At 42.2% G+C, this 64,733-nt stretch overlaps 1 gene segment (V, D, J or C); it reads right to left on the bottom strand.

Annotated features, from left to right (window-relative positions):
* Positions 1-13,724: 13,724 nt before the first annotated feature.
* On the bottom strand, positions 13,725-52,501 carry LOC123789618 (T cell receptor gamma constant 2-like). The segment is given in 7 exon segments: positions 13,725-14,246; positions 15,867-15,914; positions 24,407-24,532; positions 26,199-26,528; positions 32,094-32,150; positions 51,967-52,272; positions 52,359-52,501. Coding segments are annotated over 7 exon segments (1,050 nt in total).
* Positions 52,502-64,733: the final 12,232 nt, after the last annotated feature.

Below are 64,733 nucleotides of genomic sequence, written 5' to 3' on the forward strand. Positions count from 1 at the left end.
CAATGAGGTATCACCTCACGCTCCTTTGAATGGTTATTATCAAAAAGAGTACAAGTAACAAGCATCATCACAGAAGCTGGGAGATGAGGAAGGGCAGGGACTCGGGGTGACTGTCCTTTGATCAGAGACCCCATGTGCTGGGGACAGGAGGCTGCCCCAAGAGCAGGCAAGCTCGATGTCTTGCAGGCCCGGAAATCCCTGCTGGGACAGAATCTCGTGGTTTCAACGTTAGTAAAGTATAAAACTGTCTTCACACTAGAGGGGAAGGATAATTCTTAAAAAAAAAAAAAAAAAGTAATAAAAGAAATCTCCTCCACCAGAATGTTAAAGAAATTATAAAGCTACAGAACTGAGGGGCACCTGGGTGGCTCAGTTGGTTAAGCATCTGCCTTCTGCTCAGGTCATGATCCCAGGGTCCTGGGTTCGAGCCCCCCAGCGGGGAGCCTGCTTGTTCTCTCTCTCTGTCAAATAAATAAATAAAATCTTTAAAAAAATAAAGTTACAGAACTGAAAGGGATCAATATTGATGCTAGATGTTATTCACGGAGCACAGGTTACCCTAGAGATGGTGTGGGGAGAAAGAGAGAGAGAGAATGAAAAAATCTAAAATTTCGTCCTTTGGGGCCTAGTGTTGCTCATGGTAATTATAATCAGTGTATATCTGTATCTGCAAGTTCATGTCAATACTGTTACTTACCAAGATTTCAGTGTAAAGGAAAAATGCAAATACACAATTTAAGGTTTAGTAAAAAACTTGTGATCTATAATTTGAATCTATTTTCTGTAAAAATGACTCCTTTTTTAACATATGCATTGAAAAAAGGGAAAGCAATAATAATCCAGAAGTGAGCACTCCTGGTGTCTATATTGTGGCATCAAATACCATTTCTTACTTCAAGTACCAGGGCTCAGTGGAGAAATGACTGAAAACAGAAATAACACAATCATAAAAGAATCAGCCACTTATCTGCCCGTTTCCTACACACTCTGTTTCAGGCTACACAGAGCTTACGAATGACAGCTCTTCTCCATGGAATTATTACCACCGCTAAGTGCAGGAGGAATCAGAGAGAATTCGAGAATTAGGAAATCGCCCCTAGGCACCCCCTAATGAGACACTGGATCAGACACTGTCCCCAGGGGTCCCCAGCTCCCTCACTGGCACTGGTGCTGCTCCTGCTGCCCTTCTGTCCCTCCCCCCACTGCTCCCCCTCCTCATCTCCCTCTGTCCCCATGGCTATGTCCACACTCTTTCTTTGTCTCCTGTCCTGTTTTTGTCCGTCCCCCTGCGTCTTTCTTTCCCCGTCTCCCCTTCTAGCTGGGTCTCCTTCTGCTGTATTTCTCTCTATCTCTCCTCTGTCTCCTCCTGATCTCTCTGTCTCTGTGTCTCTCTCTGTGTCTCATGTTTGTCTTTGTACTTCTGTCTCCTGACATCTGTCTGCCCATCCCTACTCCCTAGTTCCTTCATCTATTGACATCTCTCTTATGTATTTTATGATCTATCTCTCTCTACCTCTTTCCATAGTTACAGTAACTAAAATCTATGTCTTTCCATCTGTGTCATTTCTCTGTCTCTCTGCTATCAGCGCTTTCTTCATATGAGCCTCTTCTGTCCATCGTCCCTTTCTTCTCTCGGGTCCTCTTGTCGGGTCTCCTGGGGCCTGTGGGATGCAGGCCTGTGGGTCTGTGCTCATTACAGTGGCAGGATGGGTCCAAGCTCACAAATTCCTTACTCCTTTGGCTTCTCCTGATGATCGCACCTGGCACACAACATGACATCGGAATGATGCTGGCGGTGACGGAAGACCTGTCACCAGCATTGCTGCCCTGGGGACACGGTCATCACATACACACTAGTGCTTGTGTTTCTATCTCAGCGGGTCATGACATGTTACCTAGAAACAGTAGGAGAAACAGTCTATTTATCATGAATTATTAGAATCTTCTACGAGTTCATGACCTCTGAACAGGTCTCTCTCTCTCGTTTTGTAACCACAGTCAGGCAGGTCAGTAGTGTTCTTAACGAGCTTTGCGAGGGCATATACCTCTACTGAGAGCACTCAGAGAATAGCCTGGAAGATGCCAGATGTTTAATATGTATGTATGAGATACTGCACCATGAGTATGTTTTAGAGGAGTCTTATGTCAATAAAACTGAATAACATAGTGTGTCTTTCTTGCATAGCAGACGAGAAGAAACTGTCAGCGAACAGTATTTTCACGCAGTCAGTCTGGGCTGAGACTTGGATGGCAACGTGACTTTATGCAAATCACGACTCAACACACTGGACTGAAATAGGGGGTGACAGTGGGGGAGACAGGAAGCCAAACAAGGGCCCAGTTCCTGCTCCCGGGCCCTGTGCTCCTCGGTGCTGCCCCGCAGCTTCCCAGACAGCAGCCCCATCTCCTGCTGGTGCTGGGGCAGGGCTGGCCCAGGACGGTTTCCAGACGAGTCCAGGGGAGCCCAGAACCCTCAGCCAAAGCTTCCCATCTGCCTGCTTTTCTCACAGGCCCTGCGGCTGCCAGGTGCTCGTGGTCTGCAAGGAACGGCGGGTTCAGACCGACTGCACGTGCCTGCCAGCCTCCCAGACCTGCTGGCCTCGGAAACAGTCCAGTCACGGGGCCCAACCTGGGAGCCCAGCTCTCCGCGCAGCCAGCGATGTCATCTGATCAATGGTGCGCTGAGGGCAGACGTCCTTCTCAGTCCGGATCTCCAAAATGGGACACGTTGGAGAGGCTGAATGATACCTCCTAACTCTGGGAGGACTTCTTGCTTTGACAAGGACAGAATGATGGCTCCAGTCCAAGCCCTGCCACTTGGAGGATGTGTGTCCTTGGGAAAGTCACTGAAAATGGGAATAATAATGCTCACTCTGCAGACACCATCCATCATGGATCTGGGATTGGGCCAAGCTAGTTGCTTTGTAAATAAACACTATCAGTCAGTCTTACATATAATGTGATTCTTACAACCATTTGTTCCTTATAATAACATGTCAAGGTAATTATAACACCCACATTTGACAGATCAGCTAATTGGGACCTTTGAACTGTTCACTTGCTCAGAGCCATGTAAGTAATGGAGCCTTGATTCAAACCCAAGTGTAACGAACTCCAAAAACTGTGATGTCATCCATTCCATACATATAGAACTCAACGTGTGTGTGTGTGTTGGGGGGAAAATTTCTTTCAAGCTCTAGAGAGTAAGGGGCCGTGAGGAAACTTTCAGCAAGGTCGCAGAACCCAAGAATCTCTCACGTGCCAGGCAGCAAGGAGCAGAAGCTGTTCTTGGAGGGCAGTCATTCAGGTAACAGTGCTGGACCGCAGAAGGTAGTAGAGATTCTTCTAGCACTGGTGAATTGATAGTTGCTTGCCTTTTGTGAGAGACTAAATTTTTAAAGGTTAACAGAGGGGCTCCTGGGTGGCTCAGGCGTTAAGCCTCTGCCTTTGGCTCAGGGCGTGATCCCAAAGTCCTGGGATCGAGCCCCACATCAGGCTCCTCCGCTGGGAAAGATGATCTTTTCCCCAGGGAAAGATGCCATAAACACTGAGTCAAGGAATCCTAAGAGTAATAGGCAATTTTACAAACTAGATGGAATCTGTCTTTACAACACTGGTTAAAAGCAGATCAAAAGATGAAAACATAGAGTTACATGAAATACAGATCTGAAGTAGCAGAAGATCTCTTTCTCAGCCAGCAGAAACTCAAATAAGCATTAAACTTTTGCATACCTCATTATGAGGTTATTTCATGGAGAATTTTTTTGTATGTCACAGGACTTGTTCTTTTGAAAACAAAAGAAAGTTCACATTTTCATTCATCTTTTTGCATAGCTTTTATTTTTCTAAGACTAACAGAGGTTCTCAGTAGCAATGTATTTACTTAGTTAGAAGTTCAGAGGATGGGGGCTCCTGGGTTGGCTCAGTCGTTAAGCGGCTGCCTTCGGCTCAGGGCATGATCCCAGAGTCCTAGGATCTAGCCCTACATCAGGCTCCTCTGCTGGGAGCCTGCTTCTTCCACTCCCACTCCCCTTGCTTGTGTTCCCTGTCTCGCTGGCCGTGTCTCTCTTTCTGTCAAATAAATAAATAAAATATTTAAAAAAAAAAAAGAAGTTTAGAGGAGCAGGGTAATAATAACAGGAGGAATACCACTTACACATTCTTCCTCAAGCTTCCAGTTCTGAATCCATTGGCTTCCTACCTTTGACTTTTACCCCCACCTACTGCTGGTTGGGAGCATTACCGCTTCATTGGATGACAGCTGAGCTAGAACAGGGTCAGGGTGCTGTGCTGGGTGCTGCTTTGTTCCAGGCAAAATGCAGGTAAGCAGCAGGCAGAGAAGGAGTGTGCAAAGGGACTTACTCTATTGTATTATATGTTCATTGTCTGAACATTGAAGTTAGGAAAGAATTAAAATTAAAACTATTACTGGAATAAGGTGCCTAGAACCAAAGATTCCACCCTAAAGCACAGCTGGATCCTGAGGCCAGCGGCTACAGATGCAACAGGACAGGCGTCCGGGCTCCTGCTGCCCTGGGACGGATCCAGCGCTGATGGGCCCCTGGGGGAGGAGCGGGCGTCTGGGGCCGCCTGCCTTCTCCTGACTGTCCTTCTCCAGCCCTAGCGCGGCTCCGGCACGGAGTAGATGTGTGGCTGCGGAAGGAATGGGGTGAGAAGAGAGAAGGAGAGACATCGGGGGCACCAACAATAAAGTGTCAGCATTTTCCTTGTAAAGGAATGGCTTGACGTTTACGATCTTAGAGATTTGGAAAATAAGCACCTTTTGTTAGAGGTACTTTTGAAGAATATGAAGGGGGTGTGTCTGCAGGTTTGCGTGTTGGTCTCACCGTGTCCTGCTTCCCCTGTATTCAGTGGAAGGAACGAGGAAGCACAGTCCTCTGTCGGACGATTGGCTGAAGGTGTTATGTGGGGTCAGACATGACGTGAGCCAGTCGTGATGCTGAGGAAAAGGTAGTTTGTCACCTCCTGAGTCACGGAGAGAGTGAAAATGAAGAATCGCTCAATCGCATCATATAATCTTTGCCAATAAATCTAGATGAAGGCACTGACATAGGAATTTGACATCTTCTGAAAGTAACCAACACACACGCTGTTCGCCTGGGACAGTCTGGCTAACCCTGGGCCCCGTGCGATTATTATCAGAACGCCTTCAATCTTTCTGAAGGGTTCTTGCTTAGATGATCGATTATAGAGTCACTCTATATATAGTCAGTAGAGTTGAAACACACTTCTTCTAATTTTTAATAAAAATATTACCAAGTATGGAGACTTCACTGCTAAGGATATTACTTAACCTTGATTTAAGACAAAACGGCTTTAGTGAGGCATAATTTTCATATCATGAAATTCGTCCATTGTATATTTGCAATTGCGTGATTTTTAGTAAATGCAGACTTTTAAACCAACATCATAATATGATTTTAGAGCAATTTTATCATTGAGCAAAGTTTCTTTATTTTTAGTTAATCTCTGTTTCTACGTCCAATTCTGTATAAACCACTGATCAGCTTTCTGTTTTGTAGATGTGTCCTATCTAGGCAATTAATAGAAATTAAATCATACAGTGTGTAGGTTTTTTGGGTTTTTTGTTTGTTTGTTTGTTTGTTTTGTTTTTTTACACCTGGCTTCTTCTACTTAGCATAATGTTTTTGGGGGTCATTCATGTTGTAGCATGAGTAAGTAGTTTGTCCCTTTGTGTTGCTGAGTACTATTCCCTTGCATGCATGACAGCATTTTATAATTCACTGGTGGGGGGATATTGGAATCGTTGCCAGTTTTTGCTATTAATACTAGTTTTACTATGACCTTTGATGCAAATGTCTTTGGGGTACATTTGTTTTTATTTATCTTAGAGAGATTACTAGCAGAATATTCACTGGTTCTTATGATCAGTTTCTGTTTAATTTTTAAGTAATTGCCAAAGTTCTTTGTTCTCCAAAGTTGCTGAACCATTTTACATCCCCTCCAGCAGTGTGTGAGACTTGGTTTCCCCTTGGTGTATATATGTAGGTTGGAATGTTACTGAGCCATACAAGAGAATGAGATTTTTCCATTTGCAACAACATAGATGGACTGAGAAAGTATAATGCTAAGTGAAATAACTCAGACGGAAAGAGACAAATTCCCTATGATTTCACTCACATATGGAATGCAAGAAACAGAACAAAGAAGGAACAGAAAAACAGAAAAAAGGAGACAAAGAAAAACAGACTTACATACAGAGAATAAGCTGGTGGCTGCCAGAGGGGTGGTGTTTGGGGGATGAGGGAAATAAATAAAGGGGATTAAGAGCAGTCATTGTGGTGAGCTCTGAGTAATCAGGACTGTTGCATTATTATATTGCACCTGATACGAATATAACATTGTATGTTAATTATACTTCAATTTTTTAAGAAAGAGCTTGTTTCTCCCTGTTCTCACTGACACATGCCCGAGGGTGTCTGTTTGATGACACACATTGTAGCAGGTGTGAAGTGGCATCTCCTTGGAGTTTTCATTTGCCACTATGGACTGAATGTTGAAAATATTTTCATGAGCTTATTAGTTATTCATATATCTTCTTTAGAGAAATGTATATTTTAAGCCTTTTATTATTTTTTTTGAGTTGTGGGAGTTCTTTATACATTGTAGATGAAAGTCTTTTATAAGATGCACAAATTTTTCTCCCAGCTGTAGTCTTCATTTTCCTTATGGAGCCTTTTGAAACACATGTTTTGAGTTTTGATGAAACCCATTTCATCAGAATGTATTCTTTGATGGATAATGTATTTGGGGTCATATGTAAGAACTCCTTGCCTTAATCCCGTGTCACAAAGATCCTCTCCTGTGTTTTCTTCTAGGAGATTTTATAGTCTTAGCTCTTCCATTAAGTTTATGGTCCATCATAAATTAGTTTTCATGTATGGAAGGGGTAAGGAATTGAGTTCATTCTTCTGCCTTTGGATACCCCAGTTGTAGTTGAAGCGTTTGTTGAAAAGACTATCCTCTCTTGCGCTGAATTAACTCAGCACATTTATCAAAATCCAGGTGACCATAAACACAAGATATGATTTCTGGACTCGCAGTTCCCTTCAAGTGACATCTATGTTCTCTTTGCACCAGAAGAACGCTGGCTTAATTATGTAATTTAATTCTTCTATGAGCTTTAAAATCAGATACTATAAGGCCTTACATGAAAGGCCCGCCCTCCTGTCCCCAGGACCTCGTGTGTCAGTGATAAAGCTTTCCACACCCTCTGTGTGTGCGGTCTCATCCGTCTCATCATCCAAACCAAATTCTGGGTATGCCCCTCCCCCTACTGCTTCTGCAGGGTGACCATATCTGTCCTCCAACTTTCTTCTTTTTCAAAATTATTATGTCTCTCCTAGGTCGTTTGGGTTTTAATGTTAATCTTATTTGTTGCAAGCTTGTTCATTTATGTCCATAAAGGCTGCTGCTTTGAATAATAATAATAAATTAATGAATTTAGTAAGAATTGTCATTGTGTCAATATTGAGTCTACCAATCCATGAACATGGATCCTCTCTGCATTTATTGAGATAGTCTTTAGTTTTTCTCTGCATTGTTTTGTTATTTTCAACATACAAGATTTGCTCTTCTTCTGTTAAATTAATTCCTAAATGTTTTATTCTTTTTGGTTCCACTGCAGATGAAATTGTTTCCTAAATTTCATTTGCAAGTTGTTCGTGCTAGTATATAGAAATCCAACTGGTATTTTGTACATCGAATGTGTACCTTGTGACGATGCTGACCTTGTTTCTGAGTTCTAGTTTTGGTTTTGTGTGCAGGGAGATTCCACGGAATTATCCATACACAGGATCATGTCATCTGTGGATAAAAACATTCTTACTTTCCTTTGCAATCTCCTAGAGATCTTGACATTTTTTCTAGTTGCACTGTCTAGAACTTTTAATACCATGTGAATAGAAGTGTCAAGAGCAGACATCCCTGTCTTGTTCCTGGTGGGAAAAAGCATTCAGTCTTTCAACATTAAGTTGAAAGATACTCTTTATCAGGTTGAAGAAGTTCCCCTGTATTGAGGTTGTTTCTTCTGCCAACTGGAATAATCACTTGGTGCCCTCTAGCGAATATATCAGCTCAAGTTAAAACTTTTCTATTCTAGGTTTTACTTTTTGAAATATGTTCTGTTTTATAATTTTGGTATCCTTCATTAAAATATGTATTTGTTGGCTATTTGTTGTCATATTTTCCTTTAGTATTTTAAACATGGTTTTTTATATTATTTGAACACATTTGTTATAGTACTTCAAAGTATTTGTCTGCTAAATAGAGTATCTGCACAAACCCAAGGACAGTTTATATTGAGTTTTTGGGTTTTTTTTTTTTTTTACCTTAATAATAGACACACCTTTGTGATTCTTTGCCTGTCTTATTATTTTTTCATTGAAAAATATTTTGTTGGCAAAAACATTGTAACAGCTCTAGATTGTGACTTTTCCCCAAAAGGTTGCTTTCATTGCTGTTTCAATGCTGAGAAAGCTGATTGGACTTAATCTGTGATATTATATCCCCTGCGATATGTGGCTACTCATAACTGTCCTGTTTTCTTTTTCAATTATTTTATTTTTCAGCCTAGCTTCCTGGGGATCACTCTGTGTCTACATAGCTTCGTGGTCACCAAGACTACTTAGGGATGTCCTAGCAACTTGACTAAGACTTCACCTCTGCCACATGGATTGGTTGTGGGCATTGGGGAGCACATTCATATTTCAGGCAATTAGCACATAGACCACATGTGCTAAAGTATGTCTTCTCAGCTTATACATTTTCTGAGTCTTTTCATGGCTCCTTTGCAAATACTGATCACCTCAAGGTCGAACAGCAGTGTTTGGCTGGCTTGGGCTTTGTCGAGTCTCTGTTAAGCGTGCACACAGCTTCAGCCAAGCACACGCTTGCTGCAGCCACAACGCCAACCACAGACCAGCAGAGCCCCTGGCCTTCCTGCTTGCACACCACACGGCTTGTCCGCTCACCTCCACATCACTTCCCACCCCAAACTAACTGAGCTCCTTACACTGTGTAGCCCTGCTGCCAGTCCTCATGGCCTGTCCGATCCTAGAAAAACTTTCATGCTCACGGAGCTGGGTGTTGGGAGGTGGGGGAAGGGTGGGAGCCGCTGTAGGCAAGTGCACAGCTGTTGTTCCCTGGATTCTGCAGCTTTTCAACCATAAACAATTCTCAGTTGTTGCAGCATTTGGACATTTCCCAACCACCGATACAGTTAGTTTTGTTGATCTAGTCCAGGTTTATAGTTGTCATCCATGAGAAGTGCTGTTGACCATAGACACAGGGCCTTGTTAACTTTCACTTTTAAATCGTGCAAAGCATACATATTACTATGTTTTAATTAAATGTTTCACTTTATTTAAGACTCCCAAATAATTCCAAGACACGTCAGCTCCTTGTGGCTCAAATGACATGAGCTTGACAGGTGGACATTAAGCCCAGAAACAGGAAGACCTGGTATGACCGTCTCCTCAGACTCATTTCCGAGTGAGAAGGCGTTTAATCTGCCCCGGTGTCTCTACACAGTTTCATAGGCTGGAAAACGAAGCTTCCAATAACTATACCCTTATCTACTTATGTTAGCACAGACTTCACCTGAACTGTGAAGCTAAGGTGTGGGACACACGTTTTCTTAATATTCTCTGCTATTCATTCTCTTGTACCAGATTCATTCTTGGCTATAATGCAGACGGACGTTCTCAGGAGAAGAAAATGTCCTATTTGAGGTGTATTATCTGACAAGATTAAAGCACCTGAGAGGCAGGCAGCTTCCTCTGTGTGCGAGTAGGTTCTGTCCCTCACCTTGGTCTTCCCGTGGCTCCTCTTTTTTATGTTCCTTCCCTGATTGTGAGAATAACACATGCTTTTTATAAAAACGTGCATAAAACTCTAGTCACAGAACCTGTCCTTCAAACTCTGCGACCACATCAGTTTAATGTGTCGCTTGCTCAGTTTGTGTTTGTAATTTTACATAATTGTGGCCATATGGCCAATATTATTTATACCCTGCTTTAAAAATTATAATGTAAAACTAATAAAGTCATTTTGCTGTAGAAATTTTGGAATATTCAGAAATGATTGAAGTCACCTGGTTACTTTCTTCTTGTCTTTCTGATTTGCAAATATGTATTTAGCTTTTTATTTTTATAAATATGGTTCTGTGGGATATACAGTTTTTTCATTACATGAAATGTAATGAATTTGTTTGATAGCATGAGCATACTGTTGTATACAACATAAATATAATTTTAAGAGGATGCAAAATATTGTGGAGAAATATAATAATTATTTCATTTTTCTTCTACTTCCAGACATTAAGATTTTTTCCAATTTTAGAGAAAAAAATGTACATAATAGAAAACAAGTATTATTTCATCAGAGATATTTCCTGAAGAGATAAATACAGAATGTCATGACAGGGTCAGATGTGCATTTGTCCAGTTCAGATCAGCTCCATCGGTGCTGTTCTGAGAACGGACCAGATGACAGAAGTGCCACCAGGAAGGGTGTGGGAGGCTGAGGCTTCACCAGGAAGAGTTTCTTAAAGTAGAAAAAGGGGTGAGGTGGCTTTGCAGATACTGGCCTTCGGACCCAGATCTCAAGAACTCAGTGGTGTGGTCACAGTTAGAACCTCCGGTGTCAGGAGTGGAGTCGCATATACACCAGGTCCGCTGAAGTTGCCTAAGCCAGATGTGAGTGTATAACTTACCCTGAGAAAAGACTCTGCCACCCACGCTGGGCTGAAGCGGTAGCATGGGGCGCATGCTCATTGAAGCCAAGGCTCACCCGGAAGTTGCCTCTCATGCACAGAACAAGAGGAGTGAAGTATACGGTGAGAATGTGCTTCGAGTCAGACTATAAAAGCCTAAAGCAGTGATCTCAGCAGTAGAGTTCTCTTCCCCAAGAACTAGGCAGATTGGATCCCAGGACTGAGCACTCTCTCTGTACCATGCTTGGGTGGGGGTGGGGGTGGGGTGGGGGCGGGGACACTTGCTCTTTGTGCTCACATTCCTGAACAGCCCTCCTCTGCTCCACCCCCAGCACACTTACCTGAAGCGCATGACTTCTCTTGAGCCTGGCTCTGCTGGACCCTACAGTCACTTGTCTCCTTAGAGGGACTGAGATGACTGAGTCTATGACATTCAATGACACAGTTGAACTCTGGGCCTGCATGTGTCTGTGTTCTTGTGAGGAAAGAAGCACCTGCTGTGTGCCATCTGCGGTCTACCTGTGCTGGTAGCTTCACGGGCACGGGTCTCATGTCACCTGTCTACACTGACACAATGAGACCGAAAGTCCGAGCCTCAGTAAATCACCTGCCGTGGAAAAGCGCAGATCGGGGTGGAATGTGGGGGACCCCCGAGTGCTACAAGTCTGCGTGCTGTTTCCTTCAGAACAGTGTCATCGGAGTGGCCTGAGGGTGCGGCGTCTCCACAGTCCTGGTCATACGACCCCAACTCACGTAGCAGCTGCTGGAATGAACTTGGGATAAAATAGGGGGACCCCCACGCACAGCCTGACAGGATATTTGACAGCATGCATGTGCAGATGTATTTTTTCTTTCCATTAGCTGTGGCTTTTGGGGAGTGAGCTAGTTGGCTGTGGTTTAACTGTCCTTATTGTATCTTTCAACACCCAAGCTACCACTTGAATAGCTCCAACCAGTAGGGGCCGGTTTGACTTCAAGTATTTTCCACAAATCAACACATTTGACGGAGCATGTAGACAAAAAAAGCCTGAGAAAATAGAACACAGTTACTGATGTGGGAAACAAAGGCAGAAGAACAATTTCCTGACTACTTACAGCCCATTGACAAGTCCTTGAAAGAGGCAGAGTGACATTCCTCTAGGGACTCAACTGCCTGGATGTTAATTCTCTGTTAAGGGCAAAAAACAATACTAGCCCAACTACACGCCACCCCCCACCCCCCACCCCCCACCCCCCACCCCAAGATCCTCTAAGTCTACTTTAACATATAAAAATTCCTTCAGAAAATTCCTTTACCTCTAACCCCCCCAAGATACATGTTGGCCATCATCCCCCAAGCATATGGCCCACAGATATACATCTGAAGGGTCTCATGACTAAGGTTTTATTAGAAGGTAATAAATGACATTTTCCCAACAATAGCTAGCCCCTTCAAGGTCCTGGAAACTGTGCTTCCAAAATTCCTTAGAGACTTGCCTATCCCCTAACCCCATCCAAACTTGAAAGTATATAGTGGGCCACTCCTCATGACCCCATTGCAGGTCTTTCTGCCCATGGGTCCTGTTCCCGTGCTTTAATAAAATCACCTTTTTGCACCAAAGATGTCTCAAGAATTCTTTCTTGGCCATTGGCTTCGAACCCTAACGTTCTTTCGTATATCAATCACCAACCAGTGCCCTCCTGCCACCCACACCGTCTCCTACATGACCACCCTCTCTCTCTCTGCACCTCCCAGTCCAGGGCAGCCCAGGTTGGGTTGGGGAAGGAAGGTGCTAAGGAGTTGGAAGCCATAGGAGACACTGTCTGGGAGCCCCAGCAGTGACATCAGCCCACACAGCTTTAGTTATTTGCCAGTTTACCCTCAGTGCCTCTGTGCTTTCCAGGTGCAGAAACAGTTCCAGATCTCTAAGTAGAGGCCCAGGCATTTGCCCAAACAGATCTGAACAAATTTTTGAGAATCAAGGAGTAGATCGAAATTAAATTTCCTCTTCTTTTATCTGCTGGGTCTTATGTTGTTTCCAATGGGAACCTCTACTTGGTTTCCAAAAGGGCATGTTTCACGGAAACTGAGGCTGATTGTAAATAGACAAAACATCCTTCCAATTTGAAATGGGACATTGTTTGAATTCTAATATATAAAGCTTATTACACTAAATGCATTCATAGTGAAAATAGAAAAATATACAACCACTAATTTTTTTTACCAACTTCCCACACAGTGAACATTTTGTTTTACACCCATGTTTGTAGAAATAATACACATACATGCAAATGAGTATCCAGCTGGTAGTGTGTGTGCATGTGTGTTTCTATTGTTTCTAACTTAGAGCTGCAAACAGTAGAGGCTAATGCGGCTGAGGACTTGCTTGTACCCAACATAATTACCTCATCTCACCCACACGACTCCAGGAGACTAATCACTGTAACTCCATTTGACAAATGAGAAAATTATGTCACAGAGAGCTGTAGAACCAAGATCTAAGCTCCAGCACTTGGGGTTCAGAGTCCAGCACTTATCCCCTCCACCACCCTACCTTTCCAGTGTTAGTTGCAGCTCTCATGGGATTCTTATGAGGCCAAAAAACATGATGCCTGTGACACACTGGGATAGATCTGAGCACAACTGCCAGTCATGCGACAGGTTATACTGTTACCGCCAGAGTCTGAATCTGCTGAACTCTGAAGGAGAAATAACCTGGGCACCATCACTGGCTGTGGCTCCCCTGGGGCCAGTGCCCCAAAGAAGGCGTCATAAGGACTGTCTCAGGGAAAGAAGTAGAAATGTGGAATTGACCATTGTTACAACCAACGCTGACTTACAAGGCTTAGTTGTCACACTGTCCCTTACCTTGAACTCTTAGTTAGATTGCACCAAATGAAAGAACACAGAGACAAAAGTAGATTTTTGATTGCTTTTATTGTGCTTATTATAAAAAAAAAAAACAGTACAAGCTTCAGGTAGCAAGGATGGCGGCTTCCAGGTACGTAAACTAAAAGGTTTCCAGGCAATCATCTGGTTAAAGAGTCCAGGACTCTGGCTCTACCCAGAGGCATGGGGACCGGGTGGCTGAGGGGCTGGTGGACACTACGGAGAGAGCAGTGCTGAGACCCCTGTGGATGGTCCCCCAGCCCCGCCCCTGAGTCATGACAGCATTTGTTCTTGCTGCAGAGTGAAAGTTTCTGTTTGCTCAGCGGTTTGTAAACCCGTTCTGCAATAACGACACAAGACAAAAAGACACATGTGAACTGAAATAACCCAATCTCAGAATGAAAGCCCTGGTAGATCCTCAGCAGACACTTTTAGCGACAATAGCCAATGGAGATGGGTGGAGCCTTGGTGCCACCATGTGTTAGCTCTTCCCATTGCCACAGAGCGCTGGTCTCCCAAACAGACAGATGGCGATGATGGCGGAGTAGACCAGGCTCTTCAAGAGGAGGAGGACGTAGGTGTAGTAGGCAGACGTGTTCGTGAGCTGCAGCTGCAGGGTGTCTGAAAGAAGCATTTTATTAATTTCACATATTGTTTTGAAAGGCTAAGACTTTTAATGGGTGAGGGGTGACTGTATCTGATGACTTAGGTTGAAGTGACACTCTCACACCAGCACAACCAGATAGTTAACACCTACACCACCATCACCACCACCACCACTGAGACAACTCAGAACCCAGTTTGCAGGTCAAGTCAGTCAAACACCTGTGAAATTCACCTAGAATTTTCCAAAGTATTAAAAGTAACGTTGTGTTTATAATGAGTGAATCCAATGGGAAAAATGCATTGGTGATAAATAGCTTTTAGCATTTTTTCATCCCCACTGTGTCTCTAAGCAAGAGTAAGAGGCAGTATCCATTAAGTACAAACTAAACGTCATTTGTTTTAACAACTTTGCTTGTAAAGCTTAAATCTTACTTAATTTTTTCAATAACATATGAGATTAACATATTTCTTCCCATTTTACAAATAAACTGAGGACAGAGAGAGAAGCCATTTGCCTGATTTCATGCAACTAGTAAGTACTAGAACCCAGATTTCAATCCCAGCAACACGGCATTTAAAGACACTTTCTCAGCTGCTCTGAGATGTAATTCTGCATCTCCATGTGCAATAAATACCCAAGGCATCAAAATGATTAAACAACAATATAAAGTCGGGTGATGATGATATTGAAGATGATGGAGATGATGATGATAATTAGAGTCCAAAAGTCCCTGATATTGAACATGGAGAGTGGATCACCAGGGCTAGAACCAATGATCCTCGTCATTTCCTTTCTACATATGTGGGGAGAAGAGCCAGGAGCTAGTACTTATCAGGTAACCACTAAATGAGATACCACGTATGTCACGTTATATGTTAGATGTTATTTGTGTCGTTTTTGGTGGGTTCAGAAAATGTAAATACTTTACCCATATCCATGCAACTGATAATTAAAAGAGTAGAGTTTAAGTCCAGTCTGGGGCACCAGAAGCCTTGCACTCACACCCCCTCCCCACGTGTGCACCTGTCACAGGGTCTTGGCTTTGGGAATTAGAGGAAGAATAAAAACTGAGTAAGTACATGAACTCTCGATTCAGATGGTCTGAGTTGAAGATGTAGACCTCACTGTGTGGCACGGAGACTTAAATAATTTTAGCTCCTTGCCTTCATGTGTAAAATGGGAATAAAATCCTTCACAGTGAGTATTAAGAGAATTAAACAAAATGCCCTCGCAGTGCAGCACAACACCTTCTGTACAAGAAACTCTCGGTGTCACTTCATGTTATTAACTACCAGCAAGAACAAAGACAAAAAAATCTAGAAGCAACTTGATATCAAGGTTTCCTCAGTCAGTAGTAACAAAGGCTGCAGAAGTGAACGGAGTCCAATGTTGGAAGAATTCAGAGCACATCACTGCAGCCCTAATTTATAGTCCTCTCCCACCCAAACCGGCATTTACTGTGTGAACATGACTTCTGCGAAACGATGGATTGACCTCAAATATCGCTCAGTCTATTTGGCAAGAGCCAGCCATTCTGAGGTTTCTCTCTGAAGCCAGAGAAGCTCAAAGGTTATTTGCTCAGGTGGGAAAAATGCTGTCGCGTAACATAGAGGCAAACATAGCCAAACACTTACCATCTTCATCAGTCAGAGAAGCGTGTGTGGAGTTAATAGCAGTGAATTCTAAAAGAAATGAGAGCAAGTATTATTCAATTGTTCAAAACCATTCTTTGACATATGTCTGTGTTGTGGGTTAAAGGATGGATGGAGAGATAGAATTTGTAAACAGAGAGGAGAGAGCCATTACTTATATGCATTGTTCTGAGTCTGTGTAATTCAGCAGATCAATCCATATATTATATTTCTGCACATGAAGATGCTGAAATTCATGAATGATGTATTTTTTTCTTTTTTCCTCACAACTGGAGGGTAATGCCTAACACTATCTTGTTTTCCTTTTATGCTCAAAGCTCCTAGCACAGAGCCTCCCGCAAAGTAGGTGACCTATAAATACTTGCTGAACAGAAAAATAACAAAACAGTGGCTGCTGTGCAGTTCTCGGCACCCACTGCCGACATGAAGGGTTGCTACCAAAATGAATTCATCCAATGCTAGAATGCACAGCAGAATCTTACATGTTGGAAGGAGTCTGCTTTAGGTAGATTTCCCCTCTAGGCAAAAGAAAGCAGCCCTACCTTTCAAATCATGCACTCCCCCATATCCTCAACACCGACACATGATTTTCTGGAGTGGCGGGTGGCATATGCAGTTATGACGACAATACTAATGAAAGCCAATACCTATTGAGTGATTATTACTGTGCCAGGCACGAGGTAAAAGTTCACAGGCATTATCTCATCTGATCTCCCTGTTACCCTGATATGAGCTGAATTTGGAGGACTTCACGTACATGGAAGAAGGGAAGATTTAAGAGTCTAAGTACCTTGCCAAGAATCATACCGGTGATTGTCAGAACCCGCACTCAGAGCGTGGTTGTGGGCGTTTAAATGAATTAGAGCAGGTGGAAAGCACCTTGTAAAACAACCCATTGAAATCAAACATAACTCCCCCACTGTGGCCTCTCAGACATCATCTCTTCCAGATATTTTCATTAGTCTTAGCAAATACAGAAGCTCAGCATTTAAATGCAGGGCTAGAATGATGGGCCAACTCACATGATAGTTGTCTGAATACATAAAACCTGAGGTGAGAGCTGTATTTATCTACAGTGTAGAAAGACAAAACAAGCAAAACACTCCACATACATACAAAGACAAAAATCCTTAAAATGATCATTGACCATTGGATGCAGGAAGAGAGAGTTGCCAGGTTGTTTTGGTCTGTCCTTTTTCTGGTCCGTGTGTCCTTGTCCACACAGACATGGTTCTGGTGTCTAATTTCAAGCACTCCACACAAACTTATTTTGGTTGTGCTCTTGAAGAAATGAGTTTGAGGTATAAGCTTTGGGGTAAATCCCAAGAAGGAAAATGTGAATATAATTATGTTAAATGTTAAACTATCTTAAAGAGCTCACGTTAAAGTACATTAAATATCTTTTTTTTCCATACAGTGACTTCATTCATCATATTGTACACCTGAAACTAATATAACACTGTATGTTTACTAACTGAAATTTTTAAAAATTTTCAAAAAAAGATAAATAAAAGTATCTTATCATCATTCATTGATTCACTTAAAGACAGTAGGGTAACAATTTTCATAATAAAATTAGAATGCGTGTCCTAGTTGCCCTTTCTCAATCGAGGTTGATCAAAAATGTGGACAAGATGAATTTTATCTCTCTTCCGAATTACTTCATTGTTCTGTACTTTCCTGTATATACACATATATATATACAAGCTTTCATCAAAAAACGAAAACAACCAAAAACTCCCATGACCAGCGCTAGAAATCTGCCGTAGAATTGTATTAACAGAAGTGCCCTCATTAGCTTTGTTGCTATGAGAAGACCTTGGGAAACATTCCTTTCAGAAATAAGTGCCACGTAAAACACACCAGATACACAGGAACTTCTCCCTTACCATAATCATCACCATGGAACTTCCTGTACTTTCCACTTTTCTGTACACACTAGAAAAATCAAAACCTAACAGGATACTTCAGCCCAGTGGTTGCATTAAATTTATGCCTTGCTCATTTGCTTCCTCTCTGTTAGCTGTAGAAATAAAAGATTGGGGCTGTCTGTGTCATCTTACTTTAGTTAGTTTTAGGAAAGAATATAAATAAATCAGTAAATATAAGAATGAATTCATCTATGTTATGTTTTTAACAGTGAGCATTTTCACTGACATAATTTCATTTGCTCTTCATCACAGGTCAGGAGAAAGAAAGGTAACTGTTTCACCCTAGTTTGATCATTGGACAAACTAAGAATCAGGGAAATAAAAAATATTTAACTCGGTAAATTCTAAAGATCTAATTGGCTGTATTTATCAACATATTCATGAATCAGGCATCATCCTATCTAGCACGTAGGGGGGAACTCCAAAGGGCTACAGGAGAGAGGTTTTTCAAGATAGAGAGGGAGTGGAAAAGAAATTATTAGCAAGAAATCCATTGGTTTAGGTAAGGTCACCCTCCTTGGGGGAATGGATGGAGTCAGTCAGTAAGTTCCTAGTGCTGACAAGGAAATTCCCATGACCACTGGTTACAGGTTCCAGTTCTGGGTGTTGAAACTGCAGCTGGGGAGCTATGAAGCCTTGGTTTACTGACTTGTGGTCTTAAGCTAAGCGAGTATATTTTGAGCCTGTGGTTTTCCTTGTTAACAGCCCTGCCTTTTGATCAGATTCTCAGCTTAACTGAGCGATGGGATCAAAATTGAGGCATTACCACCACTCTCAGCAACTGCTCTGAAGTTCTCACAGTATTTGTTGTTCCTCTGGGTGATATTCACAGGTCTTGACCTTTTTGCTTAACCCTTGTGACATTCACAGGTTACCACTTCAGCTTTATGGTTTTTGAGTTGGTCCTTCTCTTTATTGTGATGTTCCAGACTTAGAAAGATCATATGCTTGGAGATTACTGGCTTTGAATTTGCATGTCAAGCTTCTGAGAGAACATAACACACCAAGCAGGTTGTTATGATGCCTCTAAACAGGATAACTCCCCGTGTTTGGAGTGCCATTTGATGCCATGGTCCCCAAGACTCAACGCAATTGAAATCACATAAGCAAGAAATACTCTGCTGAAGGAGTCATTCTTTTAAGCCAAGTGGCTTGGCACCGTGATCTGATCTTACTGGGTTTTAACTTCCCCGGTAGTGTTCATCTGGGTGTAGCACGTGGTGTTGCCGACAGCACAGATCCAGCCTTGCTCAGCTGAGTCATAATCCAGGGCTATCTGACTTTCAAGCACTGCTTTGGCCAGAGTCTAAGGACTTTTGTTGGGCAGCCATTGCTTTAGGAGGGATTCTGCAACGATTTCAAGAATGAAGAACATATTGATCATACCTCATTTACATTTATCCCTAACCAGGGAAGTAGGGCCAGCCAAAGGAGTGAATCCTGGTGGATTAAGTGAATCCTGGTGGCTTTTTGGTAGTCCCTATTAACTCTGGATGTAACTTTAAGGGAGTCAACCAATGAGATATCTTATTTACCTTGAGAAAAATTAGGACCAGGGTTAAATTTTCTCATATCCTGAAATAAAATGTTGCTCTAATTCCAGAGGTTAGGCCCCTTGGCAATGATCTGACAGATACAGGCCATTTCCAGAGTAAAGGAAATGAAGAGAGGGAGAAAGGATTTCATATTTAGTTCAAGTATGACGTCTTGAACCCCTGTTTAGGTGAAAGCAGTCTGTTTGGATGTCAGCTACTTCTCTGTCTCTCCATTTGGTTCAGAAACTAGCGTCCGGGCAGGACCCAGTGTCAGGTGGAGACTTCCGTAGTTGTCGGATGTGTACAAAGTTCAAGCTTTCGTTTTATAGCAGGAGCACTTGGTAAGGTCCCCCTTCTACTGGGATTTGAGGGCTGTCTTCCTCTGATGGTGTGTCTAAAATACCTAGTCATCAGGCTGTAACCTGTGACCGACAGGACCCTTTTTATTGTGATCTAAGAAGGTTTCCATAACCCGATGAGGACAGGCTTGATCATCAGACATTGGAGACTTACTCTAGCTGGTCAGACCAGCAGGCCACACAAAGCATCAGGGGAAGGTTGTACACTGGACAGTCCCAGGAATTTTTCAAGGTTTTCCTAAAGGTTCCTGTGATTTTCCCTGTGAAGTAGGAGCCTTGGTCATGGGAGATCACAGAAGGTTTGCCCCAAGGGGGAAACCTATTTTTTAACAGTGCTTTGCCACAATGAGGGCATCAACCTCTTAACAGAGAAAGGCTTTAACCCATCCAGAAAATATACACACAATGACAAGGGCAAATACTAAGTGGCAGGGGAATGAAGTCCAGCTGCGGGTATTCAAAGGGCCCAGAGGGAGGAAGCAAGAAGCCTCCGGAGAAAAAACAGTTTTTCCAGGCTTATGGATCTGACAGGTTAGACACTGATGGAAAACCATTTTGTACTCATAGAAGTCTTCCCAGTGATGTCTATTTATAACTTGAGTCATCTTAAATGCCCTGTGGTGGGTGAAGGAATGAAAAAACCAAAACCAAGAGAAATGGGGTTTGTCAGGGAGCCTGGAAGAACCAAGTGGCTGTCCTGGTTTTTCCCTTAGCCCTGAGTTTTTCTTTACTACACTGCCATATATGCCCTCTTTACTTTCTCTGATTCAGAAACAGACCGGTGCCACGTTACAAGGACATCAGGACAGCCCAAGACTGGCAACAAGGGGCCATTTTTTGTAGAACCAGAATGGATCTTACCTACATTTCCCACAATCATACAAATACAAGATCAAGAAAACTTTCTAGACATACAAATGGCTAACAGACACATGAAAAAATGTTCAAAATCATTAGCCATCAAGGAAATTCAAATCAAAACCACACTGAGATACCACCTTACGCCAGTTACAATGGCAAAAATAGACAAGGCAAGAAACAACAATTGTTGGAGAGGATGTGGAGAAAGGGGATCCCTCCTACATTGTTGGTGGGAATGCAAGTTGGTACAGCCACTCTGGAAAACAGTGTGGAGGTCCCTTAAAAAGTTAAAAATTGAGCTACCCTATGATCCAGCCATTGCACTACTGGGTATTTACCCCAAAGAGACAGACGTAGTGAAGAGAAGGGCCATATGCACCCCAATGTTCATAGCAGCAATGTCCACAATAGCTAAATCGTGGAAGGAGCCGAGATGCCCTTCAACAGATGACTGGATTAAGAAGATGTGGTCCATATATGCAATGGAATATTACACAGCCATCAAAAAGAACGAGTTCTCAACATTTGCTGCAACATGGACGGCACTGGAGGAGATAATGCTAAGTGAAATAAGTCAAGCAGAGAAAGACAACTATCATATGATTTCTCTCATCTATGGAACATAAGAACTAGGAAGATCAGTAGGGGAAGAAAGGGATAAAGAAAGGGGGGGTAATCAGAAGGGGGAATGAAACATGAGAGACTATGGACTATGAGAAACAAACTGAGGGCCTCAGAGGGGAGGGGGGTGAGGGAATGGGATAGACCGGTGATGGGTACTAAGGAGGGCACGTATTGCATGGTGCACTGGGTGTTATATGCAACTAATGAATCATCGAGCCTTGCATCGGAAACCGGGGATGTACTGTATGGTGACTAACATAATATAATAAAAAATCATTAAAAAAAAAAGAAGAAACCTTTCTAAGAAGTTTTCTTTGACAATGCTTCCCATGTAATTTGACATACAAAATAAGCCAAATTAGTTTAACAAATCCTTTGGAATGTTCCAGGTCTAAGAGACTTAAGCAGACCAAAACTCTAAAGAATACAAGCAAACAAAGAAATGTTTGTCCTTTTGGCAGAGAGACCAATTGTAATGCTTCACCAGCTTACTCTTGATATAAGAATTCTTCATTACAATCTTAGTCAGTCCCGACCACACATAATATTCCTTTCTTAAGATCCCCTTTGTACAAACCTCTACAACTTTCTCTTTTACACTCAGATTTTATTCTGAGTTTACCCTCTTTGCTTGTTTGTTTGTTTTTTAAGATTTTATTTACTTATTTGAGAGAGAGAGAAAGCACAGAGGGAGAGGGAGAGGGAGAAGCAGGGTCCCCACTGAGCAGGGAGCCTGATGCAGGGCTCGATCCCAGGACCCTGAAATCATGACCCGAGCCAAAGGCAGACACTTAAGCTACTGAACCACCCCGACACCCCAGTTTACCCTCTTTGGATGACCAGTCTTCCTTTAGGACAAAATCCTTTTTTTTCCCCTCAAAAAATATATTTCCATTCCTCATACTTTTTCTTAGTAAAAAACACATCTTACTTTCCTTACATTCTGGGTTGTTTCCCGTATTATTTCCAGCAGTCTGCATGATATATATTAGAATTCTTAACCCTTAGAAACCTTCACTTTTAAAGAAAGCTGGTAAGCAAGCAGTTGTGAACTGTTAACCAGCATTCTTTAGATTGGCAAACTAATTCATACATTTCATAATTTCTAGAAATGTGTGCCTCCTCCTAAAACAATCTTCAGTAAATCACAAAATATGTTTATGACCAGGCCCACATTTATCTTCAGTTTCTCCGCAATAAAGAAACCAAAAGTAAATAAACCTATGTCTATTCAATAATACTTTAGTATTTTATCTTGCTTGGAAATGATCTAGATATTTAATGAATATAACTTAAATTAGCAGGTGACCTGTCTCAGCAAAACCTTAAGGTTTTAAGTTCCCCAAAACATTGAGAAACTATTTAAAACTTTAGTTAAAATATTATGTATTTTTTACATCTATTCTATGTACTTGTTCCTAATAGTTTAGGTGAGATTTCCCATAAAAACTTAATGAGATGTGGGGAAGAAGGAGTGAAACAGGTGATGGGGATTAAGGGGGTGCACGTGTCCTGATACACACAGGTGATGCATGGAAGTGTTGAATCACTATATTGTGCACAGGAAACTAATATAACACAAGTGTGTTAACTAACTGGAATTCAAATAAAAACTTAAGAAAAAAAACCTTTTAAAACATCAAAGTCCATCATTCTCCCAAGCTATTTCCTGTAACATTTTATAACAGAGATCACATCTATTTGCTTGACTTCTAGTAAACCCAGACACCTGAAATTTCTAATTTTAGTGCTGATAAAGCAATAAAGATATGTCTATTTTACTTAAACCCACAACCATCCCTGGCTTCTGTCAGTTTTTTCAGGACCCCTTCTGCAGGCCTTGGAATTTACCAGAATGTCCACTCGGCTGTTTAAGGGAACAATGTGCCAGTTTGCCAGAAACCACCCAGTCTCATCAACTCTGGGAGGGGCTCATTTGGGGGCTGTCCTAGGGAGGTAGATATGGGGTGTCTATAAAGCCATAAACGTGGCAGACTTCTGTTTATGGCTGTAGTCTTTTCAGAGTGGAAAACAATTCAGACTAGAATGAGAGCTCCAAGGAGCAAAGAGGGGAGCAGAAGGAGTTCCATCAGTCTTAGAGTCTTTTGTTTTGGGTTCTTCTTCCACGGTTAATTTTTCATCAGCCTTCTGCAATGAGTCTTTCCATGAAACGACCTTGGAATGGTTAACTTTTTGGAGGCTTCTATTTAATTGGGGCACCCTTATATTTAATTGCACGATGATCTTCTCTAATTAAAAAGTACCCCATAGGCCATTGTATGTAGGTTGTCATTGCCCTGAGGTCTGGCAGCACTTGGGTAGGACACTAGCCTCAAATGGAGTTAACCCACACCCCAGTCCCACCATACCTGGCCGCAAGTGAGTTGTACCCTACGTTTCTCTCCAGCATTATTTTGGGGTCTTCAACCGGATGGTTACCATGCCAGTTCCTCAGTACACAAAACAAGCTTTTAAGATTTTACAATTTTGCTAGATAGCTGTAACCTGGGATTAGAGTCCTTAGATGAAAAGTAAACAGGTGTATCAGAAAGCTGTGTGCTTAACTCTGTAGACTTGAAGGATCCCATTTGCTACGGCTTTGGGCTTCTCAGAGCCAAACTATCATCTAAAAGGGAAATGTCTGGCAATGGGGATTGTGTGTTTTACACGGTAGCTCCTTGCGCAGATGTTTTCTTGAGGTCGAGGGTAACCTAGTGTTGATCCAGCCCGTTTTCTTACCACCTGGTACTATCAAGGGGGTGTTCTCGAGGTGCACTCAAAGCCTCTAAATGCTTGACTCATGCCCACCAATTTTTGTGGCTTTTTCCACCTTTCCCTGTTAACAGTGGCTTTATATACAGTGAAGACTAACAATTATGTGCACAGTAGTGTATGGACAGTAACGATGTTACCGAGTTCTGGCCACATGAAGACTGTGTGCACTGCCAACAAATCTCCTGGAAATTTGCTGAGGTTTCCACTTGGGGAATTTGGTCTGAAAGGTTAGGGGCTTGGCTCTGAGCCGACCCTCCTGCCAGTTCAGTTGGACTCTGGGCAAATACGCCAGCTCAACAGGGCTCCAGACAAACAGGCTAGTACAACCTAACATTGGCATAACACTCTGCAGACTAAGCTGGCCTACCCTGTAAAGCAAAGCCAATTAGATGAGGATTCGAGCACACAGAGAATGGAGCTTAGAACCAAGAACTCACCCACAGCCCTTGGAACAGCCGAGAAAGATCCTGAACTCGAAGGGCTCACAGTTACCACTTCTCTGTTTCGCCTAGTCTTTGAATGCCCCTGGAAGTCCATTTTTGATTCCAGCATTGTCATCAAAACTGTTAAAGAACAAAAATTCAACCAAGTAAATGTTAAAGATCAATTGTTAAAGATTGATCAATCGACCAATTTATGACTTAGGCAGCATCCCATCTAGCATGTAGAGGGGAGCTCCAAAGGACTACAGAAATGGAAAAGTTTTTACAATAGAGAGTGAGTGGAAAAAGGAAATTCCTAGCAAAGAATCCATTGTTTTAGGCAAGGTCACCCTCCCAAGGGGATCAGAGAGGTCAATTGGGAATCTTTCTGGTGCTGACCAGGAAATTCCCATGTTGACTGTTTAAAGGTTACTCTTCTGAGGGGTTGAAATTGCTCTTGGTTTAGGTATTAAGTCTTGGTTTTAGTGACGTGGGGCCTTAAACTAAGTGTTGCCATTTGAGTCTGCGGGGCTTTTTTTTTTGACACTCCAAGAAGACCAATACTTACTTCAGAAATTTAGACTTGTGTATTGAAAGGTCTTCACATGTCTTGTTATGTGTTTCCCCCTCAATGCTTAAAAAGTGCTCATTAACCACAGGGAAAAGTACAAACTGGTTCCTTCTTAGGGGCCCTCTGGGGCCTTGGTCTGTGGTGTTAATGCCAAGACCCGACTTCTGAGTCTAGAGGTTACCAGATCACAGCCAGGCCAGAGCACTTTCAGCCGCCTGCCCACACTGTCTAAATATGTCCCACGTCTGTACCAATGGGGCTCCTTTGGGTCACCATCCCTGAATCACAAGTGACCCGAATGATTAGGAAAAGGATATTCACATTACTGTAGGGCTCCTCCTTGGGACAATAGTTCATCCTCCGTCCCTTCCAGGCCTGGCACATGCCAGTACCACAATCATGTTTGCCGAGCAGCATTTACCCACAGTAAGAAACGCATTCGTTGTAAGAAGGGAAGAATGATCGTACACATGAGCTTCACCCCATCTTTACTTAGCAAATTTCACCTTATGCTGGTATATAAAATTCAAATCTGAAAATCTCAAGACCGTACTAAAACCTCAGTAGCCAAATTACTATTTCTGGTTGAGCCGTGATCTGGCTCCCTCAAATGAGCAGCATTTTGTCTCCTGTAACTCATTGTTTGTGGGCTATACTTTGAGTAGAGCAAGATTGAAGTGAGAAGGACTTTGACTGCTGAGTAGAACATTCCTGAAAGATGTATAATTGTTCTTCTTTCTGGATCAAGAACTCATTGTTTGTGGGTTTACTTTGAGTAGACCACACTGAAGTGAGAAGGACTTTGACTGCTGAGTAGAACATTCCTGAAAGATGTATAATTGTTCCTATTTCCGGATCAAGTAAAATCATCAAAAGTGGACTCTCTTTTTGAGCATTTGTAGTTGCAAGGTTGCTAGGTGCTTTCATGTGTCTTGCTTCATTTAATCCATGAAATGACTGTAAAAAACACTGCTGTGATGTTAATATTTTGGATGATAAAACTGAGGTGAGAGAAAGGCTCAGTGAATTTGTCTTTTTCTTTTTCTCCATCTGTTCCAAAGCCCATTCTATTTTAATTCTCTGGGGAAATAGCAGCACATTGATGCTGTTAATTGTAACAACATTCAAGAAAAATTTCTAATTGTTTGTTTTCATTAATACTTGGCAGAAAAGGTAGGGTTTTCCCTTTGAAACAAAGAGTTCTGGCAGGTTATAGTCATATTTATACACACATACCTTTGTTTATTGAAGGAAACAGAATCTCTTGATCAACCCTTCTTCTATCACTTTCGTGGTTGACGATACATTTGTGGTCTTTATCCAGTGACGCTCCAGTCACGGTCAGCCAGCTGAATTTCATGTATGTGTCCTTAGTCTTCATGGTGTCTCCCTGCTGGGATGTCAGAATTCTTTTGCCATCCTTTTCTTTCCAATCTATCTTAATAATGTCAGGGAAAAAATCCTCAAGAAGACAAAGATATGTTCCAGCTTTATGGACCTTTACTTCAGTAATTGAAGGAAGAAAAATTGTGGGCTTGGGGGAAATGTCTTTATCAGGAATGTTATCTGTTGGAGAAAATGGATAACAATTAAAACATTATTAGAGAAACACAAACATCGTGCGGTTTGGAACCCCCAGCACATAGTAAAGATACCATAAATTTAGTATTTATCATGGCCTTTCATCCACAGTGGGTTATGAGGTACTGATTGTTCTTAGTTTCCATGGGAAAGGGGGTTCTAGAGGTTATGTAACTTGACCAGAGTCACAGTTATTAGGTGGCAGAGCCTGGATTAATACGTGGACTTTTTTTAAACAATAAGTACACAGTCGTTTGAATGGGAATCTATTTCCATGGGTACTTGACAATCTATCAAGTTGATCTTTTAGTTTCAAATTGAATCCCATGCCTCCTTCTGAGTACTGGAGTCCTCCTTGATATCTGGTGTTTGGGGTTTTGTGTTTTTTGGGCTTTTTTTAAAGGATTTTATTTATTTATTTGAGAGAGAGAGAGGGAGAGAGAGAGAGCAGGAGTGGGAGGAAGGGCAGGGGGAAAAGGGACAAGCAGACTCCCTCCTGACTGGGGATCCTGATGAGGAGTTCGATTCCAGGACCGTGAGATCATGAGCTGAGCTGAAGTCAGATCCTTAATCCACTGAGCCACTCAGATACTCCAATCTGGTTTTATAGAATGTCTTGTTCTCACAACCGAATCACTGCAGGGTTTTAAGAATGGTAATGTTCAAAGCTGCACCTCCAAATTATTTACAGTGCCTTGAATTTAGAAACAATATGGCCATATTTCCAAACTTTTCATTTAAAAATTTTATTGATTATTTTCAGAGATGCCCTTATATAACCTTGCCAAGTAACTCATTGGTCAGAATTTTGTTTTGTTTTGGGAAATGTTCACTAGAAGCACATTTTATATTGGAATTTCATTTAAGTTGAAGCATGACTGAGAAGATACCATATTTTGACTCTTAGCATCTCCCTCCAAATGTGAATCTCCCCAACAAGACAGCTGAATTTTTGTAGTACTCCACAATTTTCTTTGATTTCACCTGCTGAGTAAAGTTACATATCACTGGTATAATGTTAACAGTTATGGTTCCAGAGTTTCTTACAGACACAGATCAAAATATATAACAAAACTTCATGGTTTTCAAGGGCATGTCACTTGAATGCTGGAATGGTACTTGACTATATAGTTAATGTTAATTTAATGATTGAAATTGTAAATACTAGAACCCTTTACAATTTGATTTCCAACTGAAACGCAAATGTTTTATTCATTTCCTCTTGGGCTAGTTTGGAGTAAGTTTAATAATTTCATGGGCAATTTCCTAAGAAGAGAAGAATTGGATTTCTCCTTTGAAAGGAAAAAGGAAAAACATTCTCGAGAATTTCTTCCAGTGTTGCAAAGCTCCTGATTTTTATACTAAATTAGTATGCAAACAATGATGAGTTTGTTTACTCATAGTGCAAATAAAGTTAGGTCATAATGTGCTTATTGTAACTTTGTACATCTTTTTTGTACTATAAATAACATTTTATGGATTATATTAGTAAGACACTGTATATTTCTCAAATCATAAATTTTGTTTTTAATTTAAAAAATATGTTATATAAAGCAAGACTTATTTTTCAAAGTACATGATATTTACATAATTTTTGTCTCTAGTCGACACAGTAAAGAGTCTAGTTTTCATCTTAGGAAGTTTGGCTTTCTTATAGGAATACTTCTGATTCATTATTGCAAAAAACTTGAAAATCAAATCATGACCTTGGAAAATTTCTGGACAGTAAGACACTATGCTTACATCCTGTTCCTTTTCCTTAGCTAGATTCCTAAAATTTCATTCTTTTGAGAATAGAATGAATCTTGAAATTCCGTTACCTTTCTCAGTGTGATAGTTAACTGAGCACTAAATAGTATTCTTGATTATATATGGTTAGTGCCTATATTTTGGGTAATTATATTACATTTTTTTCTTTCAACATTCTTTTTTAAACTACCAACAGAGTTTTTTATGCCCCAAATCATTTTATTGTTGCATAAAACAGAAACCAGTTTACAAAATAAGTAAGTTTGTATATAATATAGTTTATATATAATCATAATCAAAAACAATTTAAGGTAAATTGTCTGAGTTGTATATATTTTATTAAGATGAAGCAGTATGAATTCTATATAAGTCAACCAAATACCACCACATTTTTAATGAAGTGTGGTATTTCAAATCTACATATTAGTATTGATTCAAAATTTCTCTATTTTATTCTTCTCATTTTTCTTTTATTACATAAATATAGCTATTTCACATATAAATATGAATTTCAAATTTATGACATTTCTAGGTATATTTAAAGTATGAATTATATGTCTAACTATTTTTTTAAATACTAACTAAAACTTAAAATTTCAATTGTTTTTCTACTAAATAGGAGCATGGAGTTGAAACTCATTGGTGTTAGACATGATATCAATTAAGATAAAGGATTAAGATTTAAAGTACACAGAAGAAATACAAAAATATTTAAAAATCTACATTTTAATTTCATTTTTTTGTTCCTAAAGAGGGAAAAGTCCATTAAATAGAAAGAAATATCTCTAAATTCAAGTCTTTTTGTATATCCGTGGGCAGTAAGGTAATGTCGCACTAGAGTGGTTAGAAGTAGAGCTGAATCCTCAGGAGAATTTCTGCTCTGTCAATATGATTGGCTACTGACCACTCTGCACACTGCATACAATTCTCCCTTTAGGTTTGAAATGGGGCAACATCTATGCAGCCCCTGTTACATGTTAGTCAATGTGCCCGGTACCATACTCATTCAATATTCATATGACCCTTGCATCCTGGGATAACATACTGTTATCCCACCTTATGGATTAGAAACCAGAGGCCAGAGAATAATCGCCCAAGTTCACATAAGCAGTAGGTGGTGGAGCCAGAGCTCCAGGTCAGCCTGAGTCCTTATTGGTGGGAAACACATAACGTATTTGAAAACTTGGTGTGCTTCATTTTATCAGCTAATAAAAAGTATGTCCTCCACTACATTTTCCTCCTACCTTTGAACATAAAATTTTACTCTGTGTTTCTGGTCCGATAATCACAGGCCTTTTTTCTTCTGTTTTCCTTAGTGCTTTTGATCTTCTATTTTTTGTTCATGGCCAGACTCTACTTGTGTATTTTATTTTAGGTCTTCTCAAATAGATTTTGGAAATAAGCAATATAAGTAAGTGAGAAATAGTTTGTGCATTAGAACTTTTTTCTTTTTCCAAACAAGAGCTTGATAATTCGGTAAGGTTTAACTCAAAGATGACATGAAAAATGAGAGATTGCTTCCAAATCCTGATCTGTGATTTAGATGCAAAACATTCAGAATTCAAACACAATGAAATGCCAGAGCATAAGGTGAAGCTTTCATTCCCAACATTATCCCTCACGAGACAGGGTTTGCCTTATGTCTCAGTCCTTGCGCAGACTCTCATTTTAAACACTACTCTTCTCATGCTCTAGTTTGATCAAACAATATTAATTGGACAAAATATCAACCTGAAATAAACTCAGTTAATGCCAGTTTTAGAGGTAGAGCTGGTAAAAGACAATAAAGAAGTTTAATATGGATTTGGTAAATATTGTTCGGGATTAAAGTCTCTGTATGTGGGGCGCCTGGTAGTGCAGTTGTTAGGCGTCTGCCTTCGGCTCAGGGCGTGATCCCGGCGTTCTGGGATCGAGCCCCACATCAGGCTCCTCCGCTATGAGCCTGCTTCTTCCTCTCCCACGCCCCCTGCTTGTGTTCCCTCTCTCACTGGCTGTCTCTCTATCTGTCAAATAAATAAATAAAATCTTAAAAAAAAAAGTCTCTCTATGCTTACATTGCACAGATATAAATGATTGACTAAATGAAATAAATGGGTTTCTTTTACTTTGTAAGTGGGTAATTGTCTCTTCCAATAAAATACACAGTGACATCATCATAAGGGGATCCCAAAACAGGCACTCAGACCCTGAGAACGACTTAGAAATGCTCTAAAGTAGATGTTTAAGATGCATGTGAAGAGTCTGAACAAAATTTTCAAAGAAATCTAAGAGCAAAAAGCAGTATTTCTGAACTGGTGTTTGTGAAGAACTAATTTTTAATTTATAGGTATAATCTAGTAAATACATAAAATATTATAAATAAATATTTCACTTTATATCTATATCATTATGTTTATATATTCAAGTTGCCAAACCTCCTTCTTTCTTTCTTTTTTTTAACATCCAGATATATCTACTGAAAAATGAGAGATCACCTTATATTCAGGCTAACAGTATTTGAGGTAATGCTTATCACATTCGAATAATTTTAGACATATAAAAATGAGTCTTAGAAATTCAAACTACTCTGCAAATCTGGCCATTTGTTCCAAAGTGACCTGTAGACTAGATCATAATTAATACATTTTTCTGTAGGCTTGATCCATAAAGAGCTCCAGTGGGTAGTAATTTAAATTCTGGATAACTGATTTTTTGACCATGTCCCAACCTATATGGTAGATATTTCCATACTTAATTTCATTTGGTCCTCATAATATCCACCTGAGAGTGGTTGTTACATTGACAGAAGTATATCAAATGTTAACAGTAAAACATGTCATCATAAAATTTTAATTTTTCCTTAACTTATTCTCTTTTCCAACTTTTTCTATGAAGCGCATGTATGATTTTTGCAATTTTAAGAAAGTAATAACTAGCAAATCAAAATTTATTTGCTAAAGGATGATTATACAGAAAGCGATAGATTCAGATTCAAAGTTCACATCTTTCCCTGTATCACACTCTCCTAAAATACATTTTTCAGGACCTCATGAGTTATGTGTCACTATTATTTAACTGGACTGTTAGAATTTACATTGAGTATGTAGTCAGTTGGAAAAAGAGGACAAGAAAGTTGCTTTCCAATTTATGAATTACTTTGGGCCTATGATAACAACCACTAAGGACACCAAAATATATTTCTTTCACTTTTCCAGTGTTTCACCAGCATGGTGAAAATTCTTTGAAAACACTTATTTGACTAGATCCTGTAGGCTAGAAACATCCCTGAGAGATGTTCTCCCTTGTCCAGGAAAAATTTTATCTCTAAGGCTAATAAAAAATGAAAAAATTTACTAGACTAAATTTAGAAAAAACAAACTCAGTTTATGACATTCTTGGATATGTTTGCACAGTTAAATATGTCCATACCTGATATGAATCATCTTCAGACAAAACAGTTTCATCAATTTTTGGTCCATTTTTTCCATTGGATATTTTTGGAATCAAATAAATAAGATACACAAATTTCTTTACAAATCTTTCAACACAGAAATCTCTAAGGGATTAACATCTGCACCCTGTAGGGACCCCAGTTGCTCTAGCTGGTTATCTCCTTGTTAATGTCCTCCAGGCTAGATCAAGCAGCAACTAGCCCCAAGGACTTGGACAGAGTCACCAACCTCTTCAAGAATCCCACTGCTATTTGTGACCAAACTGGGAACAGATCCTTGAATTCTGAGCCAACACCAGCACCTAGCCTGCAGCCCCTGCATTACCTGCCTCCCCTCCCTACCTTATACGGAAGAATTAAAAAATATTTACCTGTAACCCTGAGCCATGTGCCAGGACCAAACACTTTGATATAATACCAGCCAGACCACCTATCCACTGTCTGAAAAGCTTTTACAGAAATCTCCATTCATGCCTCTTTTAAAATTGCACCCATACTTTTCAATATTTATATAAATATATAAAAATGGGCCCTGCTAACACTAAGCAAAGATGAAGCTTAGGCAAAGTTACATTAGATATGATTATAGTATACTATATTAGATATAGTATTGATGAACTGGTTCCTCTCTGCCTGGGCAGCTTGGGTCTGGTTTTCTCATCTGACTCACAATGTTAGAAAGTACGATTTTACCTTTTCTCAACATTTTCCAGAACCTTCTAAATCTATTTTCTTAAAAAAAGTTTTTGTGTATCATAACAATCCTTTTCCTAGAGTGTAATTTAGAATTACTCTTTCAATAATTTTCAAGAGGAACACAAATAGAAATGATGTATTTGAGTATTTAATAAATGAATGTTCAGTATGTTTACAGGTATTATTTTTTCTATGTATTAAGGGTTGGTTACCTGGTTTGATTATAAAGTTCTTTCCAGAATCAAATTCCCACTGATAATGGACCAGAGGAGTTGCTACGGAGTCTAAAACATTAATGATGATCTCTTAACCTATTTATTCCTGAAAGACTGCTCTTTGGGACTTGAAAATTTTCTTACAGTTCCCAGGGCATTGATTTGAAATCCTGAGCTGCTCATTAGAGGATCCTGTCTGGTTTGGTCTCTCTGCAGCTGTCCCAGCACGAGTGCAAAGGCAGCTCTGAGTTCTGCAGCTGAGTCCTGCATGTAGGACAACTGCTCTCATTCTTCTGCCAGCTTCCATGTTTCCAGCAAATTTAATGCCAATACAGAAAGAAGATAAATGCAATGGTGTCAGGAAGACTTGTCATTTTATAGAAATACCCTAAGGATCACATTGTGAGAATTTAGTAAATGCATATTCAACATGACTGATTTGATCTTGTGTGGGGAAGAGAGGCAATTTTAATGCATAGTTAGAAGCAGAAGCATTGTTTTTAGCATGAGGAGTCATACAAATTATGAGTTCTTACTAGTTAGCCGTTCAACTAAAGATTTGATTTGAAAGATCAGGCTACCAAAGAATAAATATTCAGAACTTTAAAAAACGCTCAGTGTTCCCAGTAGGGCAAATGGTTTAAGTGATGCCCTTTGGAATTGACAAGTCTTTCCTGGGTCCCAAACTTTGCCACAGTAACTACCCATGTGACTTTAGGCAAATAACTGAACTTCTCTAAGCCCCAGGTTCTTTATCTGTGAAATTGGAATAAGGGGATCTCTTGTATAGGGCTGTTGAGGATTGAGATAGGCACTGAAACTATCCAAGATGTTATCTGGCCCTCAATAATTATTAGCTAATATTATTATTCTCTTTTGGGATGGGTTTGTCAAATACTCCACTAAACAAAATATATGAATTTTATAAGCGGTAAGTATTATATAAAATAAGAAAGGAAACGAGCTCATGAATCCAAGATATTTTGTGTCTTTGGCAGCCGCAGGCCAAAAAACTTGGGGCCCAGTCAAGCCATAAACTAGAATACTTATCCACTAGGCTACAAGCTTTTTGAGTGTTGGGACTGTGTCTTGTGCACCTTTTACCTCTAGCCTCCAGCACAGACACTGTCTTCAATAACTGTTTCCTGAGACAATAAATGAAAAAAAACCGAGGATATAAAATCACGCAGACTCCTTTCATGGGCTCTGGAGCTGAAGCTTTGCAGAGCTCGCAAATTCCATTAAACTGGACCATCTCTATCCTATATTGCAAGACTCACAACAGCACAAATTCGACTAGTTCAGCCTACCTTCTAAGAAGCTAAAGTAATAAGAATGAGTGGGATTCACTGATGTTCTATAGTCATTTACTATGAGAGATAAACTTTTTGCACTGCTGTTAAAGATAAAAGCAAAGAAAAAAAAAGATGAGATCAAAAGCAATCATGTAGATTTTGCAGGTTATTAGAGAAAGGAACACTACTCATTAACAAAATATCACTATGAATACTAGAGGTACTTAATTAAAGTGTTTCTCACTTACAAGGCAATCAACAAGAAACATATCTTGAGCCAAAAACTTATACCTATGGTTTACAGACATGGTCCACAAGTATTTTAATTTGAAGCCTGAATCTATCCTTGTGTGTGTGTGTGTGTGTGTGTGTGTGTGCGTGTGTGTGTGTGTGTGTGTGTGTGTGTGGTTTTCTAAAAGGAAATTTTCAATCTGCTTGAAAGAAAGGAAGTAAATAAACCATTTACAAAGTAGTTTTATTTCCATATATAGTGAAGTACCTGCAAAATTGCTGTCCGTATGCTGAGATTATCTTACGTTGTTTTTTTTAGAAAAAGCATGTATCAGTTTTTCATTTACAGGGTCAAAAGAACAAAGTTACTTACCAGGGGGAGCTACTATAAGCTTAGATCCTTCTGCAAATAATCTCGATCCAGCTTTCACATTTGTCAAGGTTCCACAAAAATGCCCGCCTTCTCCTGAGCTTCGTGGCAGGACCAAGAGGTAGAAATCTTGTACTGGCAACTTGATCTTCTGCATTCCCTTGGAAGTCCTTGAATATAGGCTTCATGGCATCTGATACTTTGTAACTTTTCCTCTGATTAATTCACCCAAATGTCTGTTTTCCATGGAGGCAGTGATCATGGAAAACCGCTGATAGATACAATAAGAGCAAATAAAAGGAAAGGGGGAAGAAGAAAATAAAGGAAGGGAGGAAAGAAGGAAGGAAGGAAGGAAGGAAGGAAGGAAGGAAGGAAGGAAGGAAGGAAGGAAAGAAGGAAAGAAGGAAAGAAGGAAAGAAGGAAAGAAAAAAAAAGGAAAGATCAGGACCAAGTGGTCAACCAATGACTTTTCTGAATCACCAGCAATAGTGTTTAGAGAATTAAAATATTTTGATTTCCAGGTGTTCAAGGGTGTGAAACTGCTCAGAGATGCATCAAAGGAAAAGCCCTTCTGTTCTCACAAACACCAGACCTAGTCTGTTAGCAATTTGGCATTGTATTTCTGAAAAAGGCTACGCTTCAGTAACTGAAAACACAAACATGTCAACAGAATATACTTGAGAAATGTGAACAATGTTCTCCTTTCTTTAGTAAGCCACCTTTACCATTTAGCAACATGAATCTTTCCCAGGCAATGCAAAATGAGAAAATAATTTCCATGATGGCAATATTTTCCTGGACTAAAAGGAGAAATGTGTAGAATTCTATCTCCCATGAAAAACAGATTTCTTATTAAAACAAAAACTTGAAAACAAAACCAGTTATCTGACATGTTGAAAAAAGAAGCCTCTTGGAAGTTACTCTGTGATCTTCGGGAATATGGATGTATTACTACCTCTGTGGATAACTAGTTTTGGACAAGACATTTGCCATCCGTGGGTTCCCACATCCATTCATTGTGCAGGCATTGGGCTACATATGTCCAAAGAGCCCTTCCTGTTCCAACAGCTTATGAACCTGTGATTAAGAGCAGGAAAGGGTCTGCTGTGGTTGCTCTAGTGAGAAAAGAGTTGAAGGTTAGTAATGGACAAGGTTTTCTTACAGGTCCCTTTTGATGTTGTGACATTGTGAGATCCTAACAGGCAAATAGCAGGTGCTTTCAACAGGCTTGATGACATTATTGATTATCAGGTAAGACTCCATTGTCTTTCCTATCTGTGTCCAAGCTAGAATTGGGCTAGTCTCACAAGTAATATTTGTTAAGCCAAATAGAATTCATTTCCAGGGGGGGTCCCCTTCTTTTAATTGGCACCAGTGGACAATAATCTCAATGGAAATCTCAGTCTTTGCAATGTCTGTGCAAAGTTCTGTCTGGTGTTTAGGTAAGGGAAACTTGATCCTGAGAGATTCTCATATTGCTATCTTCTTTTGAAAAGCAAAAGAGATAACGATGTACTACTATATGTTGGCTAACTAAACATAATTTTAAAAAAAGGAAAAAAAAAAGAAAAGCAAAGGAGAGAAATCAGAGGCACTTGAACAAGTTGAATGGACCTACAAACCCAAGCCAAAGACACACACAAATCCATGGGGTTGACATTGCCAGTGACTAGTAAGAATTTTATCCACTAGGGGGCATACATCAGGACTGGGGATGCAGCGGCAGCCTTGCTCTTCAAAGGCAAGGACAGGGGAGATAGGTTTGCTTTAGAAGCAACAAAAGATCTTCTCAGTAAGATTGTCTCAGTGTTATTTTATTATGTTCCTTGTATAAAGAACCATCGGAGCCCATAAGACCTCACCAGAACACCATGTTATAATAATTCATTGTTATCTTCATCTCGGGGGCAACACCTTTGCATTTTTCCTTTAGGTTTTGCTTCAAAAACACCTATCCTTGAGCTCTTTTTTACTGTGAGCTATAGATTTTTCAACATATTTTGCAAGAGTGTGGGGAGGTACATGGCTATCATGGAAGAAATATGTATGACAACAAATGAGACAATAATCCCACAACTTTATATAGAAGTAGGTACCTTTTATAGATCAGTAGTTTGAAGAAAGTGCACAAAGCTTGGCGAATATTAACAATGACTATAGTTACTGCTTTAGATGGTATGACATTACTATACTCTGTTGAGAATGAAGAAAATCTTGGAGGAAATAAATATTTTGGTTTATTACCATCAACTCTTTTCCTATTTAGAATTACTAATTTTTTGGAATTAAAAGAACACTTTACTGTTGTTTGGAGGACCATGTAAGCGTCCCCGAGTTCCTGTGTTAGCTGAGATGGCTCCTGAAGTAGTTTACTTGTAATGGGAAAGGACACTGTGATGTGTTGACCCTGTGCTAGACTGTCCTCTATGGAACCTCCTTCAGGCCCCGGCAATACTGTGAGAAAGATCTGGTAACTTTCCTGGATTGTGCTGTCAGTTAAGTGGCTGAGCAGGAATTCAAACTGAGGCTTATATCACTGCAAAGGCATTGTAGTTTCCATCATTCATTCATATATTCATTCATTCATTGAAAGTCAGCACACCATTGTATACACTGGTTACAGTTTCCTTCCTAGAAAGCTTCTCTTGGATGGAGAAGCAGAGAAAATTCAGGACACTTCCAAAATCCAGCCTAGCCCCCAAAGACATAAGGATAGAAGATAAAATGACCTGGGGCGCCTGGGTGGCTCAGTCGTTAAGTGATCCCAGGGTCCTCGGATGGAGGCCCGCATCGGGCTCCTCTGCTGGGAGCCTGCTTCTTCCTCTCCCACTCCCCCTGCTTGTGTTCCCTCTCTCACTGCCTCTCTGTCAAATAAATAAATAAAATCTTAAAAAAAATTTTTTTTTAAAGAAGATGAAATGAGAGAAACATCACAGATTGGGTGCTTGGGCTCCTAGCTCAGAACTTGCTGAGGACACAGATGCAGGAGAAAAGTCCTGTACAGACAGTAGCCATGGCCCCTCTGGCAGGTAGAAAGGAGCATGCATGTGTTTGCAGGGGTTTGTGGGAGGGCTTTTGTTCAGTGGCGGTGGCAGCAGCGGGGAGCATTTCCACACAGTGTGTCCCAGCAGGCACAGTAATCCAGCCCAGTGTCTGCCTCATTAACCCCGTGTATCCTGAGTCTCGCTGGCAACTCCCTCAGCCGCTTCCTGGCTTCATATCTCTCCTCACCAGCACCTTGTTCATGAGCCATATTTTCATTGGAAAACTGTACAGAATGCATTTTAGAAGCTGGCCTGGCTTCTGTCGGCACCAGTGTATTTATACATTCTTCCTGAAGACACCTGTTTTTATTTGGCATTCTAAAAATGCCTTGTTTCCCTTTTCTCTGTAATGGATGCTATTAGTTATATTATAAAAATGTCTGCATTCATGTCTGAAAGAAAAACAAAAGCAAACATTGGTGAAATTTTGACATTCATAAAATAGAATACTTTTTTTCTTTATTAAGGAGAAGCTTGGGGTTTAGAGTTTACATTTTTTTTCTGAAGAATTCAAGTCATGGTGTAACTTATCAGCATTGTTTGCTTGACCATGTCACAGTCTCCCACCCAAATGGGCTGGCTTGTTTGCCCATGCTTTCTATCACCTTTCTTCACGGAATGTATTATCCCATGGGTGAGGCCACTCACAGCTCCACAGGGCGGCCAGCAGGATGACCTGTGGCGGGAGCGGCATCCTGCCAGCTCTTGTCCGGAGGGGTGGTTGAACACTGGGCTGGTAACAGGGCAAATCTGAGGGCTGATTTATTAAGAGGAAGTCGTGATCTGCACACACAGCTAAGACCTGCAGAGAAAGGGGCCCACAGTATTTACCCCCAAAACATCCTGCAAAATAGGGCTACGTACTCCCTTTATCGGCAGACGTCTCTCATCACTCTGTGATTGTTACCATCTAATGATATTAGTGAAAAGAAGCTATTTTCTTGTTATAGGACTACTATCCATCACTGGTTTGAATCAGAGAGTGGGAGAGGGCGAGAGATGGGGGGAGAGTTCTTACAGTTCTCTTCTATGAGTGACAATTATCTGCTTCCTCTCTCTGTATCATCCTCTCATTCTCTCTCTCTCATGTCCCTCCATTGCAGTTTAGGTAATTTCTAGTGGCCTATCTTTATGTTAACTAGTTCTTTCTTTATATCTTTTAAATCCATTGGTGAGCTTCTTAGGGCACTCTATTCTGTTACTGTGTTTTTTTATTCTTGCATTTTCTTTGATTCTTCCCATAATTATCATTTGGGTCTTTCCATGATTTTTGCTGAATTTTCCTGTACGATCTTGCATGTCATCCACCTTTTCTATTAGATTAGAGGCTTTAACATATTAATCATAGTTATTTTAAATTCCCTGATAGCTCCAACATCTATGCCCTGTTTCACTCTGCTGCTGGTGACTGCTTTGTGTCCTCAGCCTGTGTTCCTTCTTGACCTCTTGTATGCATCTAAATTTTTGAGTAGAAGCTGGACATGTATGGTATAGTAGATATTAACATAAATACATTTTGTGTTTGAAAATGAGCTCACCTTGGGCTCCTGGGTGGCTCAGATGGTTAAGGGTCTGCCTTTGGCTCAGGTCATGATCTCAGGGTCCTGCGATCAAGTCCTGCAGGGAGCCTTCTTCTCCCTCTGCCTCTGCGGCTCCCCTTGCTGGTGGTCTTTCGCTCTCTTTTTCAAATAAACAAGTAACATCTTTAAAAAAAAAACAAAGCAAGAAAATAAGCACACCTTTCCTGCTAGGCGTTTAGTGTAGGGGTTTGGGTTAACAGGTGAGGAGTTAGACTGGGTTTGGAGATTGTGGTTGCTTTGTTATCAGGGTTGAACTTTGTTGTTGTCAGAGTTCAGACACTTAAAATTTCCCTAGCTCTACTTCGTATTTTGTCTCTTCAGTTGTCTTTGAGTCTTCTCCTTGTTCCGTTCCCCAAAAAGAGTCTGTCTCTTGAAGCTCTCTTAGCTCTATTCCACTGTTGCTCTTACTCAAGGTTTGCCAGCATGGCGGTGAAAGGTCAGGAATAGAGACATTCTCTGGTATTTTTATTAAGTCTCAGATTTAAGAAGATGCAGTGAAAGTGGGCTTTAAGGATGTGGCCTCACAAGTACTCCTGCCTCTTTTCCAGGGGTGGAGCATTTTCAATCCCCGTCCCCTCCCCCAGCTGCAAGAGGTCCCCACTTCAGTCCAGGGGTTTGATGCCCATCCTCTTCTGCAGAGGAAAACATGTTACTTTTGGACCCAGGGGAGATGTTCTGGGGAAAGTTTCAGTGGTCCCTCCATTGCCTTCCCTCAGCTGCAGCGGGATTCCACCAGCACCTTCCCCTGCAAGGAAGTCACTTGTTTCTACAGCGGTGATGGTGTAGATTAGGTCTGGGTGGATTTAGCAGTAGCTGTTGTTCCCCTCCTGCAGCACCAAGGGAAGCTCACTCTGGATTGTCTCTGATCTCCCTTCAAGAATTGTGTGGAATTCTTGGAGAAAAATCTTGAAAGGTGCTGGGAAATACTCTGTCTATGGTCCCTCAAGGTTCACATTCTAGTATGAACTAGTCTATACTCAGCACTTGTTATTTCATTAACAAATTCAACTTCAATCTGTTCCTCTTATCTGTGCATCTAAGCATTCACCAGTACTCGATTGTCTTGATCAGTGAGCCTTAATAGTAAGTCTTTTTTTTTTTTTTTTAAAGATTTTATTTATTTATTCGACAGAGAGAGAGACAGCCAGCGAGAGAGGGAACACAAGCAGGGGGAGTGGGAGAGGAAGAAGCAGGCTCATAGCGGAGGAGCCTGATGTGGGGCTCGATCCCAGAACGCCGGGATCACGCCCTGAGCCAAAGGCAGACGCTTAACCGCTGTGCCACTCAGGCGCCCCAATAGTAAGTCTTAAACTCTTATTGAAACTGGTTGGGTAATAGTATGTCATTTGCCTTCCCATATAAATGTTGCAACCAGTTTTTTTGTTTTTTGTTTTTTTCCGTGAAAAGTCACATTGAATCTACTTATCCATTTGGGGAACTTTTGACATCTTAAATATATTGAGTCTTTGAATCTGTAAACATGATATATCTGTCCATTTATTTAGTTCTTCAACTTCTGTCATTAAAGTTTTATTGTTTTCAGCATATGAATCCATATTTTTGGATAAATTTTTCTCTAAGTATTCTATAGGTTTGTTGATGTTGTTGTTGCTAGTGTAAATGGTACTATTTTAAATTTCAATTTCCAATTGTGAATTGCTAGTATCTACATTACAATTGATTTTGCATCTCACATCTGTTTTATAGTGTATAGTCCTCCAGTGTGTGCATGTGCCATCATTTATCCAACCAATGTCCTATGTCTGGATATTTATGTAATTTCACATTTTGCAGTTACGCAATAAATACTTTGTGCATATATATTTTCACAGTGTTGAAATTGTGCCTTCAGAGTAAATTTCTAAAGTGTTTTTGCCAGGTTGAAAAGTAAATGCATATGAACTTCTGTTAGATATTTCTAAATTTCCCCATGAAATGGTTGTATTTTGCATCCTTCCAGCAATATATACGGATGGCTGTTTTCTCCCACAGCTTCACCAACCGTCTTTTTATTTTTTAAAAGATTTTATTTATTTATCTGAGAGAGAGAGAGGGAGGGAGGGAGGGAGAATGAGAGCACGAGCAGGGTGAGGGGCAGAGGGAGAGGGAGAAGCGGACTCCTCACTACGCAGGGACCCCAACAGAGAGAAGGGGAGGTTGGGGAAGGGGTCAATCCTAGGACCCTGGGATTATGACCTGTTCTGAAGGCAGACACTTAACCGAGTGAGTCACCCAGAAGCTCCTCACCAACAGAGTCTTTTGCTAACCTTTTTTATTCTTGCCAGCCTCATGAGTGAGAAATGATATCTCAGTGTAGTTTAAATTGATCGTTATCTTATTATAGCTGAAGTCGAGCAACTTTGTGTATGTTTAAGAGCTATTTTTATATTTCTCTTCATGAATTGGCTTTTCGTGTCTTTTGCCATTTTTCTATAAGATATTTAAATGTTTTACCCCCATTTTTAACATGTATTTTTATTTTGGAGATGGTTGACCATTACATGCTCTACAGGTTGTAAAAATTTCCTCATGGTTTGCCATTTGTCCTTTGATGTATTGTCCTTGACTGGTGCTACTTTTTGCCATGCAAGCTTTGTTTTCATATTTAGGGAGTAAACTTTATCAAAATATTTTCTTGTTGCATCTTGAATTTTAGTATTATAGTTATAAACTCATTCCCTTACTCTTTCTTACACAGGAATGGCTGCCAATTTTTTTTATGTACAGGGCCATATAACAAATATTTTATTTAGGCTTTTTGGCCCTAACATCTCTGTTGTGATTCATCACATTTGCCTTGTAGGACTAAACAAGTCATAGACAGTTAGGAAATGAATAGGCGTGGCTGTGTTCCAGGAATGTCAGGGGCAAGCATTCCATTAGAAATCTCTGAAAGGAAAAGCTATCTATTTTGACTTATTTCTATTATTTAAGGTAAAACAGAAAGAAAATAATAAGTTATGGTTTTTGTTTCACATTTTGTTTTATTATGTTCAAATATGCCATAATAGCCAAAAAAGCAATTAAAGCCTCAATATAGGGATCATTTGTCATATTCTAAGCACTTGTAAGAACTTTATATGTATTAAGTTACATTTCTCAACAGTACCTCCAGGTAAATATAATTATATTTTCCATTTTCAAATGAGGAAATTGAATCAAAGATATGTTAAACAATTTATGCAGAGTAAGATAGTTAATATGGGGAGGATGGATATATAAAAAGGGTCATTGAGGAAAAACTGAGAAAAGAGAGAAACATAAAATAAAAATAAATGCCACTCTGCCATATAATTCTAGGGCAATGACTGACAAATGTGTTCTGTAAAGGGCCAAATGGTCAACATTTTAGGCTTTGTGGGTCACTGTTGCAACTAGTCAACTCTGCCATTGTAGTGCAAATAGCTTTAGACAATTTGTAAGCATATACTGAAGGTTCTGTTTCAATAAAACTTTATTTACAAAACTGGGGCTTGCCTGTCATGCGCAGAGTTTGCGGACCCCCTGTTCCATGGTAACCCTTATTGCCAGTATGGTTTATTGTAGCTTTTTAGTTTTTCATTTTTTAAGGTAGTTACAGAATAGTAATAGTATTAGATGGGAAAATAAAAATATATAGCCATTTTAAGTGACATATAAAGTTATATTTTAAAGTGTTATATGAACAACCTCATTATTAAGTGTAAAAACCAATAAAATATTGACTGCATTAGTACTGAAAATACTGACTCTACCTTTGGCCCTCCATCTTGTTCAAGTCTTCTCTTGGGGCAACAAGTTCTGGGCCCCTTGGAGCTTAAAATGCACACCTTAGAAATGCCCACCAATGCCCAGATCTGGGGAGACTTGTTTTGGCCTGCAGTAAATTTGTAAATTTTACTTATAATTCTTCAAAAACCATGTTTTTTAACAGCTACTTAGTATGTTGTCACCTCAAAACCTCATAGAGAATGTACCCCTTTCTCACCTACCCATCACTGTAGTGTTTCATGGTTGTGTGTTGAAAGTCAGGGTGGCTCCATCTCCTGAGATCAGTCTCCATGCAGACACTTCAGCTGAATTCCACACTTCTCTTCTGAGGATTAAATGAAATAATCTCTGTATTTAGCACAGGTAATTGTGAGAAGCTTGATCCCTCTTTTTATTCACTTCTTTCTGGAAAGAAATAGAAAATAAGGGTCTTCTCCCTTGTAGGAAATTCTTGCTAATAATTAGATTCCCATACTGTCAACCACTATTATTTGCCCCAACTCTCATTGTAAAAATGCTTTGGTGACCATTTTGAAGTAGTAACCTGGAAAATCAGCCACATATTACTAGTATTTTATTTTTCTGCATTTTTTTCCCTCATTCTTCTTTTCCTCCATTTTTTCTTCAGCTAAGCTTTTTTTGCTTGCCTCTTATCATTTCTATATGGTTTTCTCTAAATGTTTGCCTCTATTAAACTTGAAACAGTTCTTCCTAAACCTTATGTGTGGCTCTGTGACATACCATATGGAGCTGATGTGAACTCCAGCTTGGGTCCTTCCGAGGAGAGAGGAGACGAAGAACCCGGAATGGCTGGACTTTCCCCCTGAGGCAGCTGCCCTATTTTCCCTGCTTTCCAATAAATACCATTTCTGAAGTGATCCACACTAAGCAGTTGAATGTTGGGGAGGTAGAGGGTGGTAGACTAGAAGGCCCATGGCCTAAAACTAAGAGGACTGACTCTTTTTCTGGGAGAAGGTGCCTCCTGGAATGAGAAGGAGGAGGAGACAGAGGGGAGACAGCCACAGTCACCCTGGAGGCAGGTCCCCTGCTCCGCCATTACTGCCAGGGATTTCCTTCCAGACCCTGTGTGTGTGTGTGTGTGTGCGTGTGTGTGTGTACTCATGTGTGTGTGCATGTGTGCTTGAGTCCCTTTATGCATGTATGCCTATGTGCATGTGTGTGCGTGTGTGTGTGAGTGTGTGTGTGTGTGTGTGTGTGTGTGTATGAAGGGCTGGCAGTTGTGAGGAGTGTGTCTAACTGGGGGAGCCCACACTTTCTACCTGACTTCAGCTGCAAGGAAATATCTGGAATGTTTCCTTCCTATACTAGAAGTGAATTCATTCTTTTACCAAGACTCATAAGTTGGGGAATTCTCTGGACATAGATGAGGGTTTCAGATACTAGGAGCCAAGAAGATAAATGGTCACTTCAGACACATTACTGAAAAAAAGTGTTTCCTGTTTATTAATTATTCAAACAGGGAAGAAAACAAAGCCAGAATTTATCTTTTATTCATTATTTTAAACACTTTCAGAAAATAGAGATTTTATTTTTTTTATTTTTCATAACAATAATAGCTCACAATATTGAAGGCATTTCTACGTGGTAGGTGCTGTGCTACAAATATGTTGGTTCCATTATCTCATTTAACCTTCACAAAGCCTACTAAATGGGTGCTTTTATTTTTGTTCCCATCTGTCAGATGAGAAAAGGGAGGCTGTTGACATACCAGGCATTTTATCAAAAGCGTGACATGAGTAAGTGGCAGAACAGTAATTTCCCCCAGAGGTTTTATATCGGGAACCCAAGTTCATAAACAAGATGGCTTATTTCTTCCTTATATACTTACTATAACTAATATATTAGATAGCACTATATAATAAGAATATGTGTACATGTATGTGTACATATGTATGTCTGCATTTACACAGGTGTCTGTGCATATATTTCTCTCAAGGTTCTAGAATGCATGTTTTAGGATTCACTACAGGAAATATTCTAAATTTGCTTCCTCAATAATGCTTCCCAAGATTCATTGATTCACAGATGAATTCAGCAAATGTGTACGGAGGCTGCAGTAGGGATGAGGCATGTGCGGACCCTGGCGAGGTCACAGACACCAGAGACAAAGGTCTTAGTTTGGGGCACTTTTATTCCAGCGACTTCTATTCCAGTTTTATTTCAGCATTCCTGGGCCTGGAGTCACATTTATGACCACAGTCACCTGCCCTCCCTCCATTTCAAGCCCCTTGTTATGCAGACTATGCCACCCATACTCCCTGGAAATCTCTCAGGACAAGGAACTGATGGTCCTGGATTCAGTCAGGCTGTTCTCAACAACCGCAGACAGCAGCTCCCATCAGGACACAATCAGGTCCATGGGAAGTTGCAGAGGAAGGCTGGCATCCTGCAGGCACAGCTGGTGGCTGTCCGACTGAGGTACCTGACTAAGGTTTCCCATATGGAAAGTGTGAGAGACCAGAACTGAAGAGAGGTTTCTGGGGCTGACCATCTTGGCTCCTCCAATACTTTGTACCCATTCGTATGTAGATTCATCTACTGTGTTCTGTGTACTTTGAAAAAAAAGTTGCAGTGGAGGAGACAGGATGTCTCAGTGCTGCCTGTTTATTGTTTTCCTCTAACTATCTCTGAGCAGATGTTATAAGAGACAAAGTATTTTCAGTGCTCAAGAGCCTGATTCATTTTCGTTGATACCAATAAGTGGCTAAGTTAGCAGATGCAATGTTGAGTACTGTACATAAAGGTATTTATCCTTTTTTTCTACCATGGATATAGATAATTCTGATTGTGTCATTTTGGCTACTAATCAGAAAGAGAGACAGAGAGACAGAAAGAGAGAGAGAGGGAGAGAGAGGATGAAACAGAGTTTTCCTCAGAAATGTTCAGAGAAACTATGAAATAGTTTCTTAAGGTTCTCACATAATCTGAACATATGGAAGAATGAACTTATTAGCTCAGAGAAAAATGACAGATGGCTGCTTATAACCGGCCATCTTGTCTACGCAGGCTTTGCCTCCAAGGACAAGGTGGAGACCTGAGAACCCTGATAGCCAGAGGTCAGATCAGTGTTAGTGTTTCAGATCAGTGCGTGTGACTGCTGGTGTCAGGGAAGGAAATAGTGGGACAAGCAAGGGCCACCACTCATGCAATTTCTAATGAGGTTTCTGATTTGTTTGGAGAATATTCACCAGGTTGTGTCAACAAAAATCCCACCCGTCCATTTCAGGATAGATAGAGAGGAGTAAAGAAATATAGACATAGATGATAGAGAGAGAGAGAGAGTGATAGAGACAGAGACACAGATCTGTAGATAGAGATGGAGATGGGGACGGAGAAAGAGATAAAAACAGAAACAGGGATGGAGACAGAGATGGAGATAGAGAAGTAGACAAAAGACTCTTTTTACTAATTAAAACAGGGCATGGCCACAGCAGAATAATTAGAAAAAGGCACTTTTTCCAGGCTGGTGCAGCCCTGCTCGGGGCATAGAGGAGGGTGGGCACGGGATGCATTTGCTCACATAGGCACACGTGAGCAGGGCACACTGGTTAGAACAAACACAGGCTGCAACTCTGGGTATGTTACACGCCAGGAAAGCACCATTATTGTTGATAGCTTATACATGTCACTCTTCCTCATTCAGAACATTCCATTTATGGAACTGAGCTCCTTGAGAGATTGACTTCACATTTAACTCTGTACATATAAACTCTTTGATTGTTTTTGCTTTGGCCGAGCAAAGAAAAGGAATCAAAGAAAACTGTTGACCCATGGACTGCAAATGCTAATTCTACCACTTTCAGAATATGCCTGCAGATTGTTGGTAATTACTCTGTATCTTCAATTTACAAGTTAAAAAGATGAAGGCAACAGAATTACTGCAGCTAAGAATGATTAGCCTGTGACTCATACAGTTATATGTTGACCCACAGGTGGCAAGAAGTACAGAAAGGATAGATCAATTATAACAAATGTGAGAGGCTGGATTTTAGTTGACAGAAAGTGGCAGGCATTCCTCTAGTCTCTTTTAATGAGACTGGAATTGTTTCAGTCATGCACACTTGTTTATGGGATTAAAGAACATCAAGAGCACAGAACTGGATTCATCATAATATTGGTTCATTAAGCACTAGAACCATTTATCTACAGAGAGATCTCTTTAAGTTATTCATTTTATTCTACTGAGGTGATGATGACTTACTTAACAAGTCAACAAATACCGTAGAATCCTTTATTTAACAAAAGAACAAAAACATTACAAATCATCTACATGCTCTTTTCCTAGTTCATCAACTAAAAAAGCGTAGAATTTAGTGATACTCTCTCAACACGTTCCCATTTCCTGTGTTGTTACTGACGGGACAGGGCACATCCTGTTCTGTTAGAGATGGGACCTTGGTGGTTTCGTGGAAAGTGACATGAAAGGAACTAGATAAAACCTTCTCTTGACTCTCCAACTTGTTTTATTTATTTGGGGGCAAACAAAACCCATTTATTTGACTGCTTGAGTACATTCTTTTGATCCTGCGGATGGACTGTCCACCTCACTTTACCTTGCCCCAGGCAATATTAGACAGACTCTCATGGATGGTATCTGTGGTCTTCCTTATCTTCTGGTTGCTGTTGGAAGCAGTCAGTGGGAGCGTCAGCAGGAGACTGGGAAGTGGGAGGAGAGTGAGCTCAAAGTTCTTTTCCTGACAGATGGCTTTGGGTTGGTGCATCTTCCCCCAGGACCAACATATGGTGCCATCTACCCCAGAGCCAGAGGTTCATGCTCAGGGACCAAGAGATGCAGGTAGGAGTGGCCATTCCCTTTCATACCAGTTAACCCACGGGAGGAATTTGTTTCTTTTCTCTCAGTGCCATGGATCCACAGGCTTGGAAATCTAATGCCCAAGAAGGAATGCCTATGTCAGGAGACATGGTGATGGCTCTTTGAACTCCAATTTCCATTGGCCAACATTTGATAGAAATCAGAACAAAGTTGCTCATTAGTGTAATCCATAGGGGTTAATCTTGGGGAGCACAGAGCAGGGTGGAGAAACATGAAGCATCCATCCTGGGTGGGGAAAAGAGAAGGATTTGGCCAAATCCACTCTTTCCGCCCCTCAGCATCCATACCTGAACTGAGAGAGGAATCAGTGCCACCAAAGAAGGGGGCACACAGAGTCCGACTTGAAAGTCTATCTCCTTCTCAGTCTCCAAGTGAAGATCACATGAGGCTGATTTCTAACAACCTTCCATGAAAGGAAGCAGATCATGTTTTCAGGCAATAAGAGTGCTATACATCCTTGCTGAAGGAAGCCATGGTTTGTGTCCAACAATGTGCGCAATCTGCTTGAGATGATCTCATCCCTGCATCTTCAGGTGGATAAGAGAGACTTAAAGACAGCAAAGAAGTTACAGTACAGTGTGAAAAAGAAGACTGAATATTTGTGCAGCCCTCTGTAGTACCTGGTGTCTGTCCTACACAGAGAAAAAGACACACTCAGCCCAAGAAGTTACTCTGAGCTCTCAAGCATAAACATTGTCTCTAACTTGGCAGAAAAAGGGATTGGGAATCAGGAGACAAAATAAGATTTTGTTTTGTAAAAGAAGCTAAGGTTGTTTGAGAAGAGGGGAGAAAAGTGATCAGGACAGAGCCAGTTACAGGCCTTTCTAACCATCAAATTTCACATGTTGTGTAAAAGTGCTCAACAACATGCAGTGATTTTTAATATTAGGAAATATGGGAGTTTCTTTTTAAAATAAATTTTAAAATGAAATTCAAAAACAATTTAGGGAATATGGAATTGATATAGAAAAAATTATCCTGACCCCAATGTGCAGAGGTGACCTCTCCAAAGTTGTGCCCTTTCCTCTGCCCCGGGCTGTGTCCCTGAACCTGTGCTCAGAGCTCAACGTAAAGAGCATCCAATACGAAACAGTCAACATGGATTTCCAGGTGTGCCAGGCTATTTTTAGAATTGTGATTTTCACGAGGGGAATCTGAGGTAACAGCCATCAATTTTTCCAAAGTAGCAGTATGTGTGGGCAGTTGGTAATGGATAATATATCTATGAAAATTGTGATATTTAAGATGTCCTTAGACTTAATCAGCCTTAATTTGATAATATAATGTTGGTCCTATTATTCAGAGTCATTGTGTCTCATCCACCTCAGGAATGAAATAAATGAGTTGAGCCCAAATCATCAGGATATTTCAAGCATCCAGCTATGCAAAATCCCCCACCCATGAGGTAAAGTGAGCCCCTCTCTCATAGTCAAAATGTCAGTCTCACTTCAACAGACATTAATGGAGCTACCACTGAATTCAGTCCTGTACCTTTGAATAAGATGCTTTCAGTTTTTCTATGAATTAGCCATTTAAACAACCATTTAATTAGCAAGCGTTTACTTAGGACAGGAGGGCTGGTTGGCCTCTGGCTGGTTATTGTTTGGTGTGTGTGGCCGCAGTGTCCTCGGTGAAGCTCACCTTACCCACAGGATGAGGAAATGACTCCAAATATGACTTGTTGTTCCCTCCACACAGGGGTTGCTTGCTCCCTGCACAAGGCCACTGTCCTCTCAGCCTGTAACTCAAAGGCACTACGGACCCATGTTGAAAACTGAGATTTCCATTGACTTGGGAAGACTTCTCATGACAGGGGCTTCATATTTAGCTAACTTCTCTTTAACTAAATCGTCACAGTCAGGTCTCAGCATCACTCCTCTGTGGAGTCAGGCACTGAGAGGAAAGGGTTCAGTGGTATTAGGAAATGGGAGAGACACATGAAGGAACGTCCCCAGACAGAAGGAAGATAAGTTTCTGCCCCTCCTCCCCCACCCCTTCCTGCACGTGCTGGAGTTCTTAGCTTTGACTCAGCCTTCAGTAGAGGTTGGGGGTGTTGGCTGAGCTCGTCAAAAGAAGGCAGGTCTACATTATAAATCTCCCACTGCGAAAACAGAAGCTCAGGGAGATAGAGGAGGAGTTAGTGAGCCTGAGGGACTAATTTCCTTCAGATCATTTAGACTTTCCTTTCATTAATCATGTTTACGATGTGACTAAGCTATATATAGACTTTGAAATTTCAATTGCAAATGGGCTTAATTCATCTTAGACCACCTCAGAAGGCTTTTTCTTCTTCCCCACAGACAGCAGCAGGGGTTTTCCTGGGGCTGGAGAATCAGTAACACGGATTTTCTTTTCTTTTCTTTTCTTTTCTTTTCTTTTCTTTTCTTTTCTTTTCTTTTCTTTTCTTTTCTTTCCTTTCCTTTCCTTTCCTTTCCTTTTCTTTTCTTTTCTTTTCTTTTCTTTTCTTTTCTTTTCTTTTCTTTTCTTTTCTTTTCTTCCTTAAGCAGTTGACTAGCTTTATTAAGAAGGCAGTGAATATAGTGCTATCTTATTTCTATAATGTTCCTGTAAGACAGAAATCAGTCATGTAATTTTAGCAGAAAATCACCACAGTTTACAGATGAGTGAACAGAGGGGCAGGGAAGCTGCCCAAAATCCCATATGGGGTAATATTCAAGAAGTGGAAAGTAGAGGGCCCCGGGTCTCACGGTCGATTGTGTTATCCTGCCCTGAAGATAATGTCCCCAACAGAAACTTGAGTGCCAGGCATGCCAGTGCATGAGGGTGCTGAGAAGTTGGGAGATAGCTTTTTCTGTGCTTCTAATCACTGACTCTCCACTGCAAAGTAATTAACTGTTCGCAGGGCAACAACTTAGAAAGTGGAATTAGGAGTTGACTTTCAGTCTCAGTATTCAACCATTTGGTGGCAAATCTCCAGAGAGTCCTTCACCCTTAACATTATTTGCATAATATTTTACTTGTGACTTTTTCAGGGAGAGGCTCGGAATCTTAAATTACCAGTCCAGAGGCACCTGGGTGGTTCAGTCGGTTCAGCAGGAGGCTCTTGATTTTGTCTCAGGTCATGTGATCTTGGGGTCCTGCGATCTCATCAGCATGGAGTCTCCTTGTCCCTCTTCCTCTGTTCCTCTCCTGTGCTTGCTTGAGCACACTCTCTCTCTCTTTCTCTCTAAAATAAATAAATAAATAAAAATGTTTAAAAAGTTGCCAGGCTAAAACAGTGCTGTTCAACAGAAATAAATGTAAATCATCGATTTGAGACACAAATCAAAACTTTTCTATCCACTGCATTAAAAAATAGGTAATGGAGGGGCGCCTGGGTGGCTCAGTGTTAAACTTCTGCCTTCGGCTCAGGGCGTGATCCCAGAGTCCTGGGATCAAGCCCCGCATCAGGGTCCCTGCTCTGCTGGGAAGGCTGCTTCTTCCTCTCCCACTCCCCCTGCTTGGGTTCTGTCTCTCCCTGGCTGTCTCTATCTCTGTCAAATAAATAAATAAAATCTTTAAAAAAAATGGGTAATAGAAAAAAAAATTAATTCTAGAACTATTTTCATTCAGTCAAAGATATCCATAGGGCACCTAAGTGGCTCAGTTGGTTAGGCAACCGACTCTTGGATCTCAGCTCAGGTCTTGATCTCATGGTTGTGAGTTAAAGCCCCATGTTGGGCTCCACGCTGGGTGTGGAACCTACTGAAAAACAAAAACAAAACAAAGATAACAAAATATTATTTCAACATACAAATTATTAGGAGATATCTTACCTGTAGTTTTACAGTCTCCAGAATGTGACTTGTATATCACACAGGGAGCCCATCTCAGCTTGGACTAGTGGACTAGCTACATTTCACGTGCTCAGGAGCCACGTGTGGCTAGTGGCTCGTGGCTCCTGCTGTGAGCAGCACAGATTCTGCTCCAGATGCTTCAGAAACGCCATGCTGGACAATCTTCAGAGAAGTCCCTCCGGACAGGACAGCTCCCTGGGTCCGCGCCAGCCTGGGCACCGGGGGTCCTGAGCCTCCACGGTTCTGCACAGTTGCCCCGTGGAGGGGGCATTAGCAAGAGTCCTGGGTGCTGAGGGCTGACCGCAGGGCAACCTCAGAGACCCAGAGGCTGTAGAAAGTGCCAGACATGGAGCATCCTGGGAGACAGAGAGCTTTTTGCTCAGGGACCTGGTCCCAGCGCAGGGCTGTGAGCTTCCCAGGCAGCGCAGTAGTACACGCCCTCGTCGCTCTTCTCCAGCTTCAGCACAAACAGGTTACAGCTGGTGCCATCCTTGTCTTTTGTGGCCATGACTTTATCTGCTTTCAGGACCGAATCCTTGTGCACAGATGACCCAGACATGTCCAGTCTGAGGATCCTCTCGGGAGCCATTCCCTCCTTGTGGTGGTACCAGTGGATGTAGTTGACCTTGGTGCTGGCTTTGCAAGGCAGGGTGGCCGAGTTGCCCGTGCGTGCCACTACCACAGCTGGTTGCTCCAGGCTAATCGCCCCCGAGCTGCCTGTAAGGGGAAAACAGTGAGGCGGGGTGGCCTGGAGCCTCAGGGCACCCCGCACACCCCTCCCCGAGGAGTGAGTCAGGACTTACCATGAAAGAGGACGGTGCACAGGAAGGCAAAGAGAACCAGCATGGTCTGCTTCCCACCTGGCAGCCAGAAGCCCAGGGTGACCTTGCAGCTTTGCCGGCTAGGAGGAGACCACCTGGGTGGGTGGCAGAGGGCACCTTAAGATCTTGGTCTGTGCTTCCTGGTGGCCCTTGCAGGTACTGGTGAGAAAAAGAGGGGAAGCAGGGAGGGAGGAGCCCAGAGAGCAGGGGCAGTGAGGGTCCAATGTCAGATCCTCTGAAATGGTAAAGGCGGGGCCTCAAGAAGGGTCAGCTGAGAAATGCATCTGAAATGAAGCTTTGAGAAGTTAGGTAGCATTGATTTTCAATTGAAACGAAGGTTCCTTTTCTGTTATCCCAAGTATAGCAGGGCGTCCTGCATATAGTTATGGTAATTAGTTATGCTAATGATACCTGTCAGCCTCCGGGGAGAGGAAGGGGGGATGGCCAGGAACTGGACTTGGCCAGGGCAGGGAGATTTGGGTCCTTCACACCCACTACCAGACCCGGCTCCTGAGCTCCTCCTCTCGATGAGCACTGAAAGGCAGACATGTTGAGTAATCACCAGGATTCAAGGCTCAAGTGCCCCAAAATGCAGGCTTTGAGCTATTGTTGAGTTGGTGAGGTGTTGACTACAATACTCTGCTAGAAGAATATTCCAGGGCCATCATTCAGACCCTCAGCAGGTGTCGAGGGCAGCTGTGCTACAGTGTGAAGTGGGAAAGAGACTGAGAACCATGGTCACATCTGCACAGGAAAATGACAGATGGAAAGAGGTTCTATACAAGGTGATTAATGTGGTGAGAAATCGGTTGAACATCTCTTTTTATTATCCTCTCTTTTCTAGATTTTCACCAATAAGAAAATCTTCATTCGGGGGAGAAAATGCACAACCATCTATTCTTTTATGAAAATAAATTTTATTTCACGTTGTCAGCATTCAGAACTCTTAATTATTTTTCTCAATTACCATAAACTTTTCGAACACTGCTGAAATTAAAGATTCAACAAGAGTCGGCCATAAGGAGACTTAGTGTGTAACGAAGTCTGTGCCAAACTTCCACCCAAATAGTCTCTTGTGTGTGTCAAATGACAGAAGTGAAACAATTCAGTGTGTAGAGTGTGGTGTCCTTTATTCAAAGGAGAGCAATCCATGGGTTGGGGAGCTCAGTGTCTCACAAGCAGGGAGCCCTCTGCCCCAGGGATTCAGGGCAAGAGGGAGTTCTGTGAAGACTTAGAAGCAGCAAACTGGGAACAGGCAGGGTGAGCTGGGAGGTCAGGGATTTCCTTCCAAGGCTGGCGGGTCAGTCAGGGAATGAGGAGAGAGTAATTGGTTTAGGTTGATTGGCTGGGGTTGCATATCTGATCTTATCACCGTTTCCTGATGTTTGGGGCCTGGTTGGCTGGGATATACCGTGTTTCTGGTCAAGGGCAGCGTTTACAGGGACAGGAGTCACCTAAGTTACAGTTTGCTGACTTGGCATCTGGGCAGGAGCGCCTCTGTCCTGGGCCTGGAAATGCATTTCTACAGGTGACAACTGTTTTCCGGTCCTCGTTCTCTCCCTGCTCTTGTGTGCTCTTCTGTAAATGGTCCTGAGAGGTCATGTTTCTCTGAAATTGACACATGTTTAAAAAAATAATAGGAGAAAACTCTTGAACGGGACAGAAGGAGTGTCCAAGCTCCCCCGGTCAACAGATGATGACAGTCAGGCTCCTTGGACATTCCTCACATCGGACTCCTTTAAATAGCTGAGCAATCTGATAATCATTGAATGGGCTTTATTAGAAGCAATTAGGATCAGTTATATTGGCTACATTTGACTCTCCTCAAAAGTAAATGGCTGTGTGTGTGCGCGTGTGCGTGCGTGTGCGTGTGTGTGTGTGCGCGCGCGTGTGTGTGTGCGCGCGTGTGCACCTGCACACAGCAAATCACTTTGATAGAGGAAATATCCGTTCTTATATTAGTGTAGTAACTTAGTTTGACAGTTTGTTTCTCCTCAAGGAAAAAGGCAGCCTCACACAGGGTTGACAGATCTAATAGGGAAAAAGTACAAATTGCTACGCAATATTTGGACATACACTACAAAATTATTTGTTATTTATCCGAAGTTCAGGGAAATGCGAATCAAATCCACAACGAGATATCACCTCACACTCATTGATTGGCTGTTATCAAAAAGTACAAGTAACAAGCATCATCACAGAAGCTGGGAGGTGGGGAAGGGCAGGGACTCGGGGTGACCGTCCTTTGCTCAGGGACCCCATGTGCCGGGGACAGGAGGCTGCCCCAGGAGCAGCTCCGAGAGCAGACTCTCCCAGGCTAGCTCGATGTCTTGCAGGCCCGGAAATCCTTGCTGGGCTAGAAGACTCGTGGTTTCAACATTAATAAGGTATAAAATTGTCATCACGCTAGAGTGGAAGGATAGCTCTTAAAACGAACAAGTAACAAGAGAAATCTCCTCCACCGGAATGGTAAAGAAACCATAAAGCTCCAGCACGGAAAGGGGGGCACTGTTGGCACCAGACGTTATTCATGGAGCACAGGGACCCCAAGTGACAGTGTGGGGAGAGAGAGAGAAAGAAAATGAAAGCAATCTTAAATTTCCTCTGGACTTAGTGTTGTTTGTGATAACCTTAATGTTGAATATATTTGTATTTTTACAAATTTATGTTGATAGTGTTCAGCCCCAAGATTTCAGGGCAAGGCAAAAGGCAAATGTGCAAACTTTGAGGTTTAGTAAAACCCAATGATCTAGAACTTGAATCCATTTTCTCTAAAAATTATTCCTTTATTGGGTATCCACTGAAAAAAAGAGAAAGAAAGAATGATCCAGGAGAAATGAGCACTCCTAGCATGTGAATGGCAGGAAAAAAATACCCTTTCTTACTGAAAGTACCAGGGCTCAGTGGAGAAATGACTGAAAACAGAAATAACACAATCATAAAAGAATCAACCACTTATCTGCCCGTTTCCATACACACTCTATTTCAGGCTACACAGAGCTTACGAATGACAGCTCTTCTCCATGGAATTATTACCACCGCTAAGTGCAGGAGGAGTCAGAGAGAATTCGAGAATTAGGAAATCTCCCCCAGGCATCCCCTAATGTGACAATGGATCAGACACTGTCCCCAGGGGTCCCCAGCTCCCTCACTGGCACTGGTGCTGCTCCTGCTGCCCTTCTGTCCCTCCCCCCACTGCTCCCCCTCCTCACCTCCCTTGTCCCCATGGCTGTGTCCACACTCTTTCTTTGTCTCCTGTCCCGTTGCTGTCCTTCCCTCTGCGTCTTTCTCTCTTCATCTCCCCTTCTAGCTGGGTCTCCTTCTCCTGCTTTATTTCTCTTTATCTCTTCACTGTGTCCTCCTGATCTGTCTGTCTCTGTGTCTGTCTCTGTGTCTGTCTCTGTGTCTCTCATCTGTGTCTGGACTTCTGTCTCCCGATGTCTGTCTTTCCATCTCTACTTCCTAGTTCCTTCATTTATTGACATCTCTCTTATCTATTTTACATGCTATCTCTATCTCTCTACCTCTCTGTCCATGGTCACAGTAGCTGCTTTAAATTCTGTGTCATTCCGTCTGTGTCATTTCTCTGTCTTCTGATGACCACTGTCTGTTGCTCTCTGGCTCTCTTCATATAAGCTTCTTCTGTCCATCATCCCTTTCTTCTCTCTTGTCGGGTCTCCTGGAACCTGTGGGATGCAGGCCTGTGGGTCTGTGCTCACTACGATGGCAGGATGGGTCCAAGTTCACAAATTCTTTACTCCTTTGGCTTGTCCTAATGATCGCACCTGACACACAGCAAGATATCAGAATGACGATGGCGGTGACAGAAGACTTGTCACCAGCATTGCTGTCCTGGGGACACGGTCATCCCATGGACACTAGTGCTTACATTTCTATCTCAGGTGGTCGTGATGTGCTAATATCTACTGATGTAAGAATATCATAAGATTTCATGACCTCTAAATGGGTCTCTCTCTGTGTTGTTTTCTGAACATAGTGGGACAGGACAATAATATTCTACATGACCTTTGTGAAGGCACATATCTCTGTATGGAGAGCTCTAGGAGAACAGCCTGGAATATATGTATGAGATACTGCACCATGAGCATGTTTTAGAGGAGCCTTATAAATATGTCAATAAAACTGAATGACGTAGTGTGTCTTTCTTGCATAGCAGATGAGAAGAAACCGTCAGCGAACAGTATTTTCACGCAGTCAGTCTGGGCTGAGACTTGGATGGGAACGTGACTTTATGCAAATCACGACTCAACACACTGGACTGAAATACGGGTTGACAGTGGGGGAGACAGGAAGCCAAACAAGGGCCCAGTTCCTGCTCCCGGGCCCTGTGCTCCTCGGTGCTGCCCCGCAGCTTCCCAGACAGCAGCCCCATCTCCTGCTGGTGCTGGGGCAGGGCTGGCCCAGGACAGTTTCCAGAAGAGTCCAGGGGAGCCCAGAACCCTCAGCCAAAGCTTCCCATCTGCCTGCTTTTCCCACAGGCCCTGTGGCTGCCAGGTGTTCGTGGTCTGTAACGAATGGCGGGTTCAGATCAACTGCATGTGCCTGCCAGCCTCCCAGACCTGCTGGCCTCGGGAACGCTCCAGTCATGGGCCCAGCCTAGGAGCCCAGCTCTCCACGCAGCCAACGATGTCATCTGATCAATGGTGCGCTGAGCGGAGACGTCCTTCTCAGTCCAGAGCTCCAAAATGGGACACGTTGGAGAGGCTGAATGATACCTGCTAACTCTGGGAGGACTTCTTGCTTTGACAAGGACAGAATGATGGCTCCAGTCCAAGCCCTGCCACTTGGAAGTTGTGTGTCCTTGGGAAAGTCACTGAAAATGGGAATAATAATGCTCACTGTGCAGACACCGTCCATCATGGACCTGGGATTGGGCCAAGCTAGTTGCTTTGTAAATAAACACTATCAGTCAGTCTTACATACAATGTGATTCTTACAACCATTTGTTCCCTATAATAACATGTCAAGGTAATTATAACACCCACATTTGACAGATCAGCTAATTGGAAACTTTAAACTGTTCACTTGCTCAGAGCCATGTAAGTAACGGAGCCTTGATTCAAACCCAAGTGTAACAAACTCCAAAAACTGTGACGTCATCCATTCCATACATGTAGAACTCAACGTGTGTGTGTGTTGGAGGGAAAAATTCTTTCAAGCTCTAAAGAGTAAGGGGCCATCAGGAAACTTTCAGCGAGTTCGCAGAACCCAAGAATCTCTCACGTGCCAGGCAGCAAGGAGCAGAAGCTGTTCTTGGAGGGCAGTCATTCAGGTAACAGTGCTGGACCGCAGAACGTAGTCGAGATTCTTCTAGCACTGGTGAATTAATAGTTGCTTGCCTTTTGTGAGAGACTAAATTTTTAAAGGTCATAACAGAAATCATTGATCCATTGAATAATGTCAAATACACTTTATTGAATGTCATACATGATACATACTGATTCCTTCCTTGCAAACACGAAGAAGGTGATATTCATCCCATTCTGCAGATGACACAGAGGCCTTGGGAGGTTGGGTCACTTACTTGAGATTGCCCAGCAAGGAAAGACCGCACCAAGAACGTCAAGTCAGCCAGGCTCTCGAAGCCTGTGGCCCACATAACCTGCTGGGATGTTTGTGACTCAGGAATTAATTTTGTCCTCATTGTGCTGTTGCTTTGAATTCAAATTGTGGTGTTGATTTCAATAATGAGCTTCCTGCTTAAAACTCTATTTTGCTTGTTCCTTACGCTGACTTCTCGTTCCCCCTGCTGGCCATTGCAGGTATGACATACACCTTAGAGTCCTCTGTTGTAGCCCAGGTAAGTGAAGTCTGTCACAGCAAAGTCTCAGCTTAGTTTTTGGAGGAGCCCAGAAATACCGGCAGGAAACCTGTCTTTCCAACTGTGTACTCAGTGTGTTTGGTAGTTTTAAGTAAGTGACTCCTCCTTGCAAGGCTCCTGTTGCCCCAGCCTCAAATTGTCTGATACGCTTGGTGTCCTATGTACCCGTGAAAACTGCAGAGATTTGCTTGCGAATAGTGCGTATTTACATTTATATAAATGGCACACCATTCCCATCAATCCATGTCTGTCCATCAGTCTGTCTCCCAGTCCACTGCTCCTCGGTGCTGGTCCTGGAGCCACTGGCTGCACCCACTGCATGAATTCATCTGCCGACAGTGACAGACACTCGTCTGGCTCCCTGACTGGCTGTCACCAGCAAGGCTGTCGCCCACAGCTCAGGGCTCTGCACGCAGGTAGCAAGCAGATCCCCAGGAATCTCATCCCAGGGGTGTGGGTCCCGGCATCACACACACAGGTTCTCCATAAACACGGCCCATGCTGTGTTATCCGACAGCAACGTGTTTACCAGCCTGACGGCTCCCACGCGGGATCACGTTGTTCGAGGAGGGTATGGGGTCCTGGGTGATGAGGAGGAAGCCGAGGGTCTCTATGTATCCCTGGTGTCCACGGAGGGTCTCCCTCAGAGACGAGCTTCTCCGTGGGCTGCAGGTGCAGCGATGGGAGGCCGGCTCGCAGAGGCTCGAGCGCACCGCAGAGCCAGGCCCCCCGCGCTGTGTCCGGGCCCCCATGTCCTGCCTGGGAGCCCCGGAGTCAGCGCTCCCGCCGCTGTTTCTCAGCTCCTCGTCTGCACAAAGAAAAATCAGCAAAAGGGAGGATGGTCCTACATTGCACTTAGTGTCAACCTGTAAACTTGCTGAGTATGAGAATGTAAAATGCCTCCTCTTCCACGATGCTCGCTCTGCTTGTGGGTTGTGTGTCTGTGTTAGTATCTGTGTGTGTGTCTGTGTCTGTGTGTGCGCGTGCGTGATTTGCTAACAAATACTGCCTCTGCAGCTGTGTTAATACTTACAAAACCTGACACCTGATGTCCCCTGGTGCCCATGCTGTCAGTCAGACGACTGTTGGCATCACTCTGGGCAGGTGTCATGTTGCTGGGAATCCTAGTTGGGGGTGAGGGACAAGGCCCAGGTCCTGTGGGATGATCTCTGGGCTCCCCAACAACTAGGGGGAGCCCCGCCTCTGCATTTCAGGGGTCCCTGCTGTGGGGACAGTGCCTTAGTCTGTTGCACCTTGTGGGGACACAACTTAGGTTCCCAACACACTAGCCTGCCAGACCCTGGGAGGAGGGAGAACAGCAGCATCCAGGGGGGATCCGGCACCACGGAGAAGCCCACGCTGGCTCCGTGCACGTTCAGGGGGTGGAGACAGAGTGACATGGGCAGGAGCTGGCCTGGCAGAGCTTTTCCAGGCAGTAGGAGCTTCTGGCTCAGACGGGTGTCTTTTGGGAGCAGGTGCCTTCCCAACGTAAAATATGTAATTCGAACGATGCTGGATTATGTGTCTGTCATCTGAGGACAGCAGTGACCAGTGCCTTTTAATCCCAAAGTGATCCTGTCACAGGTCCAGCCTCCCACGTGTTCTGTACCATCACCGTCTGTATTGGGGATGCCTCGTTTTCCAGTGTGAGCTCCTGGGAACTGCATTTCCCTCTCCTGGTCACGTCTGTCCTTCCAGCTTTTCTCCCAAGGGGCTTTTGGCTACGTGTTGCCCATCATTTCATTCTTCCTTGCCTGGATTGAGACGTGGTTCCTGGATTTCAAAGTGTTACCTCTGGAGGCAGAAGAGGAACCAGTAAGTGTGTCCCCAGGTTAGGCTCCTGAGAGCAGCTAGGGACCGAGATGAAGGAAGACCCTGGAAGTCCTGATGGGAACGGAGCCGCACTCGGGGGGTGACGTGGGTCTCGGGCTCCATCCTCAGTGGGCCCAGCAGACATCCAGAGCAGGTGGAAGACAGGATGGGGAGAGAACGTGGCTCCTCTCTCGAGCTGTGAGGCCAGGCTTCCTTAGAAGACAGTGTGAGCCCCGGGGGAAAGGACATTCCAACCGCGGAAACACCAGCCCCTCTGTGTCCCTGGGATCGCAGTCCTAGGACACTCAGCACTGTGTGCATCTGAACATCCCTGTTCCTCAGGGACAGAGATGGAAACCAGTCGGACTGAGCTGAGACGGCAGCTCTGAGAGTCAGCGACCCTCCAGCGTCTCCCGTGGCTGCCATAGAGCAGGGGGAGGCTTTGAGGGGCCACCGTCAGCACAGATGGTTCCTGGAGGGGACAATCGGTGGGTGAGGGAGGAACACGGAGGGCGGGAGGAGGGAGAAGCCGGCCAGACACCTGCTCAGTCACTCAGGCTTCCCCCATCCTCCAGTGAGGAGTGGAGGGATTCCCTGAGCTGTGAGATCCCGAGCCCTGCCAGGCGGTTACCGTCCCCTGTGGGCTTTGAGACCCCGGACATTGACTAGGAAGCCCCGTGACAGGCTGAGCCGCATGGGGCGTTATTGGGCTGGAATTCTCTGCACGATGGCCGGAGTGGAGGTTCACATGTCATACCCACCCTCTTGCTGGTGACATGATCAGACTCAATGTAGAGACCCAGGCCGTTTCCACACACACTCTGTTTATGCCCAGTCAGGAATCTGGCTCCATTGGCCCTGCTTAATAGGAAAAAGGTCTTATGTTTTAGAGGAAGTTACGCCTGATTATAACCTTAAGGAATAGTGGAGGAAAAATAACCTTGTAAATGTTTTTATTTTGGGTAATTGTATTTATAGAGCAGAAATCTATAAGGACAGAATTATTGTTCAGGAGTAATTGTAAATCACCCGAATCAGATCAAGATAAGTCTTCTATCCTGTGCCCTCTGTTCTTCTATGGACACCGATCCCGGAGCAGCGGTAGAGAGAGCTAATGGAGTTGCTTCTGTGATTGTGTGTGAACGTCAAGTTGAGCTTGGTTGAAAGCATATCACCTATTGATGTGACTGAGGCTTGAATGCTTTTGTGATTCCACCAAATTCAAAGTCACTAATAGAGCAGAACACAGGATGAATGCGACACTGAGACCACCTGTGTTCTCAGGCTCGGTAGCAGGTGGTACACACACCCAGCCCCTGGGATGAGGCTGCTGCTTCCTCCAGCTTCTCCCAGTGTTCCCTCCTCTGGGGTCCTTACCCTCACTGTGATGGTCCCTCATCACGTGCGAGTGTGCTGAGCTCCCACACTGCCCTTCCTCCCCCTTCCTCTTGTAATTCCCTTCTTTTGGGTGGGGACAGTTTTACTGAGTAAATATTTATTCACCATCTTAATAACACTTTATAGATTTATAAAAGTCTATGCATTTATTATGCTTTACAGTTTACATTTCTGTAATAAAATGCATCCTATAGGCCATTGGTCTGACCTGATTAGGGTTTTTGAATTGCTTTGTGTTTTTTTTTATAATTTTTATTTTGTTATATTGGTCACCATACAGTACATCCCAGTTTTTGATGCAATGTTCCATGATTCGTTATTTGCATATAACACCCAGTGCACCATGCAATGTGTGCCCTCCTTACTACCCATTACCCACTTACCCAATCCCCCGGCCCCCTTCTTTCTGTAACCTCAGTTTGTTTCCCAGAGTCCAGAGTCTCTTATGGTTTGTCTCCCTCTCTGATTTCTTCCTATTCAGTTTTTGTTCCCTTCCCCTATGGTCCTCCACACTATTCCTTATGTTCCACATATGAATGAAACCATATGATAGTTGTCTTTCTCTGCTTGACTTATTTCAGTTAGCATAATCCCCTTCAGGTCCATCCATGTTGATACAAATGGTGGGTATTCATCCTTTCTGATGGCTGAGTAATGTCCCATTCTATATATGAACCACATCTTCTTTATCCATTCATCTGTTGAAGGACATATCAGCTCCTTCCACAGTTTGGCTATTGTGGACATTGCCTCTATGAACATTGGGTTCATGTGCCCCTTCTTTTAATACATCTGTATCTTTGCGATAGATACCTAGTAGTGCAATTCCTGGGTTGTGGGGTAGCTCTATTTTTCATGTCTTGAGGAAACTCCATACTGTTTTCCAGAGTGGCTACAATAGTTTGCATTCCCACCAACCATGTAAGAGGGTTCCCCTTTCTCTGCAGCCTCACCAACATCTGTCTTTTCCTGACTTGTTAATTTTTGCCATTCTAACTGGTGTAAGGTGTTATCTCATTGTGGTTTTGATTTGAATTTCCCTGATGGCTAATGATGTTGAGCATTTTTTCATGTGTCTGTTAGCCATTTGTATGTCTTCTTTGGAGAAGTGTCTGTTCATGTCTTCTGCCCATTTCTTGACTGGATTATTTGTTTTTTGAGTGTTGAGTTTGATAAGTTATTTATAGATCTTGGATACCAGCCCTTCATCTGAAATGTCATTTGCAAATATCTTCTCCAATTCCGTGGGTTGCCTCTTAGTTGTGTTGACTGTTTCCTTTGCTGTGCAAAAGCTTTTTATCTTGATGAAGTCTCAAAAGTTCATTTTTGCTTTTGTTTCCCTTGCCTTTAGAGACATGTCTTGAAAGAATTTAATTTCAGAGAGGTTGCTGCCTATGTTCTTCTCTAGGATTTGGATGGATTCCTGTCTCACATTGAGGTCTTTCATCCATTTTGAGTTGATCTTTGTGTATGGTGTAAGAGAATGGTCCCAATTCGTTCTTCTGCATGCGGCTGTCCAGTTTTCCCAGCACCATTTATTGAAGAGACTGCCTTTTTTCCATTGGATATTTTTTCCTGATTTGTCAAAGATTAGTTGACCATAGAGTTGAGGGTCCATTTCTGGGGTCTCTACTCTGTTCCATTGATCTCTGTGTCTGTTTTTGTGCCAACACCATGCTATCTTGATGACCAGAGTTTGTAATATATCTTGAAGTCATATATCATGCCCCAACTTTGGTTTTCTTTTTCAACATTCCCCTGGCGATTCGGGGTCTTTTCTGGTTCCATACAAATTTTAGGATTGTTTGTTCCATCTCTGTGAAAAATGTCAATGGTATTTTGATAGGGATTGCATTGAATGTGTAGATTGCTCTGGCAGCACAGACATTTTCACAATGTTTATTCTTCTAATCCATGAGCATGCAATACTTTTTCCATTTCTTTGTGTCTTCCTCCATTTCTTTCATAAGTGTTCTGTAGTTTCTAGAGTATAGATCCCTTACCTCTTTGGTTAGCTTTATTCCTAGGTATCTTATGGTTTTTGGTGCTATTGTAAATGGAAAAGATTCCTTAATTTCTGTTTCTTCAGTTACATTGTTAGTGTATAGAGATGCAACTGATTTCTGTGCATTGATTTTCTCTCCTGCCATGGTGCTGAATTGCTGTATGAGTTCTAGTAACTTGGGGGTGGAGTCTTTCGGGTTTTCCACATAAAGTATCATATCATCTGTGAAGAGAGAGAATTTGACTTCTTCTTTGCCAATTTGAATGCCTTTTATTTCTTTTTGTTGTCTGATTGCTAAGGCTAGGACTTCTAGTACTATGTTGAACAACAGTGGTGAGGGTGGACATTCCTGTTGTGTCCCTGACTCTATAGTCACTTGTCCCTGTAGAGGCACTGAAATGACTCTGTCTATGACATTCAATGACACAGTTGAACTCAGAGCCTCCGTATGTCTGTGTTCTTGTGAGGAAAGAAGCACCTGCTGTGTGCCGTCTGCGGTCTACCTGTGCCAGTACCTTCACGGGCACGGGTCTCGTGTCACCTGCCTACACTAACACAATGAGACCGAAAGTCCGAGCCTCAGTAAATCACCTGCCGTGGAAAAGCACAGATCCGGGTGGAATGTCGGGGATCACCTAGTGTTAAAGTCTGCGTGCTGTTTCCTTCAGAACAGTGTTATCGGAGTGGCCTGAAGGTGTGGCGTCTCCACAGTCCTGGTCAAATGATTCCCAACTCATGCAGCAGCTGCTGGAATGAACTTGATATAAATAGGGGGACCCTCACCCACAGCCTGAGAGTATGCTTGACAGCAGGAGCGTGCGTGTGCAGATGGGTATGTTCTTCCATTAGCTCTGGCCTTTTGGAAGTGAGCTAGGTGGCTGTGGATTTAGTGTCCTTATTTCAATATACAACACCCAAGCTACAGCTTGAACAACCCCAACTAGAAGAGGCCGGCTTGACTCCAAGCATTTTCCACAAATCAACACATTTGACAGAGCGATGCTCAAAAAAAGCCTGGGAAAATAGTACACGATCACCACACCAGCGCCCTTCTGCCTCCCACACCATCTCCAGCTCCACCACCCTCCCCTCTCTTCACCTCCCAGGTGGGGTTGCTAAGGAGTTGGAAGCCACAGGAGACACCGCCCAGGAGCCCCGGAAGTGACATCAGCCCACACAGCTGTCGGTCATTTGCTAGTTTTCCCTCTGTGCCTCCGTGCTTTCCACATGCAGAAGCATTTCCACATTAAGTAGAGGCCAAGGCATTTGTCCTAAACAGGTCCGATATATTCCTGAGAGT

The sequence above is a fragment of the Ursus americanus genome, chromosome 3 (assembly GCF_024610735.1).
Source record: "Ursus americanus isolate L20-20 chromosome 3, mUrsAme1.1.p, whole genome shotgun sequence".
Lineage (NCBI taxonomy): Eukaryota > Metazoa > Chordata > Mammalia > Carnivora > Ursidae > Ursus > Ursus americanus.